We start from the raw sequence: 72089 nt of genomic DNA, 5'->3' as shown, positions 1-72089 counted from the left end.
GCTGGAAAAGAATATGTAGGATGAAAGACAGAGTTTCTGATCTTCCATCTCAAGTGACAACATAAGCAGTAAGGTACATGGCCTTGATTCAACACTCCTTTACATATATTTTATGTATTTTTACTTCCTTGTAATTAAGAAACAGGTAATGCTTTACCAAGAATGTAGACTAACTGGTTTGATGAGTTTTATTTATTTTTTAAAAATTAAATCAAAGGAACAGAAAGAGAATGTTTTCTTTAATTTTAGTTTCCTTAAAAACTGCAAATAGAATGTTTCAGTTAAACATTGAAAAACACACTAAAGAACAGCTATTTCATTAAAGAGCAAAAAAAGGACAAGGGTGGGCTCAAAATTTTAAAATTTGGCTCTTTTGCAGCAGCATAACAAACTCTAGTTCTGATGAAGAAAATCCTGGGGTGCCTGGGAGGTGCAGTCGGTTAAGTGTCCCACTCTTGATTTCATATCAGGGTCCTGATCTCAGGGTCATGAGATTGAGTTCTGCATCTGGCCCTGTGCTCAGCGTGGAGTCTGCTTGAGATTCTCTCTCTCTCCTCCCTCCGCCCTCCCCAACTCTCTAAAATAAGTAAATGTACACTGCTGATACATATAATTACATGGATGCATCCCCAAAGCATTATGCTGATCAAAAGAAGCAAGACAGTAAAGAGTATGTTCTGTATGGTTCCATTTATACCAAGTTCTGTAGAACAGGCAAAACTAATCCATGGCTCTAGAATCAGAACAGGGTTTTCCACAGTTGGAGGTATTGATTGTAAAGGAACATAAGGCAAGTTTTTGGGGTAATGGAACTATTCCATACCTTGAGGAGGGTGTTGAGTAGTGGGTATACACATTTGCCAAAACTCATTGAACTGCATTTCATTTTTAAAATGTGTGAATTTTAGTGTATACTAATTTTACCTTAATAAGCCAATAAAAATAATAACAAACTAAATATATAGCATTATTCTGATTTTATTTTAATGAAAGTATATTTTATGTTTTCCACAAATTACTAGAAGTAAATAAATTGATTTATGAATAAGAATTATCTTCATGTGGTAAAATCATTGGTACTTTTGGGGCGCTTGGGTGGCTCAGTCAGTTAAGTGTCTGACTTTGGCTCAGACCATGATCGCAGAATCCTATGATGGAGCCCTGTGACTGGCTCCCCACTCAGTGGGAAGTCTGCTTTTCCCCCTGGCTGTCCCCCTCGCCCTCCCCCTGCCCCTCTCCCTGCCCCTCCCTGTCCCCCTCCTGCTCTCTCTCCCCCAAATAAATAAAATCTTTAAAAAAATCATTGGTATTTTTGTTTCTTTACCCTTTCAATATTTTCTGCAATTTATAGTTTATAATAAAGTCATTTAATAAATGCCACTATCACATACATGTCAGACCTATGACAAAAGTATTTGTAAATTTTTATTTATTTATTTATTTATGTATTTATTTAACTTATATGTTATTTATTAATAGTATTTATTATATTAAATTTATTTACTTATATTTTATTTTATATTTGTACATTTATAATATATTATTATTTTTAAAATTTTATTTATTTATTTGACAGAGAGAGACAGTGAGAGAAGGAACACAAGCAGGGGGAGTGGGAGAGGGAGAAACAGGCTTCCTGCCGAGCAGGGAGCCCGATGCAGGGCTCGATCCCAGGACCCTGGGATCATGACCTGAGCCAAAGGCAGACACTTAGCGACTGAGCCACCCAGGCACCCCTATAATATATTATTATATTGCTTATTTCATTATATTTAGTTACATATATATTTATATGCAATATAATATATTATATATATTATATATAATATATATAATACATTTATATATTATTTTTATTTTATTTATTGTATTATTTTATCCAAATCATATTTATTGGAAGCCAAACATAATTTATCAGTATAAATGCTGTTTAAAAAAATTAAAACCTAACAGTAAAGAATGTTTTAGGGCGCCTGGGTGGCTCAGTTGGTTAAGCGACTGCCTTCGGCTCAGGTCATGATCCTGGAGATCCAGGATCGAGTCCCGCATCGGGCTCCCTGCTCAGCAGGGAGTCTGCTTCTCCCTCTGACCCTCCCCCCTCTCATGTGCTCTCTCTCTCTCATTCTCTCTCTCAAATAAATAAATAAAATCTTAAAAAAAAAAAAAAAAAAGAATGTTTTAAAGAAATCAAGCCTTGATCCTGGGAAGCAGGGCAGAGCTCTTTAAATGTTGGTCAGTTCCGGGGTTCCTGTCCTTAGTTCCTTACCTTTTTATACACTCTACGTATACGTTCGAGCGACCTTAATCACATTCAGTAACTGCCTCACCACCAAGCTAACAATTTCCAATATCTTTTTCTACAGGGCTAATCTCTCTCCTGAGTTTCATGCCTACATATTTATCTGCCTTCTGGGTATCTCCAACTGAATGGTAATGACCTCAAATTCAACATTTTCCCACTGGAAATAATTAACAAGCCATTTCCCTAACTTCTTATGCATTTTTAAGGTGCACATTTGCTCATCACTTAGCCAGGAACTGAAGGGTTCCCTTTGTTTTCCCCCTTTACCTCCACTGTGCATCTCATGGGTGCTAAGTTCCGCCCATTGGGTCTCCGAAGTTGCTCTCGTGTCTGCCTCCTGCTTTTTCTCCCACCGTCACACGGAGCCACTGTTGGGTCTCTTATTAGCTCAAGTCTGACCAATGTCAGTAACCTGCTGCCTTATGTTTCTGCTTCCGCCTCAACTTTTACAGTTACCGTGTTTGGGCCCCTGCCGGTGTGCTCTTATCAAATGCAACTTGACTTCCAAAGAGGACATAGAGCAGTAAAACAGGCTGGGAGCTAGGGTCGGCCACTTATTATGTGTGACCTGGGATCGGTTATTCACTTCGACTTCCTCATCTACACAGTGAGGAAATAATGCTTACCATCAAAGTGCAGTGAGGAGCCCTACATGAAACAATCAATAAAAAGTGTTCTATATGGTGCCCGGCTCAATTGAAGAGATTGATAAATTATATGTTTTCACCTGTTATTCATAAACTTAAGCTTGATTCTGTGGACTTCTTTAGCATCTCTAAATCTTGGAATAACTTACTGCAATTTACTGTTTTCTGTTTACTGAGTCATTTCTGTCCACTCTATACAATCCAAAAAGCCAGGCTGAAGTTAAAAAGAATCAGTGATCAATGAAATGTCCTGCAGTGTATATACCATAGACCCTCACCCAATTAAACTCTCTTCTCTTTCTCCAACAGGTGGTGTAATTTCTAACTTAATGGTCTGTACCGATGTGTATTCCACAAGTTCTGGCCAGGAGTTTCTCCTTCTCGTTCCTTCATTCCTTCGTTCCTTCTTCCTTCCTTCCTTCCTTCGTTCCTTCCTTCCTTCATTCCTTCCTCCCTTCCTTCTTCTTGTTTTCTGTGGTCATACGAGAAGCTTGTCAGATAGTAAAGGTGACATTGTTTTCCATCTATTTTATAGTACCTATAGAATTTGGCTGTTTCTTTCTTTGTAAAATAGGGATAAAACTATAATTACCTAGTAGTGCAGTTGTGAGAATCAAATGATTTAATTCATGTGAAGCACATAGTTCCTGGCACATAGTAAGAACTCAATAAATGTTCATATATATTATTTATTGTTCCTTATCTTATTATTATTACATCCTCAACTAATTCAAACTCCATGGCAATCTAGAAATAGCATCAAAATGGACACATGCACACACATTTTGATAGTAATATCTGTATATATACATACATAACATAAAAATATATTAAAGATTTTTAGTTAATTTTCTTTGATGTAGTTTTAATTTCCTTTGCAGAAGGAATTTCTCATATTTCCAATAGATGATTGAAATGACTTCCATACCATCTCACCTGTTCAATTTTGTTCCATTTAACTGATATTCATCAGGTTGAATGTTCTGCATCAGACACTTTTGTGTGGTAATGGGCACCAAGTGGCAAATGGTATTAATACATCCCCGCTCTTATGGGGTTTAGAGTCTAACCGTGAATATAAATATTAAACAAGAGATTACAAGTTTGATTAATGTTATGTTTGGGGAAAGGAATGGCACTGTGCGAAGGTGCAGCTGTCATCCATTGATTTATGAGTTTCCAGGCAATGCATATACTGAGTGATTTAATTCGTTTTGATAATAGTCTCTCAGACTATCTCTCCTAAACAAGGAAACTTTTGCACTTCTTGCCTGTGTTATTTTAAAAACAAAACCCTTGAGCAGTGGACTTACCCTGGTAATAAGACATTTAAAAGCTTAGGATAAAAGAACAAAGGTTCTGATCCAAGTTACTCACACAATCAGAACGTACAAAGTAAATGAAAGAAATTCAGGCACAAATTTTTCACCACTGAATAATACTCTGGAGAGATCAGTGCACTTAATGAATGAATAAATGAATTCAGTAAGCAGAATAGAAGTTTAATTATGAGTGTACAATCCTGAAATACATTCTTTAATTTTAGATTTGTCACATATTGACTTTATAATCTTTGGCAAGTCATATTTTATCTCTTTCATTAAGATTTTGCTCTTTTTTTTTTAAAGATTTTATTTATTTATTTGAGAGAGAGAATGAGACAGAGAGAGAGAGAGCATGAGAGGGGTGGAGGATCAGGGGGAGAAGCAGACTCCCCACTGAGCAGGGAGTCCGATGCGGGACTCGATCCCGGGACTCCAGGATCATGACCTGAGCCGAAGGCAGTCACTTAACCAACTGAGCCACCCAGGCGCCCCAAGATTTTGCTCTTTCAAAACAGAAAATAATTAGAAGCAAAATTATGTGCCTTAAAGTTTACAAACTATATCAACTATTTTGAGTGAAGTTAGGTAATAAATGTGAGAAATAAAATTATGAAATTTTATAAATTTCAGTTTTACTTGACATTTAAAATAGCTATGCTGCCAAATATTGCAGAAATAAACAATCCTTAGATATCGTACCGTATATTATATTGTTCAAAGGAACTACTATCCTCTTTAAGGCAGAGACTGTCTTATTGGTCCATTTTACTTAAAGACAATGAATAAATATCTTTGCAAGGAATGAAGTGATTTTATTTATAGTTAATTGAATAACTAATGAAGGACTTTTTCCTAATACATTTATGTATATATGTAGGCATATATTCGTCTACATACCCAAGCAGCCAGCCATGTGTTTTGAGTTCACGCAGAGTTGACAATCATTCTTTCAAAAGCCCTTTTTGAGCATTTGCTGTATGCAGTCCTAGGCTGGGTGTGGAGAGGAGGCAAAGATGAACAAGATTGGTCCCTGGTTTCAAGCGGTTTACACTGATTATCAATTATTATTACAATTAAGATCATTCTCTAAATATCATAAATTATGTGAATCAATTGTTTGCTCAAAGACACTAAATTTTCATGACTGAAACCATGTAATTCATGTAATTTCATGTAATTTAGACTACCATAGACTAGTGTGGGCCAAATATATCTTCAAATAATTTTCAATTTTTACATTGCAATTCTTTTATAGCTGAAATGTCAGAATTTGAATTGTAGTACTGCCATCAGTCTAATATTTCTCTATCAAAGTCTTTGTCTTGGTTTCTTTCTTAATCTCACTCACTACTATATGTTCAAGTATATAAATATAGTTATAATTGTCTATTATTAAATCATAAGCTACCACACTTCCCTTCTTTATAATATATACTTTATGCCTTATACTATGAGTGTGTGTGTGTGCACAGTACACACACACACAGGGTGCACACACACACAGGGTGCACACACACAAATATATTTCCACATCAAATATGAGGTTGCCTCTGTACACAGGGAACAGTGAGATGCACAAAAATGAGTATGAGCGAACAAGTGCATAAGAGGGAGTGAGAGAGAGAGAGACAGAGAGAGAGTTAGATTTACTGAGAACCTAAAATAACTGGCAAATAACACAATTTAGAAAGCCAATGAACTTGACTACAAGGTGGCTTTAAGCTTTCAGTCTTTAACTCCAGCTTACACACACTTCCTCTTCCCTAGAAAATAAGGGCATGAAAGTGTACTGACCAGTCAGTGAGATCATAAAGTCACTAAACCAATAATAGGAAAGGATAACTGGTAACTCAACATGAAGAAGGCTAATGATTATGATGATGATGACAATAATAATAATAATAATAATAATAATAATATCCTGATACAAAAATTCTGAGAGCATAGACATCTGGATTAGGGAAAAGCTCCAAATACTTTAGAAGTCCTCAAGACATTCTTATTTTGTAATACAATACCATAATTATATTCATAATAATCACTTCAACTATCAAAAATGTTTTTACATTACATGTGGCCTTTTGAAGAAGAAATGCGATTACAATAATTCAGTGTATAAAGTTGTCCTCCAAAATAGTTAACATTGTTTAAGAGTTTGATCACTGCATAGGGAAAGTTCCATCAACCTAGACACCCTTCTGTGAAATACTTTATTCCCTAATATCCGTGTAAATAAGACAGTCACTCACTTTTCCTGGGCACTAATCCTACACATCTCTTTCTTTTTGAATCCTGGTAATGAGATATATTTAAACAAATGCGGTATTCTAAGCATCAATAAACAGAAAGATTTGCCTCTGCTGTGCAATTGGGGTATCACTTTAAGTTTGCCATACTTTGTGAATGACAAAGTCTTTAGAAGTTCTTATCATACACATCGTATTTTGAAAGTTACTCCACAGTCAAGAATATGAGTAGATCATATGATCTTCCATTTGTGGTGTGCAATTCCATTTACTCGAGGCTTTTTTGTTAATGTATCCAGTTTCCCTGAATGACTATAACATTTCCTGGCTAGTGATACCACCAGTCCTTCTGGAGCTCTAAAACATAAAAGCGTAAGACTTTATACATCTTTTTAAAAAAAAACATTATCTGGGGGTGCCTGGGAGGCTCAGTCGTTAAGTGTCTGCCTTTGGCTCAGGTCATGATCCCAGGGTCCTGGGATGGAGCCCCACATTGGGCTCCCTGCTCCATGGGAAGCCTGCTTCTCCCTCTCCCACTCCCCCTGCTTGTGTTCCCTCTCTTGCTGTGTCTCTGTCAAATACATAAATAAAATCTTAAAAAAAAATTATTTGTTAGCCATTTGTGTATCTTCTTTGGAGAAGTGTCTGTTCATGTCTTCTGCCCATTTTTTGACTTGATTATTTGTTTTTTGGGTGTTGAGTTTGAGAAGTTCTTTATAGATCTTGGATATTGGCCCTTTATCTGTAGTGTCATTTGCAAATACCTTCTCCCATTTTGTGGGTGGCCTCCTTGTTTTGTTGACTGTTTCCTTTGCTGTGCAGAAGATTTTTATCTTGATGATGTCCCAAAAGTTCATTTTTGCTTTTGTTTCCTTTGCCTTTGGAGACATGTCTTGAAAGAAGTTGCTGGAAATTCAAATCAAAACCACATTGAGATACCACCTTACACCAGTTAGAATGGCAAAAATTGACAAGGCAAGAAACAACAAATGTTGGAGAGGTTGTGGAGAAAGGGGAGCCAACCCTCTCACACTGTTGGTGGGGATGTACAGCCACTTTGGAAAACAGTGTGGAGGTTCCTCAAAAAGTTAAAAATAGAGCTGCCCTACGACCCAGCAATTGCACTACTGGGCATTTAACCCAAAGATACAGATATTGTGAAAAGAAGGGCCACATGCACCCCAATGTTCATAGCAGCAATGTCCACAATAGCCAAACTGTGGAAAGAGCCAAGATGCCCTTCAACAGATGAATGTTTAAAGAAGATGTGGTCCACATATACGATGGAATATTACTCTGCCATCAGAAAGGATGAATACCCAAATTTTGCATCAACATGGATGAAACTGGGGGAGATTATGCTAAGTGAAATAAGTCAAGCAGAGAAAGTCAATTATCATATGATTTTACTTATGGGGTGGAATGTAAGGAATAGCATGGAGGACATTAGGAGAAGGAAGGGAAAAATGAAGGGGTCGGGGGAGTCAGAGGCGGAGACAAACCATGAGAGACTATGGACTCCAGGAAACAAACTGAGGGTTTTAGAGGGAGGGGGGTGGGGAATGGGTTAGCCCGATGATGGGTATAAAGGAGGGCACATATTACATGGACCACTGGGTGTTATACACAAACAATGAATCATGGAACACTACATCAAAAACTAATGATGTACTGTATGGTGACTAACATAACATAATAAAAAATAAATAAAAGTTTGTTTTCCCACAAAAAAATTAAAAATTAAAAAATTAAAAAACATTATCTAATGTCTGTTTTTATTTTAATTCTTTATACAACCACCAAGTTTGATTATAATTTGGTGGCTTATTGCTTATGTTTTTTCAATTTTTCTTTTTTTCCTTTCTTTTACTTCTTTTTTTCCCCTGGTCATTTACATCCATTCCTCCTTCTTCTGTTAACCCCAGCTGCGCTTAATACAAACCGCTCTAAGGGCAATGGTGGTGGGATGTCCATTAGAGTTCCTTGGCCTCCCTTAGCTAAGAGGGGGTCTAAAGCCTCAAAGACTGAAGTGTAAATTTGCATAAATGAGTCATATAGGAATGCAGAAGATACAGGTTTTATACTCTCCACAAGGGACACGATTGGTAATATTTTTTCCTTCACGTGCTAATTAGGTGATTATCCTTTATGAATTATTCCTATTCTTCCCTAGGGCACATGGCTTCCTTCATGCAAGAAGGAGAGATTTCTGTGAAAGCTCTTGTTTCCATAACATTTATTGTTCCTAATCCCAGAGAAAATAGACACATAATCTCTCCCATCATCCATATATTAAACCTTGAAAAAAAGTAATTGGCCTTGTGCTGGAGTCACATGGCCCTTTCTGAACCAATCACAGTAGTTGCAGAAAGAAGTTGATCTGATGGGCCAGTTTAGCGCTTGTCCCCACCCATGGCGAGAAAGAGGCTGATTAATGTTTGCTAGCTGGATCACAACCACATAGAAGTGTTGAGCTAATTACTGATGTCCATTATAGGGACTATTCCAGAGCACTATTTTAGTATAGACCTGGCTTTGTTTGTAATATTAAACTCGCAAATTCTACATTTAAAAAGCGCTATCTTGTGTCAAATGTCCATTGTTTAGACCTACAACTTTGTAGTAAATGCTTTTCTAAATGGAACATGGTAAAATGTCACCTTGCATGCGGGTTGACTTTTTAAAAAATGTAAGTCTGTTGACAGTGCATAACAATGACTAGTAACAACACATAAACAAGGAACATGAAAATCAAGATCACATAAGAGCGGAATCATGTTAACAGTAGTGAAATCTATTTTAAATCCATTAGAAAAGCTTCAGTAAGTACCAGTAATGAGTTTTAAAGCACCTGGGTCAGAAACACCAAACAAGCTGCTAGTTCACCACCCAGGATTCATTAATCATTTATGTTGCCTGCAAAACTGGTCTGTGAAAATGGACGTGCATGCAATGGAGGAGATGCTGATCCATGAACTTTTCAGACATGAAGACTGCACAGATGTTAACTACCAATAACAGCTTCAATAAGAAACTGAAGATTTGTGATATGACCAGGAAGAAAAGATTAGGAAAAATGACTTCTAGAATATTCTAGATGGACACATATTTCTCCGTTAAGTTTCCAAGCAAAATAGTCAGATGCTCAGCATAGAACTTCACTGGAAGCTCTCTTCTCTGCCCTTTAACTCTGATTTGCTGGTTTTACAGATGTACTTCCTCACTTTGTAAACCACAATGACCCATTCCTCTGGCCACTGAATTCCTGCAGAGACTAGGCACCTGTGTTATGTCTGCATGCTTCAGCTATTAGCCGTTGATATCTGTGCTTACTGAGAGTCAAATGTGTAATGTGTTTGTGCCCGAACCTGGTTTCGCCAGTTCGCCTATTACTATAATAAAATAATTAAATATTAATAAGCTGAAGTAATATTCATAGTAAAGGAGAGTTGTTTATGTGAAAATTTGGTTAAAAACATTGTAAAATCTTGGCTAATACAATTTTTTAAATGCTGTATAATTACATGCGTGCATGGATTTTAAAGTGGTTACTTTGGCCATCTTGTTTTCCACTTAGATTCATTTTCCTCCATTTTTCACTGTGATACCTTCTGGTGCCCCCCCTCAAATTCACTCATTTCTTTTTCCCACCTTCTTCGGTTCTTTGGGAGGCTGACTCATAAGGACTTATTTATCAATGGACTCCCCCGATCTCTGACTTCTGCTTGTTTTGGTCAATGAGAATCACTGGCAGGAGATCAGAGTGAGGGAGGTATTATTTCTTGCCCCGGTTCCTTCCCGGTGGGATCCCGGTTGACTACACTCCTGGACCAAAATTCCCATTTTCTGACAGGTAGCCTTCTCTCTCTGGCTCCTGGTAACTACTCCTTCTCTTTTCCTGGCACACCTCCAGGTAGGAACTGTCATCAGATTTTACCAGCCCTATTGTACTACATTACCCCTGGTGTCTCCTCGTACTTGGCCAACATTCTTATTTGTAGTCCCTTTTTGGAACTCACCTTGACTTACCCATTTTGAACGTACTGGTTGTTTCCTGCCAATGTTCGGGCTAACATGCTGGAGGAGTGAAGAGAATGGCTCCTGATTCAGGACAGCCCTGGATGCAAATCTTAACTCTTTCCCTATAGTGAGTGGAGAATGTAGAGCACCATTGGTTCTTCAAACTCCACATTCTTCTTTATAAAAATATAGATAATAATAAATACTACTCCATAGACACACAATCTCCTTCCACTGCCATAGCGAATATCCATTATTTACAGCTTTTTTGTTTAACTCAGTGTCTGGCACATACTAAATGCTTATTTAAGTTTTGATACATGAAAAAATTATTCTATGAATGAAAGACAATCTTTTCTCATAGAGACTCACTTCTTGGTAAATTTGGCAGTCGTTAATCAGATAATTCCTCTAGAATGTTTAGAAAGAATATTCCTTGAGTAAGAACTTTCACTAATGTCTCATCCTATTGGTTTAGCACACAGTCTAAAATAAATCCTGCAAAATTGAAATGAGCTAAAGTAAAAGGACACAAAATGAGTCATGAAGGTATGCACTGTTTTGGCTTTAGAGCCGTGTGGGCTAGGAGTTTAAAATGTCTGGCTTCCTCATCAAATAGACTTTCTATAAAATGGCACATTGGCTAATTATCCCAGTGTGTGTACTGGCGTATTAACAATTTGCTATGTAACACTTATGTAACCTTATTCAGATTATTTTATATATATATGTAAACTTATGACCCTCCAATGTAGTTATCCTTTTATTATCCTCATTTTACAGAGAAGGAAACGGAAGAACACCAAGATTAAATAACTTGCTCAATGGCCAATACATGTTGAGTCAGACCCTATACACTTAACGACCAGCTTGTAGTTGCCAAGAGCAGAGAAAAAGTCATGTGTTTACTACACTTCCTCTTTCAGGTCACACAGAAAGGCTGCATTTCCTAAATTGTCCTGCAACTAGATGTGCCCCAATAACTGAGTTCTGACCCGAGGAATGTAGGCAATAATGATGTAACCCCCTTCCAGGCATGGCCTTTGAAATCACCCGATACAGTCCTCCAGCTCTTCTCTGACAGCTTAGGAAGCCAGGGGCTCCTCAGGGGACCACTACAAGATGGCAAAGGGCTGCCCAACCTGTTTTCAACTGTGACATGAATAAGAAATCAATTTTGATGGCATGAAACTATTATGATTTAAGGGTACATTTATCCACTAAGACGTAGCTTAGTGTGAGCTAACAAAAAAATTGGACTTTTGAATCAGACTGCTTTAAAGTAAAACAACAATATATGGCATTGGCCTCATTGTTAGGCAACAGTAAGGTCAATATGAGAGATGAGGATATATAAGAAACTAGTGATCCGTTTTATACTGTGGAAGAGCAGCTGGGAAAACTGTTGCCTTTAGTAGCTTGGGAGACAAAGTAAGTATCTTTAACTTGTACTTTTAGAAGAAGTGTATGAATAGGATAAGAGAACTAGTGTCTACTAGCTGCCTTGGCAAGGTTATTACCAAAAAAAAAAAAAAAGTCAGAAAATAGCTGACTAGCATGTAAATAGAATTGAAAGAGAATAGATTCTGGAAATTGGGGTCTTGCTGTGCTAGAAGATGCCAAATAATTAAAGATGAGATTTTAGAAGACACTCAAGAAAAGAATCATACTTCAAAGGTTATAAAACCCCAAAAGAAGGCGTGGTCTCTAACACCCACATCAGATTGTGTCCAAGGAGCATAAGGAACAAGGAGGAACTTCCCTGCAGAGAGAAGCAGGGGTGATAGAGAACAGCGGTCAAATCCATACCCCCTAGGAGTGGAACGAGAGTGTGGGTCAGCAGAACAAAAGGGCACGCACACTTATTCTTGCCGCCTGAACAACTTCACGTCCTCAAATTGGCTGCTGGCCCTGTTCTATGGCCAGGTACAATGTGTCAATTTCACAGAAATATCTCGCTATAAGTCATTAAAAAAAGCTCTTTTCATCTCAAAAATGCCAACCTGATAAAAAAAATAGCAGACAATAAGATCACCATGGACATCACAAGAATTTCAAATTATCTCATGGCCATTGCTTTTTGAAAAACTATAATTGCTATTTCCTCATTTGGGAAATTTCTAGTAATTGTCAAAATACTTAGGGAAACTGAAATTTCAATGAATATGAAAGTGACACTGGAACAATAGGATTGATTTCTGACTGGCAGTTATATCCCTATGGGCTTACCCAAGTTTAGTTTCTTTGTGAGGGAGTACGCAGAATCTTGCCTGTTGGATTTAGGTATTCAGAGCAGTGTGCCGGGGATGGAGAGGTGCCCTGCAAAGAAGAAATATGGGGGGTATTTCTCTACTACCAGTTGTACTTAAATGACTGGTAGATGCATTGTTTCACATTAAAACCAACACGTTGTACTGTGGATTAGATTCGAACACTTAGATGAATGTTTGAGATAAGATCTAGAACTACAAATAAATTTATTTTTGCCTCATCGACAGGCTTCGCTTGCCCGGGGCTGAATCACTTGGCAGACAGAAGTTTGTGAGTCTGAATTAGCCGAGAAGCTGGGAGGTGAGAGGGAACAGAAGGAAAGAAGGGGTGTAGGAGGCATCCTGCAATTTAACAAAATGGGTTTTCGTGCTTCTTGATATTTAGATCTAAAATCCCAATGGTCTTAGGCCACTGGAAAGAAGAGCAATTTCAGGTCTAGGATTTCTGAGGGGTGAATGTTCCAAGTAATTGGGATGTGTAATGTCTCCTGGCAGAATGAAGGTGGAGAAACAGGACTCCTATGCTTTTTATCCTTTTTCATTTATTTCCCTTTCTCTCATTAAGCCCTTCAGTTCAATTCAAGTTAGCATAATTCAAAATGCTACTACTCCAAACAAAGGTATATTTCTTTATAGGTAGATCAATGGGTGGATGTATGGATAGAAAATGGAAAGAAAAAGAGAGGCACAGAGAAAGAGATTCCATGAGTTCATGAAATCCTTACTACCCCCAACCTGCCCCCATCTCACGCATTCTCCTGCCACAGTGGTGGCACCAGACCAAGACCGAGCTACTTGGGAACAACAACAGGACATTGTGTCACAGACAGAGGGGCACTCCATATTTTTTTTGGAGTTGGTGAAGTGGAAGAATGGGGATTTGGGTTTACAGGTGATCCTCTTTCCTATCCTGGGATGAGTCTGTAGAAAGGAGCCCAACAAAGAGAACCCAGGGAAGGCCGAGGCTTTTCGGGGCCCAGATCTAGATGAACCACAGTCCAGCTGCAGCCCTGTGTTTCCTCCTTTCTTTCCCTGTTTCAGTTAGTCTGAGTTGAGTTTCTGTTTCTTCCCATTAAAAGATTCTGGGCTAAAGCAGCACAAAAGGGAATCTACAAGAACCGGTGGTGCAGAGGGAACAGGGAGATGTAGTTCTAAAGTAGCCATTACTTTTCCAAATGGCCTTTTTCTTGGTTGAGCTGTGATTGAAAGTAAAATCTTGAGTCATGTCCTAGATGTTGAGATTTTATTAGAATGCAAATAGACTTTAAAAAAACCCAACTTACTGGTAATTTTTTTGAAGTATATAAGGATATAATTACATATGTTATAATTATATTTAATTATATACTTAATTATAATTATACTTATTTTATAATTATAGCATATAATCATATATTATAATTAACATATAATTAATAATATCAATTAATGGTTATAATGGTGTGATTAATGATTGATATATAATATTAATAATTTATTATATTATCATATTTTATGTTATATATGCACATATACATATATATCTCCACTTTATAAGCATGATGGCTGTGATGTCAAAGAATTTCAGAGTCTTGTGGATATCTTCAAAAATAGTTCTGAAGGATTTGGGTCACTGGAGAGACCTAATAGGCCTGAGATGGCCGGATCTGCCAAGGCGGGGACAGCACTCTTAGATTATGTCTGGCCCCTTTGGCTTTAGGAATTTAGAGAGTTCCTAAAGTTAGGAGTCATATCTTAGTCCTCTTTTTACCTGCCAAAACAAGCTCTGCAGTCCTACCAGATCCTTCTTCACCTATGAATAAATCTGTATATATTTTTGAAAAAAGGTGCTACAACCAACTGTGTTGTTTTAGAGAATTTCTCCTGGCCACACCTTCTATTTTTCATTAAAATGCTCCTGTTCAATTCTGGGTTCTTGTCCCATTGCCTCATATCTGGTTTCCACCTTTCTGCCTGGCTCTTTACTCCGATGCTTTATTAGGACTGCTCATATTAATCCTGGCTGTCCGCTATTTGTTGACTTTCTAACATTGAAGCTCTTCCAACTTCTTCATTGCATCCTCGTCACCAGAACCCATAATAAGCCATCATCAGACTCTGCTTGCTGAAGGAGAGAGTTTGGACTCCACTCTCTGCACTGAATATCTTTGACCTTCAGTTCCATCTCTGTGTGGCTCCACCATGTTGGAAGCCTCAGGAGGCTGAATTTTACAGCTTCCAACAACTGGATCCTTTCCTCTCTGGCTTCCAGTTGGGATTAGCCAATGGGAAGCCCTTGTGAGAGAACAGAGAGCAGTGGGAGACATGAGTCAGATAATGACTTCCTGGCTTCTCTGGGGTCACAGTAGCAGGTTGTTTCCTCACTGCTAAGGTCATAGGTCCCGTCAGGTGGCTCACATGTGGCTCTCTCCGGGTCTGGTAACCTGTCCCTCCCACTGGCCCTACAGGCCCCACACTTGCTGCCCTACATGCGTCAAGACCCCTTGATGGTTTCCCTTAATTCCGCCTACACCTTTGTATAAGGTTTCCCTTTTGAGTCTTCTCAATTACCTCATTAATGTGCGTCATCTCTCTCCTGCAAGGACCTTGATTAAAACACCTCTGGTTCCTAGAGTGCTGCCCTGAACGTAGTAGGACCAGAGGGCACCAGGACACCTTGAATTCCATTCCTGGAATCACCACTTATAAGATAGTTATTGAACAAGCATGCACTGGTTACTTGTTATATCCTGGACACGTTGCCTTTGTCTTTAATCCCTGTCCTCAACGGAAACTGCCATGACAGGAACATGGAGAGAAGCCCTGGGGGCCTTTGGGAAGCTGAGACTGTGAGCCACATTTCATTAGATGAATGAGAGGTTGCTGCACAGACAACAGGGAATTATACATACAGGCAAAATACACAAATCAGAGAGATAAACCTGTTGTGGAAACTTCTAGCACATGTGTAGACTTGGAGGTATGCACCTGGAAGTGGGTAGCGAAAGGAGGGGCTTAAAAAGGTGGGCTGAAGTCGTATTACAAAGAGTGCATATTCATTCATCAAATATCTATGTTTGATAAAACATTATATTATGAATTTGTGGCTCTATTCTATAGGACTCTAAGAGTGGGAGATAGGATTGGACACAAGACTTAAGTGACCGTATACCTGCAAAAGTTAAAAAATTGTTGCCATCATGGAATATGTGATATTTCATTCTTAAAATTAACTAAAAACAACATATCCTGTTACATACTTCACAATAATAAGAGAGGAAAATAGGAGTCATTTAAAAGTTCTGGGGAGTTGCTTGTTCAGTCGAGAATACTATCTCTACAGCAGAGAGACCTGAATGCTTTCTTAATTCTAATCAGAGGACTTGATGTCCTTACCTCGTGGGACCCACAGGCCGTGCTTGCTTCCAGAGGGACTGGCGGTGTCCTATAGGATGATCCTGTGCTCTACATCTTCCTGTCACACTCCATCCCAGGATCACATCACTTCAGCCCAGGGGGCCCTAATTATGTCATTTTTCCTTCTCTCAGTCAGAGCAATTGCTCCTCAAGGTTCTTTTCAGAAACTTCATGTTTGACTTCAAGTGTTTTCAACCAGATCCCCCTGGAACACTCTATCTCCATTAGAATCTCCTCCTTTACGTGAGGCAGTATTTTTCCTTGCCTTCTGAGGGACAGAAAAAAAAAAGAGTTGTCTTCAGAATTCTTGAAATATCTATTTATTCCCTTTGGAGAATGGATGAAATATTCCTAAGCTTCCAACCTATTCTTGACTAATGGAGGTGTTGTGAAACAGTCATGTTTTTGTAGTTTTCCTTCTTTTCCATGTGTCCAACAATATGTGCATTTTACACACAGATAACAAGCTTAGAAAAGTTAAGTGAGTTGTGAGCAGTCACATAGAACATGAGTAGCAAGACAGAAACTCTTGACCTTCCAAATATGCCCATGATCCTATGGTGAGATGGACTAGTGCAGTGGTTAATAATGCAAACACTGGACTGGACTGCCTGCCTTGAAATCCCAGCAGGGTGACCTTAGGAACGTTACTTAGTCTTTGTGTCTCAATTTACTCATGGGCAAAACAGAGATAATAATAGTATGTACCACTTAGGGGTGATTTGTGGATTAAATTAAAACCACATGTCAAATGTTTAGCATTACACTCAAATTATATCCGTTATTACCATAATTTTGATTGACAATGTCTGACCACCACTCTTGATCTTGTTGCTTTAACTCTCCTTTACAGGCAAGCTTCCTGAAAATATTTCCCATCACAAGGTATGACTTTCCTTTTCTGTTAAATCCCATGGTTTTAAATTAAAACATGCCTCTCACATGGCACTTTAAAAAATGATCTATTTTCTGGAATTCTGTATATTGGGATGTTTTCTGTATATGCCATCTCTCCATCTCTACCTTCTTACAGCCCATTTCCCCATCAACCCAACTGTACTTTGTCTTCTGCCTCCATCATACTCCTGAGACTTCTGTTAAGTTCCTGGATGACTTCATGCTGAGAAATTCATCATCATTGGGTATCAGTGGAAAAAACCATATTAAGAGTAAAGGAACTAAGGACCCATAATCCCAATAGCTACATGGTAATTATATTTCAGCCAAGGATGAGGGTATTTTCCAACAACCATGGCTAGGAATTCCCAGGAAATAATGGGCCATAAGGATTGTTAAATGCAGGGATGTTTTAGAATCCCAAGCATAGCAAATTATTTAGGAGTATTTGCAGACAATTTAACAGTAAGTATTTCTAGTATAAGGAGTTTGCATACTAGGACCCAAATATCATGGAATTTTTGTCCATATGGATCTGAGGGCTTATTTGTGGTGATCAGAAGGGCACATTCCTTACTGTGTATAATTTCACCCTGTAAATACTATCTTGATATTTCATAGTGGTATGAATCAATGAGGCAAGAGCTTTAGTGCAGATCAAGCTACTGAAATTTTGAAAATGTAAGAATGAGGGAAACTTGTAACACAACATTTTGAAAGAGAAGCAGTAGTATCATGTCCCATCCCGTTCCCAATAAGGGAGTATCTGAGAAAAGAAGAGTTTATCTATTTTTTCTTTTGCACTTTCAAAGGTGGGGATACAAACATATATATTTACCTCCTTCCTTACTCTTTTTATAAAATCTCTCCATGTATAAGTGTTTGGTGTTAGGAAACCCAGAAGGAATATTTTCAAGCTTCTTTAAAAACTGTGCTCTTTGATACTTTATCTTAGTGTCTCAATATGTATTTTTGGATTTATCAACTTATCTCCTTTTTCTCAGATGTAGAGAACAAAATTGGAAATAGCCTCTTTTGTTTGTTCACTCTATTCTTTAAGTCCTAAGGTCCTTTAGGGCAAAGAGAATATCCCTATTCTGTGGAAGGGAGAATTATGGTGCTTGTAAGTGCCAGTACAGAAATCCTCATCCATCCTGGAGGTTGTGTCCCTCAGAAGCACCAAGATCCGCAAGTTCAAAGATAAGATCATACAAAATAGGCAATTGGGGAAAAAAATGTTTTTAAACATAAACATCCCCAGAAAGCATCCACTTATAAAATACCTATGTTTCTCCTGGTAGCCTTCTCCAGAATCACCTTCTCCAAGTTGATTTAGGAAATATCCATGTGAAATTATGATCCGCTATGGGAAGAGTCTCCCATAATTCTATGTTATGCTGACTATACTTTGTAAAAATATCCATCTAGACTTTACTGTATTTAAGTTAAATGTGTTTGCAATTACATCTCTTCTTACCTTATTTTCTCAAGACTTAGAAAATGTTCCTGTGCCTGCCTGTGATTTTCACACATCATGGGAAAGCTTATGAGTACTCTTCCCTGGGGCTGACATTCTATCAATATATGCAGGAGTTGATTGTAGACAGTCCTCAGGTCCTTGTCTCCCTCCCTTCTCCCACGGGCCCACCAACCAGGTTTGCACAAAGAATAAGTTGTTAACTATTGATAAATTAGTCTGCTTAAGGGTTATAATGTGAAAAGAAAAATACAAATGCCAAAGGGTTATATAGCTTTAAAATTGTATGGACACACATTAATCTCCATGATCTCCCAAATGCAGAGGCCAACATGGTGATTAATTTGGGGTTGCTGTACTCACATTTTAATAAATTGTAAAATGGCTGACTCAATTCTCCTCCCTTCTTCCTGTCCTTATTTTACTATGAAAGTGACAATCTGGGGAAAATCTGAGTTTCACTGAATGTCTGGTGTAAGTTGCCAGGAAAAACTAAGGCAAGAGGACATTTACCAGGTGTCAATGTTCATTTATGCACAACCACAAGGATACATTCTATTTTTATTAGAAAATGGTGTGGGTGAGTATACACACTGATATAAGAACTTTTTGTTCACATCAAAATGAGTCAATGTGTACATGTATTCAAAGAGATGTGTCTATGTTGCTCTTTGAGAAAGGGTAGTGTGGTACTATTACAAAAAAATTTCCTTGTTCAACTTATCTCAATATATCTTTGAAGAGGTGTTATGTTGAAGAGGAAGTACATATAAAAATAGGACAGGTTTATGCATTCCATCCTTGATAATGGAATAAATCTTGGGCTTCAATGTGGTAGACTTGATGTTCAGTGAGCCTGAGGGGAGTTCTGCCCATGAGTCTAGAAACCTGATTCAACTTATTTTCCATTGTGTCTCCAGCTCTTATCATGGTGCCACGTAACACATATCCAGTGCTCCACAAATATATTTAATGAATTAATGAACTCTCCTATCCACCCAAGCCAATTGCTCATCATGTAGGCTTTATGCACATGGACTCAGATTTTGACTTCATTCTCCCACTAGCACTGGCCACCTGCCCTGAACCCTTTCAATGAGGCATTATCAAACCATCTACCTTTTAACAGCCTCCTCTCTGGGGGTTGAACCTGTCCACCATATACCTTCCTAATAAATAGATTTTTTATGATTGAGATGCCCCAGATGACTTTGAATACCATTCATACTCTACATCTGTGCCTCTCATGCCTCATCAACAAAATTTGAATTCATTGGATGTGGGGCATACAATCTAGGTTTAGAGAAACATATAAAACTGGATATCTGGGATGCCTGGTTGGCTCAGTTGGTTAAGCGTCTGCCTTCGGCTCAGGTCATGATCCCGGGGTCCTGGGATGGAGCCCTGCATCGGGCTTCTTGCTCAATGGGGAGCCTGCCTCTCCCCCTGCTTGTGCTCTCTCTCACTCTCTCTCTGACAAATAAATAAATAAAATCTTTTAAAAAAGCAAACAAAACAAAACAAAACAAAAAACTAGATATACATCTTAGTAGTCAGTGCCATAATGAGGACAGTTCTCCCTGCCTGGATCTGTACTTTCATTAAGAGCTGGTTGCAGCTTGTCTCTGGGCCAGAACTCTCAGAGTTATAAAGAGCAGAGAGCAGAAAAGGACAATGGGTGGAAATTAGAAGGAAGCATATTTTAGTTCACCATCAGGACAATTTCTCTAATGGGGTTAACAAATTACCAAAAACCTTCAAATATAAATTGCATGACTATCTATTAGGAGTGCAGTGAAAGAAATTCCTATATTCATAACAAGATTTGTGTATACAGTATCAGTGGCAAATGGTTCCTCTCCTTTCATCTTCCTTCTTCTTTTTTTCCCCTCAAATTTTACCAGCTAGATTATGAAGGTCTTACAACCCCAAGGTGGTGCAAGTTGATGGTTTAATTTTTAAGCTTAAAAAAATAGTTACTTTTTTGTGTTAAGCATGAGTTCAGATGAACTGCATCTCAGAAAAAGTAGGAATGGTTTTAAAATCAATTTCAACGCTAATTCTAACCAGCGGCTCAACTTTTGGCAGGTTTATTCACTGCCCTGAAGATGAAAATTTTATCTAGAAATGGGGATAAAAAAAGTGACCTGTCTGTGTATACACACACAGGACCCATATACAGCCTATTCATATATACATACATATAGTGTATATGCTAGATACATATAGTTTCTCACTTAAGGACGTTTTTGTATATGTAAGTTCACATTACGCCGCTTTGCTTTTACAGAAGACCTGCACTGGTACCTGCTTTCACTCACTGAAAGACATCTGAAGAGAATTTTCACTTTTATGGGAAAACAGCCCGAAAGTGAACATAGGGTTCAGCGTTGGTTTGGCAGCAGCTGTGTTAGAGGCAGCTCCACCCCAAGCAGCCGCAGTCGCCCCACCAAGCTCCTTCCCCAGGACCTACACTCAGCGTCCAGCATCAGCTGCCAGAGTTCTGACCTGTGTCTGTGAGCATCTGTGCTTTACCTCGATTTATTTCGTGCATCATTAGCAAGATGTGTCCTAAGGTATCAGAAAAGCCTAAGAGAGGTGATTTTGGGGGGGGGCGGGGTGGGAACGCTCAAAAATGTTCTATATAAATTCATGGTAATTGTTTCTTTGCTTCACATCATTTCAGTTTGCAAAAGGTTTCATAGGAACGCTCTACTTTTGGAGAGTAGGGGGAACCCTATATCTTAAAATATGACATTTCTTTTCAACAGGTAGCTGGTAGTGATTGTTAAGTTTTATTGTCCCCATGTAATGTGTCTGGCTGGTACCCTGTTTCTTACCTCATTACACGTTACCTCTTTAATTGTACTCTGTGAAGAGGAACTATACAGATTAGGAAAACAAGGTTTAGAGCATGGAAATTTTCCCCTAATAGGGCTAATAAGTGGCACAGTTGACATTGGAATTGACGACATCATGACACGAGATCTAGATTTTTTACTTTTAAAGTGATACACTTAAAGTTGCAGGGTACTACATGGAATGCTATCATGATTTTCTTCTTAGAAAAAATACCTACAGACGTTCAGTCTCAATCTATTAATGATGCAGTGGGTGCTGTTATTTAATTAATCTTTCCTATTCAATAAATATCTTATTGTCTCAAATTATGCAATCCAGAAAGGTGAAAATTAATTGGTTAATAACAAATCAGCCCATATATGGTTAACATAAAGATTTTATTTATTTATTTATTTATTTGAGAGAGAGAGAGAGAGAGAGAGAGCGAGAGAAACAGCATGAGAGGGGAGAGGGTCAGAGGGAGAAGCAGACTTCCTGCTGAGCCGGAAGCCTGATGTGGGACTCGATCCCAGGACTCCGGGATCATGACCTGAGCCGAAGGCAGTCGCTTAACCAACTGAGCCACCCAGGCACCCATATATGGTTAACATAAATCTAAGCAGGACTCTCTCTCTATATATATATATATTTTTTCTCTCTATATATATATATTTCTCTCTCTATATATATATAATTTTAGTGCCAACAGTTTTTATGGGTGGGTTGCGCAAAGTGTGATCAATGTCTATTATATCTGTCTCAACACTGGGTATACACCTTTCCACAGTGTTTGGGCAAGAACTCTGGACATAAGATATTTCTTCTTACCTAGGTATGGAATGTGTTGCTTTGGGAATGCAGGGCTGTGTAAATGTATTTTTTTTTTATTTTCTTCCCTTGGAAACTTTATGTAGTCCTTGAGAGGTACACAGATGTATCTCTGAAAAGTTGAGTATAAATTTAACTTTTTGAGAATAAAATTGATTTTAAATGCTAATCATTCAAGGGAATTCTCATGAATTTCATGGGGCAAATAAATTATTTCCTCATTTTTATTTTGAGCAAATCTTGATTTTCATATATCTGCTTTGCTTTCCCCATATCTGTAGCTACCTGCAGAACTAGAGGGAGGCTCTACTGAGCCACCTCCCCAACACTCATGCCAGGTATAGACATGTATGATTTCAAAAATAAACCAGTGAACACCAAATTTGTAAGGTAAGTTTCCAAATCCCCAGTATCTCTGTTAATTACCTCTACTGTTTAGCTTTGGAAAGTAATCAAGAGAGATTAGTTGAGTTCCCGCTATCATGAGAGAATCATGGATGAGCTTCCATTTCATATGAGCAGTAAACAGGCTGGAAAGAACACTGGCTTGGCAGTTTTGATCAGCAGGCTGGAGTCTGCTTTTCTCCCAAATGAGTTGACTTTGGTAAATTGCTTAGCTTCCTTGGGCCTCAGTATGCTCATTGGGAAAATGGCAGTAAAAACGTCTTCCCTTCCTACTGCACAAAGTTCATCAGGATCAAATGAGAAATGATGTGTGAGGGTATTTATAAAGCACAAAGGGCTTCACAAAATTTAAGTAAGTTTTATAGTAAATCTAATTAGGTGTGTGGTGCCTTAGATACTCTGTCATCTTCTTTTGGAAGCATTGGCAGCAAAGATGAGTCATTAAAAGAAATGCTTTAATAATAATAATAATAATAGTACTTACAGTACACTCAATAAATATTCATACTTTGGCCCCCTAGAACAAATCAGAACACGGATCCCACTGCCACTTGCCTGTAAGCAATGCTTGCTGTCCATCCCCTCTCTCTTTTCCGCTTATCCCTTTCTTTTCCTCCAACCGTTCCTAGGTTCTTATCCCTCATGCTCTTGACTGGATGGCATTCCACCCAAGGTTACTGGCTTTGATATTGTGTCCTGCTTCAAAATATCATATGCCACATTCTCAAAACTCTGAATACGTAACTAGTTTATTAACCTGACGAATAGCAAACATTGAACAAATTCCTGTAATTGAGCTGAATTGACTGAAGTATAAATGGGAGACCTTGACTTTGATGTCACTGTATCCTAATGACATTCAGCATGGTTAGAACCTTCAGAACTTTTCCCCAGAGATGAGAAATGAAAATTTCACTTTTTTTTTTTTTTTTTTTTTTTGGCTAGTAGAGTGTTTTGTGTAACTTAAAACTTGGGCTAAAAATTGATTAGTTGCCAATATTTAAAAATATGAAAATATATCATAAAGTTACAGCTTTCTGACTTCTCCTGAAATATCAGAGCATGCCGTGATATTGGATCCTCAGTAGCAAACATAGCAGTGCGTGGCGGGGATGGGGGGCCAGGCAGGGGAGTGTAGAGGAGGGAAGCTGTTTCCTTTAGAAGAATAAGCTGTATTCAGTACTAGGATCCCCACCAGTTCCACTTGATTTATTTATGTCATCTTGTACAGCCCCTGTAGGACCTGAGTTTGTGACTCTCGATAAACCCACAGAAATAACCTAATTAAATCTTATCTCATAACCAGTTAGTCATGGGTGAAATCATGGACAGATGGTTTAAGGTGAACATATGTTGTTGATCCGTTTCTCTTATTTCATTAACCATTTGCCAGCATTTTAAACCGTCTAATCATATGTCACAAACTATAACCGGAGCAGCAGTTTATAAGGGGAAAATCTAGAGTTTTGTTGAACTATATTATTTTCAAATTTGAAATGAAAGCTGCTTTGAGTTTTGACTGGCAGATCAAAGTAGAATTTTACCAGCTCGATAAATGTGAGTCATAGGCATGTTCCAGACTCCACACCTACCACATTCCTGTGACGTCAGAGTACTACAAAGGGCGTCTCTGGCATGGGGTTTTTACAAAATACAGTGACGGAAAGTAAAATGCCTCCCATGAAATGTTACCATAAGTGATATAGTAAAGACAAGGAGGAGAGGACTTGGCGACTTGACATTGGTAGCACCTTGAAACTTCTAGAGTTTTCTGAAAGCTTCACAAACTCCTTCCTTCATTCCCCATGCATAAGGGGAGAAAAGTTGATATGGCTAAACCCAAGACAAGGAAAAATGGGGCCATATTAGTAACAGGGGGCAATTTAACAGGAGGATTATAAATAATATTATTTGGAAAAAATCCTCTCTCTCTCTTTTTTTTCTTTTCAATTTCTAAAGTTCCTCTTTCCTCAAATCAGAGTTAAAACCTGGAGCCCTGGGATTCAGCTGTGGGCCTATTGAAAGAGACCAAGGCAACTGCTTGGTAGACCTCAGTGAAGGTCATCGATCAGAAGCACGGAAGTTGTCTGTGTGATTCCATATGGTCTGGAACAGGTCACAGGCTAGAAGTTTCTCAGATAGAGGTTTGGGGTTGAAGTATTTTTATATCTGTGCAAACAGGAGGACCTTTCCAGTGTGGCTATAGCCATGGTGAATGACCAAAAAATAGGGGATCTTGGCTTCAAAGACAGAAAATATCTATGCATTCCTAACAGAAGGCCTTCCCATATGTCTGGCTTTGAGCAAGGGCAAGTTAGCCTAATCATCACCAACCGACTGTCCAATTATCCACTGGGCTAAATAGACAGTGGCTTAGGGGTCTAGGGAGAGGCGGCAGAGCAAATGCCAAGAGAACATTTCATTTGACACATAGACAACCACAACCTGCACAACTAGTAATTCAAACTCTCTCTGAGGATCCATGTAACTTGGTGAGCTATTGGCTCGATAATATACTGTGTATGAAAATGTTCAAAATCATCAAAGAAGACCATGGCAATGGGGATTCCAAACCTCAGTTCAGCATTTTCTACTTGTCTTGAGTCAGAATGAATTTGGTGTAATTAGAAAGAAAAGGATGTATAAAAATAACTGCGATGATAGTCACAGAGAAATAACAAATGTATAGCATCTGCAGAGTTACTTTTTCTTCTTGACAAACTCACAGACAAAGTACATGGTAAGATGGCACTCTGTGTCATTCCATCTGCCTGAGCTCAGCATTTCCACACAGTCCTCGTGACCATAGGGGTCACTAGGCTCCCCCTCTTTCCAGTTGCTGTAGTTCTGTAGTGGAGTGTTGTCCGTGAACACATACTGTCCCTCCTTCTCAAGGTCATTCACCCCGATGAACACCCGGAAAAAGCCACTCTTGGCCACATAGTCAGCGATGAGTGTGTTGGCAGCTTCGTCCTTTGGCATGGCCAGCATCCCACCCCGGATCCGGCAGTGGGTCAGGGATTCCCTATAGTTCTTCTCCTCCTGCACGATGTAGTAGAATTTCTCCTCAGTTTCCCTAATCCCTGCTATGACTTTGCAGAGAGGAAAAGATGAGCATGATTAAGCATCTCAAAAGGAGAAAAGGTAAGTATATAATATTGCTGGATTTAAATTCATTTATTTGGTGTTCAACAATTATTTTGCAAGTCTCTAGTATGAGGTAGGCACTGGTTAGATATTTTTATCACCTTTGTAGTTATCAAATGGAAAACAAGGTCCTGCCATTTGTCCTCCCTGTCCTTCCTCCTTAACTTCCCACACAACTGTGGAGAAGAGACTATTTTGACAAAGGTTTGTTATATGAGTTGCCACTTAGCTCCTCTCAGACTATTTTCCCATCCTACTTTATGCTTTGCCATACTTAGAGTCCCAAGATCATGCCCTTCTCTCTTCCATTTCCATGATTTTCATGGCTGGAAAGTCTTCTCACTGCTTTACCTGGAAAACTCCTACTTGTCATTTAGATCCCAGTGGAAATATTTTCTCCCATAAGAGCCTTTCCAGTGTCTCTGGACAGGCATGGGGCTCTTGTGCACACTCCCCCATGTTTCCATAGCTCTTCCTCTTCCTCTTTTGTATCACTCAACACATTCTAGTGTAACTGTTGGTCGCATGCCTCATGTACTAAACTATGAATGTCTTGGGGACAATGACCATGTCTTTACCACTCTGTAGCCTCAGAACCTGCAAGAGTGCATGGGATGGTAAAAGCTTATTGAATGGACATAGGAATAATATAGAAGTTTGTCACCTTTGGGCTGAATTCCTGGGCTATGAACATGTACATAGATTGAGTTTGTCCATGTTCACTCCATGTACATGAAGTACTAAGCTACTGAATAAGCTTCAGGACAGAATTGGGGACTCAGAATCATCCTGAGCTCATAATATGTTAAATATGTTTTAGGCTTTGGGGACATCTACATATATTTCTTTGGGTCTATAAATCAAAATTTACTAAGAAATCTGTGACCACGCCAATAAATGTCAAAAACTATTGCTCTATGTGGAAGCTCTAGGGTCTGGTTTTTGTTTTTTTTTTTTTTAATGAGAATCCAAGTCATGTCAGAGACAGCGTCTCAGTACTAATTATAACCAGATTTATAATTAAGAGTATTACAAGACGAAGATGAACACAAGATGGCATATGTGTGTTTCTAATAATGTACAACAAACATAGCTGGGTTACAATAAATAAAAGTACAACAAAAGAAGACCAGTTTCAACTGTAACTACAATAGATTCTTCATTCATACTGTCTCAGAAGAGAACACATTAAGCCACCTCAAGGGCTTCACTGCTAACTACAATGGGGAAATGGCAAGGGGTAACAAAAATGCCTAATGTGGGAAGTTGCACAATTCAGAGAAACGCATAATGTTCTGTTGATGTGTTTTGAGGGTAGAGCCATCTGTGAAACCAGTATTCGAATCCCTGATCCCCTGTTAATTAGCTCTGTATCTATGGGCAAGGTAATTTCTCTAAGCTTCAGGGTAATCACAATACCTACACCCTGGGGATAAATTCAAGTACTCAAGAAAATAGCTATTGCTTTTACCATTACTTCTCTTTTCTGAGATACTGGCTCTGTTTGACTCTTCCTGTCCCTTTTTATTCTTAAGGCGTGGCTTGCCAAACTCTACCCTTTTCTCCATTCCCCTCTCTCCAGAAAGTATCTTTTTCTATCCATAGGCAATGTGATATATGTGAATATATGTAGGTAGTGGTCCCAGAGTGCCCTGAAGTCTGAGAGGATAATTGGCATTTTGAGACACCTGTACATTGGTGACACTATCTCAGTAGGTCTTTGCCTGATCCTAGGTATTCCCCACTAGGAATCCTGAGATTGTAATGTCAAAAGAGATTAAATTGGTAGACAGCACAAGGCAAAAGACGATATACTCACCATTCTTGACAAACTTCATAGATGTTTTGAGGCGAGCAACACTAATATCCAGTTGTCCAACAACCTTCCGGTACCTTCCGCAGTCACAGACGGTGCCTTTTAAATGACAAAAACTGTGAATTCATGTTGGAGCACATAAAGATCAGTTGGAAAGGGCAGTTGCTCTCTTCTCAATCTTTACTATCTTTTCCTAGTCTGGCTATATTGAGTTGGCTGCACAGATACAACTAATCAAACAAGTCATAATTTATTTAGATTGAAAGTAGAATTCTGATGGGGCGGCAAAGAAACATTTAAATTTGTGTCACCTGTCCTACTAACATGGCCTTCTGAGAAAGGCTAATACTTTTAGTCTTTTACTTAAAACAAGGCTTCTACATTACGTTGTCTTCAGGAATTTACAAAATACCTTTTTAAGTATCTTGGATGGGTTAAAACACAGCTCTAAACCAGATTTTTAAAGAGAAGAATAAATATGGCCAACCCCTGCACACATACTGTGGACCATTTGGCATTTTTGTTGAACACAGAATGTGTCCATCCAATCTCAAAACAAAATCTTTACAGCTTTCTTAAAACAAATTTCTAGCCAGTCTTCTCTTCTCTTAACTGCATTGCTCACTGGCTCACACAACTCTCCCAAGAAAGGAGAAAACTTTCATGATGAAACCAAATGATAATTCTGATTATCCATTTCAAGTACAGCTTGAATGATCCTTGAATGTTTCAAGGACTAAGTTGAAGTTTTGTGAATAGATTCAACTTATAATTTCAAGAGCCAGTTGTCCCATTTGTGGATTAACTCTGATTTTAATTTCTGCCATTAATTCCCTCTTTGTTCATTTACCTTTTCAACTACCTGCTGATACTGTGACAGAGAAAGAAATTTAAAGAAAATGATGTGAAATTCAAATGATGACCTTTTTCTATTTAATGGCTGCTTCATGTAATCAGTCCCTTTTGCTTTCTTCTTTGGCAGTTGAAAAGCAAAAAGAATTTTATTAGCCAAAGGGGGGAAATATCTGTGGCTTTATTTATCCACATTCACAGTTAAATATAGGAAATTTGAAATAGTTCTTAGAATTAGTCTTCACTACAACTCTGTGACCTCCCCCAGAGCAATCTACTTTTTTCCCTGCACATAGCACTGGAAATAAAATTCCTTCAGGACTCAGGGAGACTCTCCCTGACCACTGAAGTCACATTCTGTATCCATGGGGTCTTTCCAGATCGGGCCAGTTTGCTGTGGGCAAACTGCTGTCCCCTGTTTGGTTGAGATGCTGGTGGAATGTAGGGCACACTGGTACAGTCCTAACTGCTGAGGCCATGGTGGATTTTCCTCTGCTCTAGGATGATGAGGGCTGCTTCCTGATGTGCTGGGTTTGCTTCCTCCCACTAAGCATGACTAGGATGGAATGTGCCATCATTCCCTTCCCCAGGGCTTGGAAAGTCACCAGCAGATAGAGAGGAAAGTTCCCTTCTTTCCTTCCCTCTAGCCCAAGCAAAATAAGGTAAAGCATTGAGAGGACTATTGTTTTTTCATAAAAATGTATTTATTTTTAAAGATGAATACATTTGGAATGACGCTAGAAATTTAAGAGAAAAATGAGCGTGTTGTACCTGCTTTGCCTTTTCCTCCTGGTATCCCGGGCAAACCCTTTTCCCCTTTGTCACCTGAACAAAAACAACAGCCATGAAAAGAACAATTAACTAAAATGGTGGAATCATTTCTGGCAGACAATATCTTACATACCTGAAAACATAGGAAAGAGTTTTTAAATTTCATTTACAATATCTCCAACTAATATTCCCTGATTTTATATAAATAATTCGATTTTGAGTTGGCTGCACAGATACAACTAATCAAACAAGTCATAATTTATTTAGATTGAATGTAGAATTCTGATGGGGGGGCCAAGAAACATTTAAATTTGTGTCACCTGTCCTACTAACATGGCCTTCTGAGACAGGCTAATACAATTCTCTGCATGCTTTTAACTTTCAAAGTACCATTGTTCTGTATATCTGAATTAATTGATTAGTACATTGTAGTGTCTGTGTATTTATTATGCTCCCATGTTCTTCCATATGGCTTTGCCCTTGGATTTTCAAAAACATATATTGGGCTTTTTCTTTTTCTTTTTTTAAATTTTATTATGTTATGTTAGTCACCATGCAATACATCGTTAGTTTCTGATATGGTGATACACGATCCATTGTTTTCGTATAACACCCACTGCTTAGTTTAATTCAAATATTTACTATTTATTACTTACTCTATGCAAGACAAAAAGCTTGGTACTTTGAGAGGATATAAAGAGAGACAAGATTAAACTGACCTGAAGGGGTTTATGCTTTTTGAAAAGATGTGATGTATGCAAATATCTGTAATATAAAGTTGTGTCAAATATATTATGCTGAAATATCAACCTTGATAATTTTCTCCTCTGCTCTGCTTTGTATGTAGCCATTTTCTTATTCAGTCAGAGACATCCACAAAATAATTCTCAGGGAATCAGGATTATTAAAGCAGAGAGAAAAAAATGTTGATTTTTTTTTTTCAACTTCAAAATAAGCCCTTGAAGCCTACATCAGACACAATAATTGAAAGCAAAAGCTTTTGATTTCCAAGAGGAAATGTTTGGCTGAAGTTCTTGAGAATCAAAAGAGAAGATCCTGATGGTAGTAAAATAGAGTTTAGGCTTCAATTATGAACTGGAAAAAGAAAAAGAAAGAATTTGGGAGGAATGAATATAGGATGAAGGTCATCCAGGTTAGAGGAGTATGGGGGCTTGCTTACCTTTATAGGAGTTTGGCAAGGCCTGGGAATTAGTTATATTACCCAAGGGGGCAATGTGAGGGGAAACAGAGTCAGGATTGAGGTTCTGCCTAACCCCATCCTTTACCAGCAAAAGGGAAAAAAATGGGAGGCACTCTAAAACCCATAAGGTAGCCCATGTTGCCTGCTCATTACCTGTTCTTTTTATTACTGTCTGCTGATTGCTCGATCTTCCAGGAAAGGCTGCTTGCCAGGGCCCCAAGAATTTACTGAGCCTTTCCAAATTGACCCATGTGGACACTTCTCTTTACAGTGATGGTGGACATTCATGAGCTCCTCAAACAGAAGGAGAGGTCCTTGAAATTCAGAATGCAATTTAAATATGTAGGAGGAAGCCTCAGAACTTGCACTTGAATGAAATAAGACAATGGTGGAAATCCGTGACAATAGAATGTGGTAAAAACTGTAAGAGAGATATTGAACAGAGATAATATATCCTGAGAAGGAGGTAAATGACATAATGCTTCAGCTGGAAGGAGGAAGGAAGCCTCGCCTGGCAAGATAGCACTGGAACTTAGTTCTGAAAAATTTCAGCAGATGAAGATGGGAGCAAGATAGGGGACAATGCACAGCAGAGGTACGGTTGGAAAAAAGCATGGAAATATGCCATGCACCCTGATGAGGAAGATAGATCTGCTCACACCTAAATTGTGTCCTGCAAATTCCTCAATTTCTCTCATGTAATTTGTTAAAGACGAAAATAGATTTTGAGAATGTATTAATGGGAAGAAAGGGAATATACATTTGCTAAGTACTGTTCCAGATACTTTATAGATATTATCATATTATTTATAGATATTATCATATTATTTATAGATATTATCAAATTAAATCCTATGAGTTAGGTATTATCATTATCTTTATTCTACAGTGGAGAGAATGGAGGATCATAGAGGCAACATAACTTGTTCAAGGACATCTAGCAATTCAGTGGCAGTGCTGGTATCGAAACCCAATAATTTCTGGCTCCCCAGTTCATGGTGTTTCCCAAATGAGTGAACCAATGATTTAATGAATGAAAGCAAAGTATTAAAAAAATGTTATCAGTAGTTGAAAGGAATGCGAAGTCCTTGTCACCACCAGAAACAATATGGACTTAAAAAATCGTATGAATATAGATTAATATTTTATCTTCTGAAAATAGTGTGTTTTCTTTAAATGTGGATCCCTTTTAATTCAATGTGGGCTGAAAGTTGATTCTAGTCCTGCTGTGATCCTAGTTCTGGGCTAAACCCAATGGTGAACATCAAAGAAGCCTAAATGGAGTATTTGTTTTATAAAAATAATGGGGGTTTTAAGGAAAACAAAGCACACATCAGAGACCAAGGAAATGGGACACTATCACTCTTACCTACTCACAGAGTGAAATAAAGGAAGTTCCTGCCGGGTATTTGGCAAAAATGGCTGTGGATCAGAGCAGAGAAGATGTTCTCTGAAGCAAGAGCCTTCAGCTGGATTTTAATAGTGTGGAAAACAGATTTTTGAATTGATAAATGGCTTTTTTGTCTGACAAGATGTAAGCACTGCAACTACTTTCCAGTATTTTCACATGAATTTCATTCCTTTTTTAACAGATGGGAAAGTCAAGGCGCTGTGGTAGTGTGAACAACCATGGCAGTCCAAAAAACCACGGCTTGCATCCTGGCTCTGTCATTTATTAGCTAAACGTGGACAGGTTACGTAATTTCTTTAAGCCTCTATTTCTTCATTTTTTCAGTGGAAATAATGGTGCCTAGAATCAGAAGATTGTTAAGGAGGATAAATTAGATAATGTCATCTTCTCACGGGATTAACTCTGTGCTTGAGTCATAGAGAATGATCAACCAATGTTAGCTTCTGCCACATACTTAGCTGGAAAGCTTGCCACATACTTAGCTGGTTCATGGCAGATGTGAGCTGATAGTGCCTATTTCCCCAAAATGAATTCTGGTTTAAAGCCATACGCGAAAACTTATTTTGGCCCATGAGTGGGAACATGTCAGTAATAACTGTCTTAAGGCTGAAGAATTAGAGGTTGTATTTAAGCAAACAAACAAACAAACAAAAATCATAATGCTTCCACTGTAAAAGGATTATTGACCTTAAGTAAAAACATTTATTTTGCTATGAGATTGAATTTGCCTGTACTAAATCATTCACTCTTATTCCTAAAATGAAATATTGACATCCAGAAAGCTACCTTGTCCATGCAAGTGACAACATTAAGGTCAGCCCAGAAAGTTGAGATTAATCTGAGTCAGTGAAAAATTTAGAAGGGCCATTGACAAAATGAGGACAATAAATTTCAAAGTACAGATTAAAAATGAAATTAATCCAGGTGAGCCAGAACACTAACCCTCAATTTTTTTGAAATTCCAGGACATGCTCATAAATTTTGATGGCATATCTCTGGAGGAGAAAGAAATCTTAGTGAATGGTGGAAATCGATGTTAAGGGACAGTAGTACTTATAAGAAATAAAGGGTAGAAATAGGGCCACATCATAGGAAATAATATATTTTATCATTCACTTTTTTATTCTTAATGCAATAAACATTTAGAAAATTTCCATGTATATGAGGCATTAGGATCAAATGATTAAAAAGTAGGGTCCCAACATAGAGCTTATATTTATTTAAGCAAAAAGACCCAATAAATCTTTCATTCATTTCTTCCTCCAGGAGTTCACAGTCTATAGGGGAAAAAGACAAGCTAATAAGCCATCACAATGAGTAAAATGATAGAGGTATGCAAATATGGAATTGGCTTGAAGAAGTTATGGTTAGTTAACCCAATCATTTCCAGACTGTTACTTTTTCAACATTTGTGGAAGTTCATCCACTATGAGGCTCAGAAAATCATACTGAGCTCTACTCTTCCTGTCTCTGTCATCTACCAACCCCCCCCAAGACACCTTGTCTTATTCTATGAAAGGTTTAAGACTTGACTCAAGATCATGAACGCCAACTCTCTTAGCTGGAGCCTCATCTATATTCAACACATCTAAATCTAGGCAAGTGTACCATCTAGAATAACTCATTGAAAAATGAACTTCTTGAATTCTGGACGTGTTCATGAGAGTGACTCCTCCTCCCCCTCACACTTCTGCTCATCTCCAGGGTGATACTTGGGATCTCAACTACATGGAACATGGCTACATCTCAGAAATCTTAGAAGTCCCCCATCCCACTTTCTGGCTACATCTTTCCATCCCTTAAGCAGTCATTACATGAAGCTGGTACAGCCAGGGGCAGATCCACGATGCATTTTATCTGAACTTATGCAATTTGAGGAGCCCTCTTTAAGAAAAATTATTCCAATTACAAATGGAGAAGTGGTATAAAAATGAATACTTATAAGAAAAGAAACAAAAGTAAGTCACTGAATTTTAAAATTAGACACCACATTACAAAATTCACTAAGAATCATAACATTTTAATTAATAAATTTGTACCTCTATAATTCCGTTTTCATACTTGTGGGCTGCATATGTTTGGCTGCATTCATGAATATGCAATTGATCTAGCACTACTTATTGATAAGTACATCATTTCCCATTGCAAAGTAACATCAACTTTGCATAACCAAATTTAGGAGTCTTCCTGAATGTTCCATTCCCTTTCATTGATGTATTTATCTGTCTCTGCATAAATTAACACTATCTTAATGATTGTAGCTTTAAAACAAATGTTTAAATTCAGCCTTCCAGCTTTGTTTTTCTTTTTTTTTAAGGTTATCTTAGGTATTCTTGGTTCCTTTCATTTCCATATACATTTTGAATTGGCTTGTTAAATTCCAAGAGAGCTACTTCTGGGCTGTTGATTGAGATAGCATTGATCTACACATAAATTTGGGGGTCATGTTAACCATATTGATCATCCTAACCTTATTGAGCCTTCCAATCTATGAATGTAGTTTTGCCACCATTTTCTTAAACATTCTTTAATTTCTCTCATTATCATTATGTCCTGTTTGTTGTAGAAGGCTTAGACACCTTCCTTTCTAGCTTTATTCTTAGAAACTTAATAATTTTGATGCTGTAATTAGTGGCATCTTTTTAATTTCATTTTTAACGGTTTCTGGTATATAGAAACAAAATTGATTTTGTACAGCTAAACTGTGTAGAAAACTTAATACAAATAGTTAATCTGTAGATTCATTTGTATTTTCTGGATATGCACTCACATCATCTGCAAATAATGACCCGTTTATTTCTTTGTTTCCAATTATTGTGATTCTTATCTCCTGTTCTTGCAATTTTCTCTCTAGCTAGAACCTCTGCTATGATGTTAGTTAAAACTGTTGATGAGGGCTGTGCTCATCTCATTCCCAACCCCAGGAGAGAAGTGGTCAAGATTTCATTATTGAGTATTATTTTTAATAGGTTTCTATTGCTGTTGTTGATATTCCTTTTCATATTAAGTATGGGACCCTCTGTGTCTGGCTTGCTATTATGTTTTGAAACATGAAAGGGTGTATGTTTAATTAAATGTTTTTCAGAATTTCTGGAGGCCTAAGTGAAAATGTTTATTTTTGAAGTGAAAAAGAGTGGCATTTTTCCTGGGTCACTCTTCTTTGGCAGGCCTTGAATACCAGTTCAGTTTGAGCAACTTTCTGCTTGAGCTTCTCAGTCTCATAGCGCTGCCTTGCTTATGAATTGGTGAATGACTTGAAAGGAAAAATAGTACAGAATGCATAGTTCACCTTAGTGTGGTTCTCTTCTCCGGATCAGGCCCCTAAAGTCCTATTCAATTTGGTTGCTCTCCTGGGCCTTCAAATTTGTATCTGTTTTTTCTTTTGTCTTGCCTTTTTTTTTTTTTTTTTTGACTCAGGTAGTCATTCTTAACAGAAGGATTAATGCAAGTGAATTTCTCAAAGCTTATATGCAGAAATCTGAATTTTGTTTTATTATTAATGGTGTAAGAAATTTCTTTCACCTTTAAAACTGAGTATTGATGATTTATGTAAATTAAGAATATTTTCAAACTTGAGAATCCTTCTCTAACTTCTTTTTCATGTATGAGCTGTTGGGTTTGGAAACATTTTCCACAGCCTAGCTCTGACCCTGTACATTTCAAACATTGTTTCTTTTCCACAACTCACACATTTCTTGTGCTGGATGCCCCAAGACACATTCCTGTGATGATCTGATCTCTGCCCCTGCACGTTTTCACCATGACTTTGGATAGATCTGCACAGTAAGTGGTAAGCATATTCTTGGAAACTAGTCTTAGATTGAAATTATTAGCAATAACTATACACGGAAGTAACTGCAAACAATGTAAGCCTATCCCATGCAAGTCCAAACTAAATGTTTCCCCCACTCAAGTTCCTCCTGGTGAGCTCCCAAAATACTTGTGTCCACTCCCATAACCAGCTGATACAAAGAGAAGTCTGACAGAGGGAAGCTGGAGCAGAAGGATACAGTAGTGTTAAGCTGTGCATTCTGAATGAGGACAACATCGGCTCAAGGATATAAAAGTCGGTTCAAGGGGGGTGAAAAATCTTACTCTCTTTTATACATGAAGCAAAATAGACATACAACGCATAACAGATATATAGTCCATAGGTGGTATTAAAATTTCATAGGGGAGGGCAATTAGAAAAAAATATATCTAAAAAGCTGGTTGGGAGGCAATATGTCTAAAAAGGCTGGTTAAGGAGGAAATAGTTTTTAAAAAAAATGTTGAGAGGCACTCTTTTAACCAGTTGAGGATAAAATGCCTTACTTTACAAACTCTACCAAGACATGGCCATGTGCATTCATAAGGCTCCTCTCAGGGTCTTGGGAAGAACCCCAATAAGTGGGGGGCTCTGAAGCCAAAGCTTCATTAGCTTCATGGTAAAACCACCCAAAATCCATACTACGGAAAGAGTCATCATCTATGAGGAGTCCATCTAGCTCTTCCCCAGCTATGAGAATTTCAATCACAGGTGAACATACGCTATAGGCCACGGAATCAGAAATAAGCATAGCAACTTCTTTTCAGTGGTACTACACTGTCCCCGCCCTCAAATGCAGGCAGAAGGAAAATTCTCAAAGGAATGAGTTGGAAAAGAACAGGGAGAGAGGAAATACCAAGCTACGGGATGAGAAGTGAGGGGCCACAGCGTCAGCTTACACTGCACCAATCAACCTGCCCAAGAACACACTGTGGGTGATGGGAGGCACACGCCTGATCATGCAGCTGCTCGGGCATGTAAGGAAGGAAGGCTGCAGGGTACACCTCAAGGCTGCATACTTCTGTTACCTGTGGCACTGAGTTTCCTCAGCTCTGTACCTTTGCACAAGTATCTCTTGCCACCCCTCAAAGGACTTTCCCCCCATTTCCATAAACATGTCACTGTTCTTCAAGACCTAGCTCAGGTCTTTATATCAATCTGGCCTTACTCTCCCACATGGTTCCTATAGTAGTCATTTAGTTACTCAGTATTCTAATTCTTTCTGAGAAAGTCCTATGTCCTATCTTCCTAAATAGTCTATGAGCTCCTTGCAATAAAACTGCAATTCTCCTTCAGCTTTGTATCTTCAAACCAAGTGGGACAATGCCAGTATGAACGGCTGACCATCAGGAGCCACTGGAACCTGCTATCATTGTGGAGCTTCATGAGAAGACAAGATGCAGGAGCGCTTAGATAATAAAGAGGAGGTCACCTCTGTTTTATAATAGAAAAGCAGTAATTTTGTGAAGGATTGGGACAGGACAGAACACAAAAGAGTATGAATATATACTTAAAGTTTCTAATCTGTTAATAAATCCCAGATGCAGAATCTTCATTATTTCACTCATTTTAAGAAAGAAAATTATATGGGGGTGCCTGAGTGGCTCAGTCAGTTGAGTGTCTGGCTCTTGATTTCAACTCAGGTCATGGTCTCAGGGTCATTAGATCAAGCCCCAAGTTGGGCTCCATGCTCAGCGGGGAATCTGCTTGAGATTCTCTCTCCCTCTGCCCCTCCTTCCTGCTCTGTTTCGCTCTCTTTCTCTCAAATAAATAAAATCTATAAAAGAAAGAAAGAAGGAAGAAAGAAAGAAAGAAAGAGAAAGAAAGAAAGAAAGAAAGAAAGAAAGAAAGAAAGAAAGAAAGAAAGAAAGAAAGAAAAGAAAGAAAGAAAGAAAGAAAGAAAGAAAGAAAGAAAGAAAGGAAGAAAGAAAGACGCCTGGGTGGCTCAGTCATTAAGTGTCTGCCTTCGGCTCAGGTCATGATCCCAGGGTCCTGGGATTGAGCCCTGCATTGGGCTCCCTGCTCAGTGGGAAGCCTGCTTCTCCCTCTCCCACTCCCCCTGCTTGTGTTCCCTCTCTCACTCTCTCTATTTGTCAAATAAATAAAATTTTTAAAAAAATCTTTAAAAAAAAAGAAAGGAAGGAAGGAAGGAAGAAAGAAAGAAAGAAGAAAGAAGAAAGAAAGAAAGAAAGAAAGAAAGAAAGAAAGAAAGAAAGAAAGAAAGAAAGAAAAAAGAAATTTCTACTATCCTTTGCTGCCTTGAATTTTAATAATTGTTTTCTACCACTGAACATGCTTCATGGTCTTGATACCGATTTTAGTTGTATCAAGGATTACAACCAACAGATTCTAGGATATATAGTTCAATACAGAAAGTACCAAAACTTTATGTTTGATTGTGTCCCTGAATTTCTGTTTAATCTTGTTCAAGGCCTTTATTTTTTAGACACATTGTTTATATATGAAAGGAACAGCTAAGATACGAAGAAAGAGAAAAACTCCTATTTTAAAAGAAAGAAAAGGGATCATTTTCATGATACAGAACATTTCAGAATATATCAAGGTTATGTATGATTTGCTTCAAATTGCCACTGGAGAAAAGGAAAATGCAGCTTACCCTTCTTACCAATGGGCCCAGTCTTGCCAATGTTGCCCTGGTCTCCTGCATCACCCAGCTCCCCCTTAATTCCTGAAAAGCAAAGCATGTCATCTTTATATCCTAAGGTTTTATACTCCCTTTGAAGATGTGGCTAATGCATGATAGTCACTTGAAGGAAATACCAAAAAGTGCACCCTTCTATCTGTGGTATGTGACATATATCTTGTGCTTCCTTATCTACTTTAATCAAATTATAGTGTATGTATTAAAACTAAATGTAGGTAAGTATGAAAATCCTGGACCCAGTGATACTGAAATGCTTACCAACACGATATTTCTAAAAGGTCTATAGCAGAGGATGTTTAATCTAAAGGTCAAATAAGGGGCTGAGTGGAAGAATTCTTACATTTTATTCCAATTCTGTTCCTCTGTAGATCTATTTTGGCTTCATTTTGGGAGTCTATTTCCTCCCTAAGATTTGACTATATTTGCTATTTTAAAAAGGGGAGGGAACATATCATAAAACCTAGTGATCAAAGGGACATCAGAGATTGTCCCACCAAGTTTTTATTAAAAAAAAATATATATATCTATATATAGATATATATAGATATATATGATCGGGGATAACTGAGTTCCTCCGAAATTGTTATCAATTTTGTTTTTTTCTGTGATGACCTAAAAAACATTTACCCTTTATAAAGCTATATCCCTGTGATAATAATTTTTCAACTGAATTTGAGAAACAAGACAGAGAATCATGGGGCGGGGGGAAGAATGAAACAAGACGAAACCAGAGAGGGTGACAAACCATAAGAGACTCTTAATCTCAGGAAACAAACTGAGGGTTGCTGGAGTGGAGGGGGTGGGAGGGATGGGGTGGCTGGGTGATGGACATTGGGGAGCGTATGTGCTATTGTGAGCGCTGTGAATTGCATAAGACTGATGAATCACAGGCCTGTACCCCTGAAACAAATAATGCATTATATGTTAATAAAAATTAATTAATTTAAAAAAGAATATTGTACATATTTATAGAATAAGAAGAGTTTAAATCAGCATTTCTCAAACTGAAGTCTCAAAGGCCTGTGAGTCTTTTTTTCTCTTTAACATACTAAAGATTTTGAAATCAGTGGTCTAGGGCCACCACCTTGTAGCAGTTGGCAGGAATTATGTCCAGTGCTTGAAAGACACACACTTACACATCACAATCTAAAGCTATATTTTGGGGAGGTTGCTCTTGACTTTGTGAGTAAAAACACTCCCTAAAAGCCTTTGTGTCATTCTCATCTTCTTTGCTCTGCTCTTCACCCACCCCACCATTTGCTAACAGATCTTGGAAATAGATGGATAAGTCAATGGATCAGACAACTATTTCTGTTCCTTCTTATTGTTCTCCTTACACTCTAGGCCAGCCAAAATGAGTTGCTTAGCAGTGGCTTCTGAGAAGACACAGCTATCAACCCAGCTGTGTTTCTAAAACTCACAGTTTCTTAGATATTTCTGGAGACTACTACTCCCTAGGCTCCTGGAGTGTCCCACACCTGCCCACCCTAAGGAGGTAGCTTGAGAAATGCGTCAAATCTTGGGGACAGTCAGTGTCATAGGAGCTCTCTGGTGGTGAGTAAATTCATGTCTGAAATACATGTCATTCATCTTTGGAGCAGAGAGTGTTAGGAAAGCTGCCAATTTCCAGAGCAAGGCCAGTAGAGAGAGGAAAGCAATTCTAATATTAGAGTGTCAAATTCATGTCATTGCACTTACCTTTTGGCCCCATGCGTCCCACTTTGCCATGTTTCCCCTCCTCTCCTGGATCTCCCTTTTCACCATCATCTCCTTTTGAAATGGAAAATGAAAGAGTGGAGCAGCTCAGATAATAACATAGCACATCCTCCCCGGGATATAGTGGTGAACATGGTTGGAATCCATTCCTCAGCCCAGTGCTTGCCCTATAACTCCGACGTGACTATGTATACAGGTGCACATGAACTGGACACTCAGGGAAAGAGAGGACACTTCCAGTATCTTTTGTCTTTCACTTTTCTCCAGATTGTTGGGAGAGATCCATTAAGGGGATGTGACTGCCCAGTGACCTCTGAACTAGACCTGGGCAATCGATCAAAAGCTCCTCACCCCTTCCCTTGTCTTGAAATGTATGAGCTGTCCACCATTCCCACAGTGGGAACCATTTCAAGGATGCAGCCTTGAGCGGGTGAGGTGTTGTTGAGACCATCTGGCTGGTATATGTGACTGAACCCTGATAAGTTCTATATGAACTTTTGAGATTCTGGCATACGGGTGTGGAGACCTCATCTTACCACCACCGAAGACAAGCCTCATCTGTAACTTCCCTTGCTTATTAACACCACCACCTACCAATCTGGATTGGTCTGCCTCTTTCCTTGGTCTCCCCTTGCCCTCAGTGTATGGGGTGGGGGTGGGGGGGCAGTTTCAAATTTTCCACAAGAAATTCCCAAATTTGCAAACCTATTAAGTTTATGTTTAAAGAAATATCTTTGCTGGTGATTTCCTGAGAACTTTATTTGGTTTAACAAATCTTTTTTTTTTTTTTTAATTGAAGTGTAGTTGACAATTCTACATTAGTTTCAGGTTACAACATACTGATCTGAAAAGTCTATAGATTGTGTAGCCACCATCTGTCATCATACAATGCTATTACAATAGCATCAGTTATATTCCCTATGCTGTGTCTTTCATCTCTGTGATTTACTCATTTCATAACCTGTACCTCCTAATCCCCTTCACCCATTTTGCCCATCTCTCCACCTCCCTCCCCTCTGGCAACCACCAGCAAGTTCTTTGTATTTATGGGTCTCTTTCTACTTTTTGTTTATTTGTTCATTTATTTTGTTTTTTAGATTCTATGTACAAGTAAAATCATATGGTTATTTGTCTGTCTGTCTGACTTATTTAACATAATACACTCTAGGTCCATCCATGTTGTTGCAAATGGTGAGCTCTCATTCTTTTTTATGGCTGAGTAATATTCCATTGTGGGTGTGTATACATATATATTCGTATACATTATATGTGTATATATATACACGCATGTGGGAGTGTGTGTGTATATAAAACATCTGGTGTGACAAATATTTATTTTTGCTGGAGAATTTGGCCAGTTCTGGAAGCATGTACATGTACAAATATGTATATTGATGTGTGATACATATATAAATAATATATATATTTATATATAATTATCTAAATACATAAAAATATATAAATGATAATTTACACTTTATAAATTACTACTCTGACTGCATGCTTGAGAGCCCCCAAACTGTAGGCATAGACCAGGAAGCTAAGAACAGAAGACAGGAATGGGGAAGCAAAGCAGTTCTGTGTGAGCAGCAACTATCTTAGTCATAGATGGGTCTAGCTCTGGTACCTGCCCAGTCAAGGACTGAATGAGTGCCTTAATGAGAAGTATCCTGGAGGGACACCTGGGTGACTCAGTCGTTAAGCATCTGTCTTCGGCTCAGGTCATGATCCCAGGGTCCTGGTATGGAGTCCCGCATCGGGCTCCTTGCTCGCTGGGGAGCCTGCTTCTCCCTCTACTGCTCTGCCTGCCGCTCCCCCTGCTTGTGCTCTCTCTCTCTCTCTCTGACAAATAAATAAAATCTTAAAAAAAAAAAAGAAAAAGAGAAGTGTCCTGGGGGTGCCTGAGTGGCTCAGTCAGTTAAGCATCCGACTCTTGATTTCTGCTCAGGTCATGATCTCAGGGTCTTGGGATTGAGCCCTGACTTGGGCTCTGTGCTCAGCAAGGAGTCTACTTGGGATTCTATCTCCCTCTCCCCCGACCCTCCCCCTGCTCACACTCTCTCTCTAAAATAAATAAATCTTTAAAAAAAGAAAAGAGAAGTGTTCTGGACTATAAATCAGGAGCCCTGGATTTTCACATCATGTTAGTCACTGATGGGTTGAGCAAACCTTCAAAAGTCAGTGATAGAGCTTATTGGCTTTGAAGTAAGACAGATCTGGTCTTTCTCAGCTTGACCACTCATTATCTGGAGAAAGTTGGATATGTGACATCCCTTTCTGAGTCTCATTTTCCCCTCTTGCAAATTGAACTAATAACACCTACCAAAGTGGGGCCCTTGTCAGAAGTTTAATAAGATAAAATGCATAGGAGATACGGAACATAATCGTGCAGTGGTGGCTATTGTTATTCTTCACTTAATGTTTTAGTTTCCTCGTCCTTAATGTGGACTTTATACCTGCCCTCCCTTCTTCTCTCAGTTGTTTTAGGATCAACAAGGTAAGTATGTGAATGTGCTTTGAAAATAAACAGCACAACACACACAATATTATGACCAGCTACCTACATTATCACATAGCAATCTCAGGATATGAAGAAGTCCTGTCCATCACCAGTGGAAAGAAATAGAAAGAAGACTTCTAAAGACAAAAGTGAAGCGCCTTAGACAGTTTAGGAGAGAGAAAGTGGAGATGTCATTTATTCATCCAGAAAAAAACATCATCAGCCATTTTCTATTTTTTCTGAGAGCAGAATGTTAATATTTTAAATGAAAGCATAAGCCAAGTATGGAACAGTTGGATTTCCAGGTCGTGAGATTGGTCAAGCATTAAAACACTTCACATGTGAAGCTCTAAAATCTTCTTCTAGGGAAGGCTTTCAAAAAAGAACACACAGAAGATTTGTGTGATCAGACCGGAGGGGTGAAGTGGATGGGTTAAGTGGCATTTCTTTAAATAAAGTTAGTAGCAAATGTTTATTGAGTAATTGTAATGTGTGCCAACACTGTTAATCATCATACCAATTCTAGGAGGTGGAAACTATTATTGTGCCATTTTATGAATGGGAAAACAGACTCCACAAGATTAATTGCTTGCCTATTGTCATTGAGCTTGTGGGTGGTAGAACTGGGATTCAACAGGTGTATCTCTGTGCCTCCAGATCCCTACCAATAAACAATGGTCCCTTCCAATCTAGGATTTTTGTGACCCTTCGCAGATTCTGGAGTTTAGGTAATTTGACATTGTGCCAAATTTTTCAGGGGGGAAAAGAGGAGATCCAGAAACAATGACTGCTTTTGTTCCTTTTTAAAGAAGAAAAACAATGGGGAAGAAAAAAAAAATAGCCTAGTATCTCAATGACTTAATTCACAGGGAATGTATCCTTAGAGTAGTTCAGTATCACTGAGAGTTGGCTTTGCCATTCACTAGCTGAGGGAACTTGGGAAGTCCTTGACCTTTTCTAAGTCTTGATTCACTCATTTGTAGAATGAACAAAATACTATCTTCTTCAGAGGGTTTTAGCAAAGGTAAAATTAGAAAAGTGTTTTCTTTTAAGAAGCCCTCTCTAACATTTTCAGGCTAGGCTAAATTCTCCCTTTAATTACGTTGATTGTTGAAAATAATGAACTTTATACCGAATGAGCCCATTTTTCGGTTCTGTTCCTTATACTCATCTGTCACCTGTGGAATGGCTGCGGTCATGGGTGATTTATTCTAGCATCCCCATCATTTGACACAGTGTTTGGCTCTGATGTTTAATAAATATAGTTGAACTGGATATATCTTGTGAGCCATAAAACATTTTACAAATGTAATGGTAGTGTTTATTGAATACTATGTGCCAAAGGGGTTCCTAGTCCTTGAAAAGCATTCTGTCACTTGGTCTCTTCAACAACCTTTGAGAAGAATACTATTCTTAGCTCCACTTTACAGACGAGGAAATGGGTCAAAGAAGGGTTAAGTAATTTCCCAGCGTCGCATAGCTTGCAAGTAATAAAGCCAGGATTCAAACCAGGGCATTTGCCTTCAAAGCCCTTCCTCTAAACAAACTAGATGATTGGGAATAAATTCATTTCTGGGTCTGGGATTGCTCTTCTGTATGATGGGACCAAAGATGCATGTCCTGCTCACTAAAGGGCAAGATCAAACACAGGCATATATGTGAAGCACTTTGTGAATCATGAAACCACATGAATGTGAACTACTGGTGCCATTATTTCTCCTCCTTCTGCCCCCCCCTCCCCCCTATGAGTTTTCTCATTCATTTTCAAGAAAGTATCTAACTGAAAGCAGCCAGATGAGTGAGTTAGTCATCTACTGCTCCCTGGTGGCTCCTGATGGAGACCTGGGAGGGTGAAAATAGGATTATTCTTCTGATTTGTGTGCCTGCCTCCTAGCCTGGTGGTGAGCAGGCTTCTGGTAGAGATGAAGTAAACAACTTGTGCCCTTGCCTTCAGCTTGTATCCCGGGATCATTTGATCTTTGGGACTTGCTTTAATGAGAACAGAAGAGAGGTATAAAAGCAAGCTTTGGAAAGGATCCCCCACATGGTTCACAGTTGTCTGCTTTCATCCTCTTGGCAATATTTCATTGGGTTAGTAGTGCAATTTAGACTTTCTTTTTTTCTTTTAAAAATAGCTACTTACATTTTAAAATTAAATGAAAAGCTATCAGTTGAAATGAACTCATTTCAATTTTACAAAAATGATTTGTTTAGGCCCCCCTAGGCCACCAGCTTGCTGTGATAATCTTTCCAGCAGAATTCCAGCAGAGCACACAGTTGACCAATTTTTCTTAGGTAAAGTTTTTTTTTTTTCCCAACAAGCAAAAAGTCTTTTAAAATTAAATTCTAGTTTGAAATGAAATAGCTGAACCCAGGTCAGTACCCCCTGCTCAAAGGAAACAATTATTAAAAATTAGTGAATTGATTTTGGAAATGTTAAAGAAAATTCACCAGGAGCTGTATTTTTCTCACTGCCAAAATAATCTTACGGACTAGGGAAAAGTTGTTAGTGATCCTTTTCCTGATCAGCCTTAGAACTGAGTGGAGTGGGTGGTATGGTGTGCTTTTTAATGGGGCCAGGACTCTTCCCTAAAATATATCCTTCCCATCTTTAGCTACCCCTTCTTGCCTATTGCATTCTCACTCTTGGAAAGCTCTGTAGTCAAATCGATTATTCCCTGGACCGCTCATACATACCATGTATATCAGTATGGTCATAAAATGGACTATCTCTCAGTGCTTTGACTTCCTTGATCACAACATCATTCTTTCACTGAAAACTTAAGCCATCCTTAGGAACTACTATGTTTGCTTTCTATCCATCACTTACTTTATCAGTCCCTCTGTGCCTTTACCTACCTCCCTACGTGTCCTGAATTCTTTCAACTCAGTCATTCCCACACAGCTCTCCCTAAGGCAAAAGGAGTGCCCTCCTTTGGTGAAGAGGGCTCTGGAGCAAATTATATCATTTTTCTGAGTCTCCGTTTCATCCATTAAATGGAGAAAAAATAATCATCACTTCATAGGATTGTTGTGGCCTAATGGGGACAATGCATGAAAAGTGTTCCGCACAGTGCCTGGTGCTTGGTAAGGTTATCTGTTCTTCTTTTAATCAGAACAGAAAGGAGGTATAAGAATGATGATGATGATGATCATCATCATCACCAGAAAAGACGTCTCTTTTTAACCTTCCTTTGTATTCACTACCTCAATCCTTATCCTATAATCATCACTTACTTTTGTACTTGACTATGTATACTAAGTAAATTTTCACACAATTAAAGATAAATAGAAATAAATGTATACCCATTACTGAGACATAACAATTAACATGTTGCCATTGCTTCATCCATGTATTTTTACTGACTTTTTAAAAAAGTAAATTACAGACACGATGACATATCTTCCTTAAATACTTCAGCAAATCTCTAAAAGGTAAGAACATTCTCCTATGTACACATAATATCGTTATGCCAATCTTAAGTTCGACTTGGCTATGGGGATTTGCTAAAGTCACCTTTATAGAGCTCTGTGACCTTGTTCATCTTGAGCCCATACTACTTTGCTGTATATAAACTCATAAAAAAGGAGTGAGCCCTTAGAAAAAGGAGCAGACATTCAGAGGAGTAAACCTGGGTTCAGTGAATACAAATTATGACAAAAATTCCATTCTTTCTTCTGGAAGGACTACTAATAAATCAAGAAGCTGTCATGACCAGAGTGGCTGGAAGAAGACACATGTCCATTGGTCAGTCATAGAAAACTGCAGTTTCTGTGAAGCTGGGGTGATATATTGGTGAAATCCATGGGCTTCACTCTTACAGGTCCTGAATTCAATTCTTCATTATATCCCTTTCCAGCTCTGTGAACTTAGGTGTGGTATTTAACCTTTCAAAGTTCCTGTTTTATCTGTAAATGGAAATAAAAGAGGACCTACCTGTTTAGTCTCCCAAATTGAGGGCTGCTTGCTTACTCTGAGACACATGGTACTTTGATTCATTTTGATAGTTTTGTGGTGGAAATTGCTGGTAGAGGAAGAAATCAATAAAAAGTTTGCTTATTTCCTTTTTTCCCTGTCAAATGTACTGCCAGGTAATGTGTAGTCTTACCTGGATTGCTCCTGCCCATTCCCCAAAGGTGGGATTTTTCAGCTCTCCAAGGGTCTTATACCCTAGAACTGGTGCCAAGCACTTGGTTGACAGGAGCCAGCAGGAGAAGGTGATCTGTAATTTAAAACCAGGCCTCTGCAAGCATGGCTCACTGACCCTAAAGATAGCAGTGGTCATAAACTGTGGAGAGATGATAGGCCCGTGGTGAGATTTCATCATGGCTCTCTTTCCTCATTTGAGACACTGAGGGGTTTTTCTTCATATTTATTTTAATGAAAGCATAAAAAATGAGCAGGCATGGTTTCCAAAAGAAGAATGATTTGTAGACATTACTTTGCATCTTCATTGCCATGAGGCAACTGATCTGTGGTCAAGGGAGACAAGACCTTGGCTAACCTGGCTTAACTACAACAACAACATAATAATAAACACTATGTTCTATGAATAGAAAAAAAATCTTTCTATGACAGTGGGGCAGGGGTCCTCTAAGAGATTTTCTGAGGCTCTTCCCTAACACTACCTCACCCAGTTATGAGGAGTGTATATGAAATAAGACCATCCTTATAAAACAACACCTTTCCTAATACATTTAAAGCATTTGCAAAATGTTTATTTTGGTCCTAGAGCAGGGATATGGTTACAAAAGAACCAAGTTCATTTTAGTCAGTAGGAAACTGCCTGCCTCCAAGGAGAAAAGCTGTCCAAGGGAGAATCTTATGTGGAAGAAAGCAGCTCTTAACCAAGATGCAGTTTAGTTTGCCAAGGGTTTCAGCCTTTGGAAACACAGGTCTTTGGAAAGTTGGTGCTATGGGCAGAACAGGAGCTTTATAGTCTGTCATGGGCTGGATTGTTTCTTTACCCCCAAAATTCATATGTTGAAGCCCTACTCCCAGTACTTCAGAATGTAACTGTATTTAGACAGAAGGCCTTTAAAGAGGTGATTAAGTTAAATTCTGGCTGTTCGGACAATCCTGATCCAATCTGTCTGGTGTCCTTATGAGAAGAGGAAATTTGGACACACAAAAGGATGCCAGGGATGAATGCACTAATCCCTGAAAAGGCCATGTAAGGACGCAGTGAGAAGGCAGCCATGTGCAAGCCAAGGAGAGAGGTCTTAGCAAAAAGAGACCAAATCTGTTGACTCCTTGACCTTGGACTTCCAGCCTCCAGAACTGCAAGACAATGAGTTCCTGTTGTTTAAGCCACCCAGTTTGTGGTATTTTGTTATGGCAGCCCTAGCAAACTAATTCGTAGTCCCAGAGACCTGGGCTCAAATCCTACATCGCCACTTAACAGCTCTTTAATATTATACTAAATATGTTCTCTCTCTGCTTCTGTTTCCTAAACTAGAAAATTGAGGTAGTTAACACTTTTCTTATGGGATTGCTTGAAGATTAGATGGTATTATGGATGGAAGAGCTCACAGAGGATCCCTGTGCACTGAGTGTGCCCTTATCGATCCACTAAATATTAAGTGTATAGTGGGAACCTACAGGTTTCACCTTCCTGATATCCTCGATCTGTGCTTCTGGTAACAGCTCCACAAATTTCCATAGGAAACCACACTTGCTTATTCTTAGTCCATGTGGTTTGAACCCAACCCACAGTGATTGGCTCAGCAGTGGGCATGGGACCCAACAAGAGCCAGTGAGTCTCGATTTGTAGATAAGCCTCCTCAACAACTCAAGCAGTTACAACTTTCAAAAATGGAGACTTGCTCTTTCTGCAAGGGTTGCAGAGAAGACAGACTATTATTGAAGTGTCAGAATCTGTTTTACCACCATGTAGGGAGAACCTTCTTTAAAATGAAGTCATTATCGAGGAAAGCGGAACCCAGGTACGGAGGCTGAGTCCTGAGCACCTGACTCCAGACGGGATGTAGCACAGCTTGAGTCCCTCCCTGTCACATGAGACTAAACAGGACTCTTCTCTCCTTTCTTTACTTGTTTGATTAACCAGTGTAAGCTTGGTTGGTATTTGGTTTCTCTCACCTGCAAACACGTTTCCTTACTAATATAACTACTAGACACAGATCAGGAAAATAAGGGCCTTCCTCTGAGGAGATGGAAACCTCAGGAGAGGATGTGCACGTAAGCCTATAATTACTGGGATAAATGCTGGGAGAGCAGCTGTTATGGAAGCGTGAAGGACAAAATACCTGCCTCTACCTGCTCACACCTGAAACTCTTCCCTGGTCTTTCTCAGGAAGAAGTAAATGGGATCCCTTGCATTGGGCTCCACCAGAATAAATTTATATCTTCAGGTAAGTGAAAAAGAAAATAAGCTAAAATACAAATTTGTCATTAGATGAGGGCAGGCTGGTACTAAAACGTTCTCATCAAAAAAAGTTCGTGTGGATTTTTATCTTCCATCCAAACCAAGCATCCTATGCATGGGTTTGGCTCACATGTCACCTCCTCTCCCCAGGAGGCTGCTCAGTGCAGGCTTTCTGCTGCTGCTGCCATCTCCCTAAGCATCAGGAGAGTCTCATTCCCTGAAGGGAACAGCCCTTGTACTTCGTAGCATCCACCACACCCTGTCAGATTCTGGGAAAAGTCAGGGAGGATACACTATTTCCTTTATATCCTTAGCACTTGGCACAGCCACTCAGATGCAACAGGTGCTTTCTCGATGAAGGTTTTCTTTTTTTTTTTTTAAAGATTTTATTTATTTATTTGACAGAGAGAGAGATAGCGAGAGCAGGAACACAAGCAGGGGGAGTGGGAGAGGGAGAAGCAGGCTTCCCGCTGAGCAGGGAGCCCGATATGGGGCTCGATCCCAGGACCCTGGGATCATGACCTGAGCCGAAGGCAGACGCTTAACGACTGAGCCACCCAGGCGCCCCTCGATGAAGGTTTTCAAAAGGAAAGGAATAATACCCTTAAAGTGAAGATCGATAAATGTGAGCTTAATGACAATACAGTCAAATAAATTAGTCATTGATTAAAATGTTATTCTCACAAATGGCTGATTAATGAATGGACTTGAGGCAGCCGAGACGTCTGTGTGATGGCTTGTAACCTAGGAGGGCAGCCAGCCTGGCTCTACTGTTCCCTCCACCCCATGCTTTTGTTTCCTCCTCTTATTTGTCCATCTCTCCCAATGTCACCGCCATGCTCTCAGCTGCCAGGCTCAGTCCCCAAATGGGTTTTGGCACTTCCTCCTTCTGAATTCCCACCTTGATTCTTACTTTTTCTCACATGCGTTCTTTCTTTTTCCTCCCACCCTGCTGCCATTATTCTACCTTTCCCTGTGCTAATACTCTAACCCCCATTCCTTGCAGGCGGTCCCTAAATGGTCTTCATGGTGTTTTATTCGCTGGTGACTCCAAGTGCCTAGAATAGTGTCTGTTCAATGAATAATTGTTGAAATATTAGTTTCCTTAGATCTGAGCTTCACTTTTTCAAGCCATCTTGCAGACGAATCTTTATAAAAATCACATTTTCATTACAAAACTGTCCCATTCAAAACATTTCAGCAGTTCCTCTCTGTTTATAGGCCAAGTCCAAACTAGTTAGTCTAGAGTTTGGATTTTCACAGACTGGCATCAATGGAACTTTCTGGTGTTATTTTCTGACATTGACTTGCATAACCTTCTATGCCTGTTCAACTTGTTTATTCATTTTTCATTAAAAGGTCTTTCAATTCATGCCACCATTGAAAGACTTTTCTCTCTGTTTGAAGTTCATCTCTCCAGAGGAAAAAAGCAGAAGTCATAAAAGAGAAGAAAGACATATATGACCATATGAGAAATTAAAAGTTTTTATATGGTAAAAGAAGTCACATAACTATATAGAGTTTATAAACAAATATATGACAAACAAGGAAAAAAATCAAGCACTAAGACATATATAAGGTGATTAATATTCTTAACGTGTGAACAGCTTTTGCAAAAAGACAATAAGTGAAATAAAAAGATGATCTAAAAATATAAACAATAAATGATAGATGAACAATGTCCATACTCACTATTAGTCAGAAAAGTAATATGGAAATGTCTATTATCATATGTTGCCATCAGATTTAGTAATAATCTAAAAAACTAATAGCATTCAAAGATGCCATAGATGCAGAGAGCACTCAGTCATTGCTTCTGGTAACATGAATTGCTACAGCATTTCTGGAAGCTAGTCTGTCAATAAGGATTAAAATAAAGAATCCACACCTTCCATTGTACCTTAGGGAACCTATTTTATGAGAATAACTGTAAGAACTAATGTATATACATGTATATACATGTGTGTGTATTTATGTATATGAGAATGTTTATAGTGGCAAAAACAAAAACCATAAACAATCTGAAAGTGTATCATCATCGTGAAACAGAAATATTGTGCAGTTGCCAAAAATAATGAGTGCGAGAAAGACCTCTGAAGAAAGTGTGATCTCCATGTTATATTATATAAAGAATGTCTCTTGGAGAGTCATTTGCATATGAGCCCATTTAAAAGAAAAAATAAATAAACAGAAAAAATATAGAGAAACATGTTAATACCAAGCTATTAATGATGGTTACATAGGTGAAATGGTTCGGAAAATGGAAGAGTCACAGTGAAAAGTGAGATCATTAGCTTTTTCTTTACACATTTTTATTCTGCACATATTTACACACTTTATATGGTATTTTTTAATTAAATTGTTTATTTAAATTCAATTTAGTTAGCATATACTGTATTATTAGTTTTGGCGGTAGAATTTAGTGATTTGTCAGTTGCATATAACACCCAGTGCTCATTACGTCAAGTGCCCTCCTTAATGCCCATCACCCAGTTACCCCATTCCCCTACCCACCTCCCCTCCTGGAACCTTCAGTTTGTTTCCTGGAGTTCAGTGTCTCTTATGGTTTGCCTCCCTCTCTATTTTCATTTTATTTTATTTTTCTTTCCCTTCCCCATGTTCATCTGTTTTGTTTCTTAAATTCCACATATGAGTAAAATCATATGGCATTTGTCTTTCTCTGAATGACTTATTTCGCTTAGCGTAATACACAGGCTATGTGTTTCAACAAGCATGAAATACTCTTGCAATTTGAAAAATAAATCATAAATAATGTAAAGAAACTGTGGATCTTCTCTTCTTTTGTAAATTTTACCTATTAGTCTTGTCTCAAATTCTAAATTCTCTGAATTTATTGATAGAATTATTTCCTTGGTAATTCACCATCTGGTTCCTTGTTACTACTCTCTAATTGCTGCCTTAGAGTATTATTTTAAAGCACACTGTTATTTAACTTTTTGTATTAATGTCAACTACTCAATTAGAGTGCAAGTTCCTTGTTTTGAGGGCAGGTATTTTATACTCTGTTCTCGAGAGCTGCTCAAAACTTCACAATTTGCTCACTCACTCATTCATTCCTTGAACAAATATTTATTGAGTTTCTACCAGCTACTAAGTCCTGTGTTGAGTCCTAGGCATACAACACTGTCTCAGACTAGACATGATCTAAGCCTAAAAGTTTGGTGGGAAGGAGACACCAGACAAGGTCTTATAAATGTTATGAGTACTATGAATGGGAAATTACCATGTGTGTTGTTGGCATCTAACAAGGTGAGATTTTGAAAAGATCGATGATCTTTTTTCTTCTCCCTGGTAAGGAGATTTGGCTTTTATTCATCTACAGGCTCTCTCCTCAGATGATAAGATAATGTATCAAATAAGGAAATAGAATAGAAATGCTTTTTCTATATTAATATTCTAAACAATGTAAGGAAATATAATATGTAAGGACATATATTGTGATTAATTTATCTAATAACAATATCAATGACAATATTGATAACAACTATGTTTACTGGGTGCTTCCTATGATCCAACCCAGGTTGTTGATGTGCGTGACCATGATGTCAACCGATCCCTTTATTGTGCCCCATCAATCTCAGAGACCCATAAACTTTATTCCCCCTTCAACTAGTTCCTGTATAACCTAGCAAAAAAAATGAGGATTTCAAGGATCCTGCAATGTTTCCTACTTGAATTATAAAGCACCTCTTCTTTGTTTTCAGGTTTATTTGGTTTAAGAAGAATTACTACCTGGAACCTGCAAGTTTTTTGTAGTCATTGCATGTCCGAGTAACAGGGAGAAAAAAAGAAAACAACTAACATTGTACTTAATGAAAAATACAATATTAAGTTTTGTTGGGCAGGTTTTTTTCCTCCTGCACATATCATTCATTATTAAAATGCATTCACAGCCAAGTCAGTAGAAACAAATGCAAGGAGGAATCCCATCCATCCAGGACAAAGTGGCATGCTTCTGCAATACATTTTTATTTGGCAGTAGTTAAGAGCGGAAGATCTGGGATCTGAGGGCTTAGTTCAAGTCCTGGTTCCATCACTGGCTCACTGGCAACCCACTTAAGTTCTATAAGTCGAAGTTTCCTCACTAGTAAACCAGAATATTGAAATATCTCCCTCACAGTGTTTTTGAGAGGAGTAAATGTGCTAATGCATATGAAGGGTCAAACGGTGTCTGGAATGCAGTGAGCGCTCGAGAAATTTATGATATGATAGTATCATCCACTAGGTCACCCAGAATTTCCAGCCACTAGAAATTAGAGGGATACAAAGAAGAGGCCAAGGGCAGGGAATGCCTCTTTAGTCCATACCTTGGCTGTGCAGATTTGCAACTCCCTGGCTGATGTGTATTTTTGCTTCCAGAGATTTGTGCGTCTGGCATTGAAACATTTACAGCACTCTGTAGATGTAACACACAATATTCTGTCTAAAATTCCTTTCAGTACAAAGTGGGGCAGAAGCTAATGTAAAGAAAAAGAATAGCATTATAAGTAATAGCTATGCGATTATATCCCAACATCCCAACCCATGGACATCCCACCCATCTGTGAGAATGACAGTGTCCTCCCTGATGATTCCACTAAATGAAACAAGTTACAAAAACCATGAGTCAAGACAAATAGTGTGATTTGTTTTTGTAGAGAAGAAATGCCTAAAAAATATTTATGATCTCTATTTTCAACTGCTTACTGGACTTTTCCATATGGATGTCCAGAGGCAGCTCAAACTGTTTAGAACTCATTATCATCTGCCAGTTTTGCTTCTGAAATCTCTCTCTAATCTCCCCTCTTTCTCCCTATTCCAACAGCCCTAATTCATCTCTCATTTTTAGTTCATGTCCCACCAGGATCTTCTCACATCCTTTCAGTCCTTCAGCCTATCTTCAGCCCTGCCAAGAGATTTGTCTACCTAAAAAAATATCTAAGTTGCTTCATTCTCCTACTCAGATTTCCATTGACTCTTCTGCTTTAAACTATCATTTGGCTAGTCAGACCTGATACAATCTTAAAACTTCTACAGAGTAGCTGTGAAAACCAAAACCAGAAAAAAAGAAGAAGAAAGAAAACCCAAGGTATAATGAAAATTAGGGTAACAAAGTGCAGTAAGTTTCCATTTACAATGAAGCTATTGGAGCTAGAATAGGGAAAACATTTTGTGCTCCACCTTATTAAAAGATTGAGGTAGAATAACACTTAGTTTCTCCTCCTTTGGACACCCCTGTTCTAAGAGTAGGTCTCCATTGACCTGCAAATTAAGTCGATAAATTTGTTGCATTAGTGATGCATTTCAACACAGCAGAGTACTGTGCCCTAACCTCCCACATCCACCCATATTTCTAATTCCAAAGAGTAAGATAGGAAGAAATACAGGAAAACAGGCAGTAAAATGATGCATTTTGGGCGATTTGGTTCTCAATGGTAAAGCCTTGTAGGCAGGTGCAGGAATACCCTGGCATCAATGAATGCTGAGCATTTTAATTTTGCATACCCTCACCTGTGCAGAGCTACAATGTTAGAGAAACAGGATGAGGGATCAGGAGAAAGTTCCACGTTAGCATGGTTGGGTCACCTTAGAATAATACCAACATGATATTGCCTCCCTTCAGGGTCCTCTAAGCTAAGAAAAAAGGTCATATCCCTTGCCTTTGTACACTCCATGTGAGCATTATTTCAGTGTATTTGGTTTGTGTCTATGGGCTAGTAGTTTGCCCCAAGATCACTGGTGGCATGGTCTAGCCTTGCTCTTCAATTGCTAGGATAAATCCATTCTAGAGACCTTCCTTTGTAATATATCCAAGTCCCTCCTTCTCTTTGGAGACTTTCACTTTGGTCTGCAGCATATTGTTACACTTGTGACATTTCTCCATCTCCCAAGCTCCCTTTGGACATAAGGGCCTCTTTGGACACTCAGCATGTGGTCTAAGGGGAGGGTACTTTGGCTCTGAATGTCAAAATCCTTTTCTAGATTTTTGTTCATCTCAAGCAAGGCAGAACAACATCATTTAAACTATTTTTGACTGCACTCCATACTGTAATGTCTTGCACATACACTCATCCCTGGCTGATGTCAAATAAATGACGCTCAGAAGAGTCACAGGCACAGGCTTTAGTTCGTTCGTTCGTTCATTCGTTCCTTCCTTCTTTCCTTGCTTCCTTCCTTTATTTATTTATCCCTCTCTTTAAATAGGGATAATGATTCCTATAGTATGTCAGTGGAACTAAAGAAAAATAATTGATAAATCCTTGGTAAATTCTAAAGACTCATACTCATATAATTTGTTTAACAGATATAAGTATTCTCAAGTGGCCACAAGAGACCTGAAATAATGGTTCTAGAGTTTTCAAGTCAAGACCAATCACAGTAAATAATTTGAAAACAATTAAATTCTTTAGACGCGACTTCAGTTGAGTCTCTGAGTGTCAGATTTTTACTGCACATACTTATAATTTATAAAAGAGCAGAGAATGTTCTAGAATATAATTTAAAGAGTTTTGTAAAATTATAGAATATTACAGATCAAATATGTGGTGCAAAAACCAGACAAGACTGCTTATGGATCAGAATATCCAGAAAATATGTGAAAAGGCCAAACAACACCATTTCTAACAGACGTAGAATTTCATAAACACAAATAAAGAGTGAGAGACTTAAGTTGTATCTGGCCTACACGTATGGTCGGTGACCCAAGGCCAACAAAACTGCCTGCCTGGGGCACAGGAAAATATTCCCTAAAGGACGAAAAAAGACCAGAAAGCAGGAAAAACATTCTCATTTTCTCTTGAGTTTTGCTAATCCATGGTTTTCGAATATTTAAAGGGTCCTTGGCAATATGTCAGGGACAGTACTAAGTGCTTTGTGTGGCTTAACTCATTTCTCCTCACCAAGACCCCTTAAGGTAGTCACACTTATCATCCAATCTTTTATTACTGAAAAGAAAACTGAGGTTTGGTTTTGTGGGTTTTAGCTCATTTAATCCCATTACATCCCTAGGGGTATTTACACTATTGTTATTCCTACTTAATTGATCAAGAACACCAGACTCAGTTGGAGAACAAGGGAAAGAAGGCAACATGAGTGAAGAGAAAGGGTGATCTCAAGTGAACTACTGACAAGAGTTGACTTTGCAGGGGTACTGCAATAGAAAGGAAATTGCAGCAAGGAGCAGAAGGTGGTGGCATTTCCCTGATGGATTTCTATTTAAGGAGCCAACTTTACAATCTGTGAGCCTTTCATTAGGGATGTGGGGAGAGAGGAAGCTTATGGTAATGGAAAATGGAAGCTAATGGGAAAAATGAGGATAGCTAAGCTATATGCTACACATGTTTTAATTTTCAAATTAAGCATTTGAGATGAACAATAACATTATCTCTATTTAAAGAATGAAAACACTGAGGCTTAAGGTCTCAAAGACAATAAGTGGCAGAGCTCAAATTCAAAGTCCATGATCTTTGCCAACATGCAAGTACCTACTACTACCATGGCCCTAGAGGTGATAGATGGATAGCCAAGTTATTGTGCAAGGGAGTTGAGGAAAGGGGAAGCCTGGGGAAAGGATACATGCTTATTAAAATGAAACAAGCTAAATGTTTTTTAACATTATCATCATATCTCCTGAATCATCTTTGCTCACACCTTGATTGCCTGGAGTTTTACTCTTCCCTTTCTGGTCTAACCTTGAGATGCTTTCTTGGCATCTACCCAAAGGGAAAAGGAGAGGAAAAAATGGTTTGGAACACCCTGGCTGAGCCACTTAAAATTTCGGTCTGTCTTTATGCATAAAATACATATTAAAACTCTCAATGAAAGAATATAGTGAATTAATATAGTTAATATAAAGGTCTTGGGAAAATACCTACTTGCTTAACCTCTCTGATAAAGCCACCAGAAAGAAATTAGCAACTTAATTTATATCAAGGTGACCGAGCTAAAACAATTCCGTATGATGTTTATGCATTGACCTCACAGAACTCCTTTTCTAATGTTAATTTAGAAAGCTAAAGGAAGGATCATTTCATGCTTAATGAGACTGATGAAACATGAGGGTGATGATACAACCTGGCAGAATGGAACAATGACTGGCCTGGTGATTGGAACAGGAGCTCCAATTCTAGTCCTGCTGCCAGTTAATCACTGTATGACTTAGAACAAGTAATCTTAACTCTCTGGGCTTCAGCTTTAACAAATGCAAAAATAAATGGAATTAAACCAAGTTACCTCTGATAGTTACATTACAGGTAGTGAGACTTCCAAATTGGCTGTGAAAGTGATCCAGACATTCCTGGGCATATCTGGCCATCTGTTTGGGGAAGTCATGAGAAGCTTGTTTGCACTGGAGGTTGAAAAGATTCCTGGAAATAACTCGATATAGCTAGGATCCAGAGAGTGAGGGGGTATCTGGTAGGGCCTACTGTGCAAATGGCATTTGAGCTAAAACCTAAATGAGGAGAAGGAACAATCCTTGGGAAGGAAGATCTGGGCTGGGCTAAGTTTAGGCCAGACAGAAGGAGCATCAAATACAAAGATCCTGGGCCAGGAATGAGAGACAAAGCAGGGATGCCTGAATCAGACTACAAGTGGAAAAGCAGTTTGATGTGGGAGAAGTAGGGAGAAGCCAGATGGAATGCAAAGCAACTTTTAGGCCACACACACAAAAGTCATTGAAAAAAAGCTCCTAAACAAAAAGGTTAACGGAAGCCAGCATAAGCAATAAGGCAAAATATCTTTAATTTCCAAGCAAACTAATGAAGTAATGGAGTTGATTATCAAAAAGAAGGCATATCATTACTTTCAGCATATTTCAGTATCCGGTACAATGTTGAGCTGTGAGGTGGCATGAATGCCATGTTCTCAGGCATTGTCACATCCATTTCTTATCACATAGGGGTCAGTGGACTATATTCTCAAACCTGATTCTAATTGAAGCCAGTGGGTGTCATGGAATGGCACTGGACCCAGAGCCAGAAGGCCAGGGCTAAAGTTCAAATGGCTTATCTGTTCGGTAAGTATGTGAGAGACCTTGAGGGTTCCACTTGGCCTTGTTGACATTGTTTCCTTATCTTTTAAGTTTAAAGTAATTGCTACCACATAAGGCAATTATGAAAATTAAACAAGATAATCTACTTGAAAATACTTTGGAAATTGTGAATCATCACTCAAATATTTCTTATTGCTCTTACATTTCTTTTTAACATTTCTTGTTAAAATTTCTTGCCACTGCTGTTCTCAAGGGAAACCACTAGAGGTCAGAATTGTACACGAATAGTTTCAAGAAACGACACAGGTGGGAAAGGGAACATTTTCTACTGAACAGCATAAAATAATAAATTTAAGGCATAGAGAGAAAAATAAAGATGGCTTTCAACAAAGAAGTTTTGATAATTGGAACATTGCTTATTCCCAAAATTGTTACTCAGCAGACAGATAAATAGGGAGAGGAAGGAAAGACAAATAGAATTTAATTATCTATTTATACTGTCTACACGGCTTGAAGTTTATATTTGTTAGCTTATATTATTCTTAAAACAGTTCTCTAATGAAGCTCACTTTGCAAATAAAGAAACTAAAGCATAAATAGATGTAATAGCATACTGAAGATCAAAACAGATTTAATTCCATATCCTTCTTACCACCAAGTCATGCTTGGGAAATAATGCAGTAAGAAAATGGTGAGTCTATATTGGACAACATCTTATATGACTGGTTAACATTACTTGTTTTCCACCTGCAACTCTAAATAGTTTATTTAGTTCTCAGTCTCCCAAATGAATTTAGGGAAAACTCCTTTTATTGTTTCTCAGAGCTCCTAGAAGTTTCTGAGCACAGTGCTGGTAACTATGGTATTGACATGATTAGCCATGGAGAAAAATATACACCAGCCTGCTCTTGGGAAAAATATATTAAACAGAAGCAATAATTCCATCCTTTAAATATTTCCTTAGCCATCAAGCTTTTTTTTTCCCTTTTCTTTATTATTAGTATTTTTTTAGAAATAAATATGCAAATCTGCCTTGTTCAAGGGTAGGGAGGTGCTATTACCACGTTCATGAAGGAATGAGGTAGGGTAGATGGCAGTTTATATCTTGAGAGAAGACGAAGACTAAGTCTTGTTTTTCATTTGTAGGCACAACATCCAATGCCTAGGGTGGCAGAGAGTCGGTGATGAGCACATGCATGGTGCTCCATATGCATGAATACAGGCAATTTGCAAAGAAAAAACCAAATTAACTGAGCCCTGAGTCCAAGAGTTTACAATCTCATACAAAGCTTGAAATGTAGACATGTCCTAGGACAAGGGCTTTAATTTGAAACCTTTAACACTGAACATGAGGCCTGAGATGTAGGAGGTATTCAGTACATTCCGTTCCAGAATTGTGGAATATTTTTAATAAGAAAGGAACTTAGAATTCATTTTGATGCAAAGTCCTCAGACTCTGGGGGAAGAAAAAATCATACCAGGTTCCTAGCAGACTTTGTTCTGGAACCCCTGGGGTTCTAGATGACACAAGCTCAGGAAAAGAATGAAAGACTTACATTGTTTGAAATCTTAGCAAGGTTTCTAGTGGGAAGGGGGATGTTTTGCATTAAGAAATGAGGGTAGGAAGACCATGATGAACAGGCTGTTGGTATCCAATAAAAATTAATTGCCCACTCCTCCCTCCTAAATTTTTTCTTTCTCTACTGCTCATGACACTAATATATGTTATTTAATGCATCTCTTATGCCTAAAATAATGCTTGGCACTTAATAGGTATTTGATATATGTTGGCTGAATTGGAATAAATAGAATTGTTGTACTGGAATGCATGATATTTGGGATGTTATTTTGACTACACTTTGTCCATTCTTCTTCTAGCTTGAAAGTTGTAGTTTCTCTGCAAGGAAAATTAACGGTCCTATTCTCAAATGGACACTCCCATTTGCAGGGACAAGGAAAACTTTAATTTTCAGCATTTTCCATGATACCTCAGGAATAACACAAAGTTCCTTGTACGATATTGGAAAGTCCAGTATTAGTTCTAAGTAAATACTTTTAATTCTAATCAAAACTTTCTTTTCTGAACATTTGCCCTCATATTATTCATTTATTCACCCAAGAAATTATTTGGAAGCCCCAAGGTCTCATTGTTCCTTCCTGCATTTATTTTATGGTATCAAAGGTTAAAGCTTGGATTGCAATCTTAGGAGGAAATTAATTCACTGATTAAGAAAAATGCACTTTAAGCAATACACATTTAAATAACTGACAAGCATAGGGCGATGTATTTCTGCTTTTTCTGAAAGACCCTTTTTTTCTATTTAAAATTTTAAGCAGCTGCAATTCTTCCACCCTATAGCCTGGAGAAACATAGCATGAATTACTAATAAGGGAGCACCAATTTGCACTGCAGTGACCACTTCCAGAACAAAAGGGTCAGAACTAAAACCAGGAAAACCACAGCATTTTTTATCAACCAGTTGCTTGAAGCACATTTAGACCTTGGCTCTACTTGAAAAAATTCTGCAATAGTCTATCACCCTTCAGCTGAAGGCACTTGGCCCCAAAGACTCCACTTTCAATAAAGAAATTTCATTTATACACTACCTGCATCCTCGACAAAAATTTTCTTCTTCATAGGAAGCCCACTCATTGAATGAAATATTCAGAAGATTTAATTTTCTCCTTACATAGCTTTTGCCCAGTAACTTTACCAAAATCAGCGCTGAGAAAGGCGTTGGAATAAAAAGAGCCAAAGAATAGAGAGGGTCTTAAGGAAAGCATTCCTGAAAGACTAACGTCTTGGCTTGTGTACCTTCCCCCTGGAACAGCATGGAGGAGGGAATTTTCCCGTGCCCTGGGTGAGGTCCACCCCCTCCCAACATGCTCTTACCTAACATCAGGGAAGGTTTTTACAAAAATAACAGGCCATTGGTTTTCCAAAATAGAAGGAAAAGAAGGAAGGCACACACTAAGGAGAAGAGAAAGTCATTGAGAGTTACAGTAGGGTTGAGGGAGGAGGGAAGAGAGTTCACTTACTATATATGAACATTTTGTTTTTCTTTCCTCACCTTTGGGTCCTGGTGCAATTGTGTGTGTAGCACAGACTTCAGTGGTAGGACGGCTATCCATGTCCAAACCCAGACTTTGAATTTGCAAAAGAAAGAGCACCAGAAGGATGGACTGCTTTCTTCGAAGTAGGGCTCCAAAGCCACTCATTGCTGTGGTTCTTCAAAAAAGGATTGCCCAGAAGTGCCAAAGAAGTAGCTTTATTTTAAATAAAACTTCTGCTTTAGGGAAGAAAGTAAAGTATCTGGAGGACACATTCCAAAAAGGGCTCCAAAGACAAGCAGGGAGCATATCCTAGGTTGTTTATTTTCTCAGTATTCTGAATGGACCGTACATTGTCCAGACTGTTTATTTTCAAGTGACAACAGTTTACTGAAAATTATCTCTGAACTAAACACTCAAGAAGAAACAACCCAGAGAATGGAGAGGATAGAGATGACTTCTGCTCAGCACATGAGTTGACAATTTAATATCCCACATTGCATTTTTATGTTGGGTTCCAGAAAGATGGAGCCAGAGATTGCTTGAATTACCTGCATGTTATGGATACACTATGCAGGGCTTTGAGCTTTTTTGTAAGGAAATATTCATTAATTGTTTGTGGCAACTGAATGCTAGCACTCCCACTGCTCTTCATGACCTTATTTCCTTCTCTTGTTACAAAGAACCGTCTTGGGATTAAACTCCAAAGGAAAGAACACCAGCTTTTCTGCAAAGCAATTTGGCAATAAGTATCAAGAATATTAAAAATGTTTATAACCTTGATCTAGTAATTGTCTTTCTGGTACACTATTTTAAGAAATTATTCTGAAATGTGAACAAAGCTTTATTTGAGAAAATATGGCAAAAAGAGGAGGGGGCATCAACTGCCTAACAATACATTATGGTTGACAAATCATAGTAAATACAAACATATGAGAGAGTACGACTTGAAAATTTTATTAAAATGATGTTTGTAGCAAGTTTTTGATAAAATGGGGGGGAGAAGTTTATGCTATTATTGTTTCTTAAAAAGCAGTATAGATATAGATATTAGAGATGTAGGTATAGACATATATACAGAGATAGAAATAGAGATTGTTCTTCCTTTCTCTATCTCCTATCTATCATCTATCTTTCTATCTATCATCTATCATCTATCTATCATCTCTCTCTCCATCCATCCATCCATCCATCCATCCACCTATCTATTCCATCAACGCATGGCCTGTATGAATAGCCTAGGCTTAGTGAGATATTAAAAAACTAGAATTAGAATCACTTATAGGGCACCTGGGTGGCTCAGTCGATTAAGCAACTGCCTTTGGCTCAGGTCATGATCCCAGGGTCCTGGGATCGAGTCCCACATCAGGCTCCCTGCTCGGTAGGGAGTCTGCTTCTCCCTCTACCCTTCTCCCCTGCTCATGCTCTCTCTCTCTCTCACTCTCTCTCTCTCAAATAAATAAACAAAATCTTTAAAAAAATCACATATAATAGGGAGATGCCTTACCTTCTCTATTCTTGAGAAGCATGTTAACTGAGAGTTAGGCCAGAAGGGGTTTTAGACCTACTTTCCTTGAAATTGGAAAAAACAGACCTTATATATCCTCATAAGGGCCAATGAAGAATTATTTCCATGAGATGTTATTACAAGTAATGGTCAATCTAAGAAATATGGGTGTATGAGTTTCCTAGGACTGCTGTAACAAAGTACCACAAACTGAGGGGCTTAAATAACAAAAATTTATTGTGTCACAGTTCTGGAGGCTGGAAGTCTAAGATCAAGGTGCAAACCCATGCTTGTTCTGAAGACACCAGGAAAAGATCAATTTAGGCCCCTCTCCTAACTTCTGGTATTTGCTTGGCTATGACAGCACAGCTCTAATCTTCACACAGCGTTCTCTCTGTGTGTATCTGTATGTATCTCTCTATGTCAAAATGATTCCCTTTTTATAAGCATACCATTCATAATGGATTAGCCCGCCCCCCACTAATGATCTCATTTTAACTTGAAAACCTCTTAACAACCTATCTCTAAATACAGTTACATCATGAGGTACTGAGAGTTAGGACTTCAACACATGAACTTATTTTTTTGTCTGGGAAGACACAATTCAACCCATAACAGGCTTACAGTATGACATAACTGGATTTTTTTAAATAGCAATACAGGGAAAGGAAGCAAAAGGAACTGGCATTAATTGAATAGTCATTATGTGCAAAATAAGGTTGATCTCTTCAGTGCATCTTGTTTAAGCCTTAAAATAACCCTTGGAATGGATAGTAATTCCCCCATTTTGCAGACAAATTACTTGAGGCTCAGAAAAACTAAGCAATTTGTTTAACATCACTGTGAAGGTTAATTTTATGTGTTAACTTGACTGGATTATGGGGTACCCAAATATTTGGCCAAACATTATTTCTGGGCATGCTTATGAGAGTGTTTCCAGATGAGATTAGCTTTTGAATCTGTAGACTGTGTAAAGCAGATTTTCCTCCTCAATCTAGGTGGTCCCCATCCAAATCATGGAGAGCCTTACTAGAATGAAAAGGTTGAGGAAAAAAGAAATCCCCCTCTGCTTCATTGGTGGAGCTGAGATTTTGGTCTTTTCCTGTACTTAGACTGGGGAGCTTTTGGCATCATCTCTCGGGTTCTTGGGTCTTTGGACTTGGTCTGAACTTAACACCAATTTTTCCCAGATTCTCGGGCCTTTTAGCTTGGACTGAAACTATGCCACCAGCTTTTTCGGGCTTCCAGCTTGCAGATGGCAGATTATGGGACTTCTCAGCCTCCATATTCATGTGAGCCAACTTCTTCTAACAAATCTTTCCCTCTCTTGATATAGATATTAATATATACAGATATCAATATAGATATATCTTGATGGTCTGTTTCCCTGGAGAACCCTGATTAAAATTCACCAATTGAAAAAGGGACCAAAAAAAATTCAAATATAAATTTTTTCCCAAAATTCCTGCTTTAAAATACTACTTATATTCCATAAAGGTGAATAGGCTCAAGCTTTGAAGATGCACTAATTTTTACACATTCCTAAAACCTCAAAATGGTTGCATTTGTCATATTAACAGTGATAGGAAAATAGTGGGAATCCATAGAATGGTGTGAGAAACTCAAATTCTATATCTATCATAACCAGATAAATGACATAGAGCAAATCACTCAACTTCAATTGCCGTAAGGCATATAAAATGAGTTTAGACTTGGTATTTAATGTACTTTCTGAATTCTAAGATTCTTTGAAAATAGGTGTTCTTTAAGTTGTTTAAATCATTCTAAATCTATTTTGTTTCTTTCATTTCTTTGTCAAGCATCTCCTGGCATATAGTGAAATACATTCATTACATTTATATGTAGAAATTCTTTGGTAACAATTTGAAGCAAATAATAGTCCTTAGTATTTTTCCTTGGGATATGCTATGCCTGTTCTTTCCAACCTCTCTCTCTCTCTCTCTCTCTCTTCAGTTCAACAAAGTATAAAGACTTCCAGGGAAGATAGCAGAGTAGGAGGACCTTAAACTCAGTCATCCCACAGATACACCTAGAAAACACTGGCATCAGTGAAAATAACCCAGAAAATGACCCAAAGACTAGCAGAACAGACTCTCCAGCTAAGTGTAGAGAAGAGGCCAGATTGAAGAGGGTAGGAAGAGAGAAGATGCAGTCAGGAGGCAAACGGACCCTTGGTACTGTCCATGGGAGGGAGGGACACTGCAGGTGTGGAGAGAGGAGAGGACCAGACCCCACACCAGGCACCCCAGGCATGGGGAACCCACATGAAAACCAGAGGGACATAATTTCATGAGTTCTTACTATAAGCAGGGTTTAACACCTAGAACTTTAAAAATGAGCAATGTAGGCTCTGGGAGAGCCAGGAGGATAAGAGGAAACTGAGTTCTCCACCCTTAGGGAGACAGCACAACAAACAGCCACACAGAAATACAGCATAGAAGCAGCAGTTTGAAAAATGCCTGGGCTATACAGGACGGAGATTTGTTTCCTAATCTTAGAGTGTGTGCTGCAGGGGCGGAGATCCTTGGGAGAATTCTCCAAGAACAAAGGAGCTGGTAGGCACCATTTCCCTCCCCTTCCCCCTAACCTAGATACAGACACCTGCAGGAAGCAGCGGGGCACTCCTTACTTAACTTGCTAACAGACCCCACTGCACCCCCTTGTTCTCCTGCAGACACACCCCCTCCAACCAGGCCTCTGCTCCAGGACCCCTCCCACAGCAAACTTGTGCAAACCTTGCTAACACTATACACCCTGCCCCCTCCAAAATACCCTTGGAGCCAATCCAAAGTGGTGCCACGGGCCTGGCAGGGTACAAGCAGCCCTGACAGGGGCCAGTACCACTCCAAAGTGACTCCTACCCCAGTCGCACACCAGTCTGACTGCAGCCCCAGCAATGGGGTGGGGACAGATATCTGGTTGACTGCAGGCCCTGCCCACAGTGAATGTTTCTTAGGGGACAACACAGGGAAAGTGCTTAGCAGTTTGGTGCTACCACATCTCTGGCAAATGTCTGGTCTGACTCAACTCAAGCCCAAGGTGGCCCCAGACTGTCCTGCTCACAACACAGGGACCAAAACGTGCCCACAACAGGCAAAGAGAGCCATTGCAGATGACAGGACTGAAGGTAAACATGGCATAGCCATGATAGTAGGGCACATGCAACACACATAGGAGACATCCCTAAAGTGCCAGGTTCTGATGAACAGGGCACATTACACTGCAGGGCACCATAGGAGCTCATCTTCATAAAGCCACTGCTTTCAAAAGCAGGAGAGGTAGCTGACTTTCTTAACACATAGAAATAGACACAGAGCGTTAAACAAAATAAGGAGACAGGAATATGTCCCAAATGAAGAACAGGACAAAATCACAGCAAGATACCTAAATGAAATGGAGATAAGTAATATGCCTGATAAAGAACTTAAGGTAATGGTCATAAGACACTCAATGGACTTGAGAAAAGTGTGGAGGACCTCAGTGAGACCCATAACAAACAGACAGAAAATATGAAAAAGAACCAATCAGAAATGAAGAACACAATAATTGAAATTAAAAAGACACTAGATGGAATAAATAGCAGACTAGAGGAAGACAAAGAACAGATCAGCAACTGGGAGGACAGAGTAATGGAAAGCAGCATTTAGTAGAATTCACTTGTGAAGTCATATAGCTCTGGAATTTGATGGGAGTTTTTTGAAAACTGGTTTGATTGCATTGCTGGTAATCAGTCTGTTCAAATTTTCTATCTGTTCCTGATTCAGTTTGGGAGGTTATCTGTCTCTAGGAATTTATCCATTTCATCTAGGTTGTCCAATTTGTCGACATATAATTTTTCATAATATTCTCTTAGAATCTGTATTTCTGTGCTGTCAGTTCTTAGGTCTTCTCTTCCACTTCTGATTTTCTTGAGGCCTCTCTCTCTCTCTCTCTTTTGATGAGTCCATGTAAAGATTTATCAATTTGTTGATCTTTTCAAAGAACCAGCTCTTTGTTTCATTGATCTCTTCTATTTTTTTTTTAACTTTGTTAATTTTTAGCTTTTTAGTTTCTGTCATTTATTTCTGATCTAAACCTTATTATTTCCTTCTTTCCTGTTTGTTCTTCTTTTTCTAGCTTCCTTAAGTGCAAGGTTAGTTTGTTTATTTGAGATTTTTCATGCTTCTTGAGGTAGGTCTGTATTGCTATAAACCTCCCTCTTGGAACAGCTTTTGCTGCATCCCAGAGATTTTGGACCATTGTGTTTTATATTCATTTGTTTCTGTGTATTTTTGGATTTCCTCTCTCATTTCTTGGTTGACACATCCATTAGTTAGGAGCATGTTATTTAACCTCCATGTATTTGTGTTCTTTCCAGATTTTTTCTTGTGGTTGATTACTTGTTTCATAACATTGCGGTTGGAAAAGATGCTTGGTATGATTCTTGTTGAGACTTATTTTGTGGCCTAATATGTGATCTATTCTGGAGAATGTTCTATGTGCACTTGAAAAGAATGTGTATTCTGCTTTTTTAGGAAAGAGTATTCTGAAAATATGTTTTAGATCCATCTGGTCCAATGTGTCATTCAAAGCCACTGTTTCCCTGTTGATTTTCTGTTTGGATGATCTATCCATTGATGTAAGTGGAGTGTTACAATCTCTTACTGTTATTGCATTGCTGTCAATTACTTCCTTTATGATAGTTATTAGCTGCTTTCTTTGGGTACTCCCATGTTGGGTGCATAAATATTTACAATTGTTATATCTTTTTGTTGGATTGTTCCCTTTATGATTATGTAGTGTCCTTCTTTGTCTCTTGTTACAGTTTTCATTTTAAAGTCTACTTTGTCTGATAAAAGTATGGCTACATCAGCCTTTTTTTCACTTCCATTTGTATGATAAATGCTTTTCCATCCCTTCACTTTCAGTCTGTATGTGACTGAAATGCGTTTCTTGTAGGCAGCATGTAGATAAAACTTGGTCTTTTTTTTTTTTAAAGATTTCATTTATTTATTTGAGAGAGAGACTGAGTGAGAGTGAGAGAGAGAGAGAGAGAGCATGCACAAGTGTGAGGGAAGGGCAGAGGGAAAAGGAGAAGCAGATTCCCCACTGAGCAGGGAGACCAACTTGGGGCTCCATCCCAGAACCCTGAGACCATGACCTGAGCCAAAGGCAGACACTTCACCTGCTGAGCCACCCAGTCACCCCTTATAGTCCCATAGATCAATGGAACAGAATGAGAGCCCAGAAATAAATCCATAGTTATATGGCCAATTAATCTTTGACAAATGAGGCAAGAATATGCAATGGGGAAAATACAATCTCTTCAATAAATGATGTTGGGAACACTGGACAGCTACATGCAAAAGATTGAAACTGGACAACTTTCTTACACTATACACAAAAATAAAGTCAAAATGGATTAAGGACCTAGATGTGAGACTTGAAACCATAAAAATTCTAGAAAAGAACACAGGCAGTAATTTCTCTGACATAGGCCACAGCAACATTTTTCTAGATATAGTTCCTGAGGCAGGGGAAATAAAAGCAAAAATAAACTATTGGGACTACATCAAAATAAGAAGCTTCTGCTCAGCAAAGGAAACAATTAACAAAACTAAAAGACAACCTAATGAATGAGAGAAGATATTTGCTAATGACATATCTGATAAAGGGTTAGTATCCAAAATATATAAAGAACTGGTACAACTCAACACCAAAAAAACAGAAAACAAACAAACAAAAACTAAACTAAACTAAGCCTAATCAAATAATCCAGTTTAAAAATGTGCAGAAGACATGAACAGACATTTCTCCAAAAAAGACATTTAGATGGCCAATAGACACATTAAAAGATACTCAACATCACTCATCATCAGAGAAATGCAAATCAAAATCAGAATGGGATATCACTTCACACCTGGTCAGAATGGCTAAAATCAAAAACACAAAAAACAAGTTTTGGTAAGGATGTGGAAGAAAAGGAACTCTTGTACACTGTTTGTGGGAATGCAAACTGGTGCAGCCACTTTGGAAAATAGCATGGAGGTTCCTCAAAAAATTCAAAATAGAATTACTATATGATCCAGTATTTCCACTACTGGGTATTTACCCAAAGAATATGAAAACACTAATTCAAAAAGATATATGCATCCTTATGTTTATTGCAGCATTATTTACAATAGCCAAATATGGAAGCAGCCCAAAAGTCCATTGACAGATGAATGGATAAAGAAGAGGTGAAAAAGGCACCTGGGCGGCTCAGTCGTTAAGCGCCTGCCTTCGGCTCAGGTCATGATCCCAGGGTCCTGGGATCGAGTCCCACATCGGGCTCCCTGCTCGGCAGGAAGCCTGCTTCTCCCTCTCTCACTCCCCCTTGCTTGTGTTCCTGCTCTCGCTGTGTCTCTCTCTGTCAAATAAATAAAAAATCTTAAAAAAAAAAAAAAAGAAGAAGAGGTGAAAAAATCCTAGAAGAGAACACAGGCAATGATTTCTCTGACATCAGCTGTAGCAACATTTTTCTAGATATAGTTCCTGAGGCAAGGGAAATAAAAGCAAAAATAAACTATTTCGACTACATCAAAATAATATATATACATTTATTATATATAAATATATATATAATATATATATATTTACTTAGCCATAAAAAAGGATGAGCTCTTGCCATTTACAACAACATTGATGGATCTAGAGGTTATAATGCTATGTGAAATAAGTCAGTCAGAGAAAGACAAATACCATATGATTTCACTTACATGTGGAATTTAAGAAACAAAACAAATGAGCAAAAGGGGAAAAAGAGAGAGAGAGGCAAACCAAGAAATAGACTCTTAACTATAGAGAACAAACTGATAAGGAAACGGGGGGTAGCGGGGGGGATGGATTAAATAGGTGATGGGGATTAAGGAGTGCACTTGTTGTGATGAGCACCAGATGATGTATGGAAGTGTTAAATCACTATATTGTACACCTGAAACTAATATTACATTGTATGTTAACTGTAATTTAAATAAAAACTTTAAAAAATGCATATAAATATCTTTCTATATGAATGGACTATTATGCCAAGATTTAAATTGCTACAGTTTATTCATCACATATTTTGTATGTAAAATACTACTTATTCAGGGGCACCTAGGTGGCTCAGTCGGTTAAGCGGCTACCTTCGGTTCAGGTTATGGTCCCGGTGTCCTGAGATCAAGCCCTGCATCAGGCTCCCTGCTCAGCGGGGAGCCTGCGTCTCCTTCTGCCTGCCGCTCCCCCTGCTTGTGCTCTCTCTCTCTCTCAAATAAATAAATAAAATCTTTAAAAAATATATTACTTATTCAACCAATGCTCTATTGTTGGAAATTTAACATTTATAATATTATTAATATAAGTAACACTGTAAAGAACATATTTAAAGATTTTATTTATTTATTTATTTATTTGAGAGGGAGAGAGAGAGCATGTGAATGGGGGGAGAGGGAGAGGGAATCTCAAGCAGACTCTGCACTGAGTGGGGCTTGATCTCAGAATCCTGAGATCATAACCTGAGTGGAAATCAAGAGTCAGACACTTAACTGACTGAGCCACCCAGGCGCCCCATAGAGCTCAATCTTTGTGCCTATTCCTTTTGAACATTGAAGAAGACAAATGTATATGGCTTGGTAACTCACTGAATGTTGAGAGCAACATATAAGGAGAAAATTTTAAACAAAACTCATATATTATAGTTATATTTTGTTCTCCTTTCTCTAGAGACTATGGATTCCATGGTTGATTTTTTCTTATCTAACTTAGAAATTACAGTCCCCTTTTTTCCTGACTTATAAATATGAGGAGCTTATAACTAGGTGGATATTCAAAGAAGAATACTTTTCATAAACTGGAGAGGACTGCTCTACTTTTAGCTAGGATTTGCTAAGAAATGTGATCTTAAAAATCTCTTTTCAGCTTCAATCTGAATGATTGGAAAAACACTATTGCCACTAAGAAAACTCGGTTAAGAAAAAAACTAGTTTTGAGAAGACAATAATGAAGCTGGGTGAGTTTAAGGGTCAGGAAAATAGCAGGATGGAGATAATAGGTGGGCAGTTTGGAATGCAGGTCTTGATGCTAAGAGAAAATCTAGAATTTGAGATTTCAGTTTTAGAGTCACAAGGTATGGAGATTATAGATGAAAGTAGAATGTTGAGTGAGTAAGAAGTTCAAGAGTATAAATGTCAGAGTCTATATTCAGGGGCCAGAAGGAGAAGCTAACAAATAAATCAGAGAGGGAGCAAAATGTCATGGAAGCCAAAGGACAAGAAAGTTTAAACATATAATTGGTGGCAATTAATGCATGGAACCGTAAGATGAAGGTTGACAACAAGCCATGGGATTTAGGGGTCAATAATATACAAATAGAACCTTATAAATGAAAGATCATTCAGTGGAGAAATTTCATAAAAATGAAAGGAAAGGACTGACAGAGTCCTGTAACCACTGGGAAAGTCATTGTTGAACAGTCATAATAATAAAATAATAAAAACAATTACTAATAATAATGCTTACTTTTATTGACCAAGTTTCTCTTACTCTCAGAATGGTTTTTTTTTCTTCTTAACAGCTCTAAACAGTGTTTAAACAAGAGTGCAGTTAAAATGGAATGGGGTGGCACGTGAGGCAATGGAATCTAGACTAAGTTTCCAAAACTTGTTGATGCAGGGAAAAAAAATAATGTAAAGAAAGTATTAATAGAACCCTATCTGAATCATTGAAAGGGTGGTGTATGTGGATCAAAATCATGAGCCTGATGCCATTATTTAAGAACTTTCTACAGCTTCCTTGATAACCCAGTGCATACAGGGTGGAGTAAATAATGGCATAAGTTTTAAAATAGGACAGATGATTGGATAAATGAAAGGAAGGGGTCAAATTATGTTAAGTGTATTCTTCTTAGTATGTGATAATATCTAATGCCCTGAAAGATTTCTATTGAGACTTAAAACAACCCACTTTGTTATTTAGAAAATAAAGTCATTGAGAGCTACAAGTGACATTGCTTTTTTCTTTAAAACACGGTTTGGAAATAGACAATAAGCCAATCAAGTTTTCAGCAGGTATAAAATTGGAAGAAGTTAATGGTAATTCTAACAAGACAGAAATCAGTGACTGGCTTATGAAACTGTCTCTGTGATTCCACATTTTCCTGAAATGAAAGACAAAAACTTCTCTTCCATTTCCCGCGGCATTGAAATTTCAGGCTCGGTTTTGTGCTTGTCTAAATATGACATGCCACTAAAGTGAATAATACGTGATATTTTCCCCCTGTTATTCTTTTACCTATTTTTCGTGGCCTGAATGGTGGGCCCATAAAAGATATGTCCACATCCTAATCCCTGGAGCCTGTAAATGTGATCTTCTTTGACCAAAGGGTCTTTGCAGATGTAATTAAGCTAAAGATCTCAAGATAAAATAATCTTGGATTATCTGGGTGACAGGCACAAGTGTCCTTAGGAGACACTCAAAGGAGAGACATGGGGACAAAAGGAGAAGGCCATGTGAAGACAGGCAGAAGTTGAAGTTCTGCAGCTGCAGGCTAAGGGACATCTGGACCTGCCAGAAACTAGCAGGGGCAAGGGAGGG

The 72089-nt window shown here is 38.4% G+C and overlaps 1 protein-coding gene across 1 annotated transcript; it reads right to left on the bottom strand.

Annotated features, from left to right (window-relative positions):
* Window positions 1-25354: 25354 nt before the first annotated feature.
* COLEC10 (collectin subfamily member 10) lies at window positions 25355-61213 on the bottom strand. Its single transcript, XM_032415532.1, has 6 exons — window positions 60991-61213; window positions 40024-40095; window positions 38278-38349; window positions 29241-29294; window positions 27621-27716; window positions 25355-25746 (listed from the first exon to the last, which is right to left on the bottom strand). The coding sequence occupies exons 1-6, from the start codon at window positions 61136-61138 to the stop codon at window positions 25355-25357; spliced, it is 834 nt and encodes a 277-aa protein (XP_032271423.1). The 5' UTR covers window positions 61139-61213.
* Between the last annotated feature and the right edge of the window lie 10876 nt (window positions 61214-72089).

This window comes from Phoca vitulina, unplaced genomic scaffold (assembly GCF_004348235.1).
Source record: "Phoca vitulina isolate PV1807 unplaced genomic scaffold, GSC_HSeal_1.0 scaffold18, whole genome shotgun sequence".
Classification (NCBI taxonomy): Eukaryota; Metazoa; Chordata; class Mammalia; order Carnivora; family Phocidae; genus Phoca; species Phoca vitulina.
Note: the sequence above shows the minus strand (reverse complement) of the source record. Positions and strands in the feature narration are given on the sequence as shown.

What these genes read in the sequence shown, in the direction of transcription:
- COLEC10 (XM_032415532.1), bottom strand. Translation starts at nt 61,138, where the DNA reads ATGAGTGGCTTTGGAGCCCTACTTCGAAGAAAGCAGTCCATCCTTCTG. An exon ending in TGGGCCCATTGGTAAGAAGG is followed by an intron (nt 29,295 to 38,277) that starts GTAAGCTGCATT and finishes GTTTTTGTTCAG; the next exon opens with GTGACAAAGGGGAAAAGGGT. An exon ending in TATGAAGTTTGTCAAGAATG is followed by an intron (nt 25,747 to 27,620) that starts GTGAGTATATCG and finishes CTCTCTGCAAAG; the next exon opens with TCATAGCAGGGATTAGGGAA.